This window comes from Phalacrocorax aristotelis, chromosome 23 (genome assembly GCF_949628215.1).
Source record: "Phalacrocorax aristotelis chromosome 23, bGulAri2.1, whole genome shotgun sequence".
Classification (NCBI taxonomy): Eukaryota; Metazoa; Chordata; class Aves; order Suliformes; family Phalacrocoracidae; genus Phalacrocorax; species Phalacrocorax aristotelis.
The window spans coordinates 3,679,846-3,750,196 of NC_134298.1; the positions used below are offsets into that span (position 1 = coordinate 3,679,846).

At 50.0% G+C, this 70,351-nt stretch overlaps 1 protein-coding gene across 1 annotated transcript; it reads left to right on the forward strand.

The window, feature by feature from the left end:
• The first annotated feature begins 2,485 nt into the window (after positions 1-2,485).
• On the forward strand, positions 2,486-32,034 carry MRC2 (mannose receptor C-type 2). Its single transcript, XM_075116566.1, has 30 exons — positions 2,486-2,672; positions 14,009-14,407; positions 14,677-14,850; positions 15,079-15,243; positions 15,396-15,509; positions 16,251-16,394; positions 16,955-17,143; positions 18,303-18,457; positions 18,710-18,817; positions 21,197-21,312; positions 21,432-21,580; positions 21,703-21,920; positions 22,165-22,307; positions 22,727-22,829; positions 22,943-23,081; positions 23,371-23,406; positions 23,743-23,903; positions 24,218-24,285; positions 24,520-24,620; positions 24,740-24,885; positions 25,235-25,349; positions 25,432-25,595; positions 25,812-25,920; positions 26,420-26,658; positions 26,741-26,909; positions 27,106-27,255; positions 27,538-27,657; positions 28,031-28,210; positions 28,626-28,652; positions 29,192-32,034. Exons 1-30 carry the CDS (start codon positions 2,576-2,578, stop codon positions 29,410-29,412), a joined length of 4,419 nt encoding a protein of 1,472 aa, XP_074972667.1. The 5' UTR covers positions 2,486-2,575; the 3' UTR covers positions 29,413-32,034.
• Positions 32,035-70,351: the final 38,317 nt, after the last annotated feature.

The following is a 70,351-nucleotide window of genomic DNA, read 5'->3' on the forward strand; positions in this document are numbered from 1 at the left end:
GAGCTCTCCCGAGACCGTGGCTGGCGGCGCAGCCGGCCGTCCCCTGCACGTGGCCGCATCCCCTTGTCTGGCAGCGACTCGCGAGGGCCAGAGAGGTCAGACAGCTTGGAAATGTCCCAGGGGAAGGGAAAAAAACGTATTTCCTCCCGATCCACTCCAACGAGTAGCAACTCAACTGGTACTAAACTGGATTAGGAGGACAGTAGGTGAGGAGCTGTTGGCCTGCGTTAGAGGAATTCATTATTAGGAAGTGCTAATTATCTTCTAGTCGCAGGCAGTGTAGGGGTCTCCGAGACATGGATGAACCAGCCCGGGAGGTGACAACGCTCCGTGGGATCCAAAGCCTTTCAGCTCTGCTGCGTCCCCTCCTGTGGATGGGAACCACCTCCTGGGAAAGGGACGTCAGGTTTGTCCGGGTTGGATGGAGGATCCCACTCATGGGACTTCAGGGCTCCATCATGTCCGGCCACTGGTGCCTCGGAGGGTAGCATCCCCCAGGAGTGCTCTCCAAGGTTTAGGGATGGGAGCGAGGATCTGGGCAATTCCCTCCTCTCCTCTGGGCTGTCGTGCTCGCTCCCCGTGGGCAGCCCCCGGCACGCGTCCAGCCACGGAGGGCAAGCGAGGCTGTTCTCCCAGCGCTGCCTCAATTAAAAAATAATCCCTGGCTTAAAAAAACCCAACAGCCCAGATGCTGATGTGCTTAATTGGGCTCCCCCCCCCGCCCCAGAGGGTTTGCATCCCCAAAGCCCGTCCTGGCACTGGTCTGCAGGTCCTTCCTGCCTTGCTGGGAAACAACGGATTCATTTATTTTCGCAAGAATGGCCAAACATGTGGCTGGCTTACACACGTGTCCCGCATCGTGCTGTCTTGGGGCCAGATCCTGCTCTCCACTCGAGGAGTGCTGCCATCGTTGTGGCCTGACTAAAAGCATCATCCTGCCTGAATTTCACATGGCAGGGGCCATGTGCCAAGGCCGGGCGTGCCTCCCCCTGCGCTGCCCAAACCCCTGGGGAGCTCGAGGAGGCTCCCATGTCCTTGGGGATGCGCCCACGGGATGGGCACTGCAGGCATCACGCTTTCCACACCGCTGCAACCAAATCTTTACACTGTGCCGTGAGTGTTCCCACCTCCCTGCTCAAAGCTTTCTTGATTGCTGCAGAAATGGAGGAGAACCGGCTCTCCAGCCATGCCCAGCTGCCTGATGGGGATACTTTTTTCCTCCCAGGTTTCAGGGATTTGGGGTTTTTATTTGGTTCAAGCAAATTGCGATGCTCAGTCCCCTTCAGGTGCCTCCTCTGACCCCGTTACCTCCAGCCAGGTCTCCTGGAGGGGGGTTTTAAGGTGTTTAGCATGCAATAACCCCCCTGGAGAAGGAATCCACGGTGCCCATAGCGGCTCCCGCGGCAGCAGGCCTCCTTGCACAGAAACACACAGCCCGACGGCCACACGAAGCTGGGAAAATGCTGATTTCCAGTGTTTTCTGTGTACGCTGCCTTCTCTGCATGGCTTTGGGGGGCTGGGCAGCCCTGCCTAGAGGGGAGGTGTAAAAAAAAAAAATTAAAAAAAAATGTTACAGTTTTTAAAAGTTTTTAAAAGCCCTTGGATCATGGGATATACGCGCATCGGATACTGTGATGCTCGTCACCCCGTGCTCCTCGGCAGAGTACCGGGGAGCCGGAGCGCTGCACCCCCGCCCCACGGCTGCGCCCTGGGCAGGGCGGGTGGAAGGTGCGATGAGCTGTGTCCGACCTCAGCGTCACCCGTCCACAGGTGGGACAGGAGCAGCTCTGCGCCGTGGGGGTGGGTGGAGGAGGTCTCAGCAATCCCGTACCTGGGATGCAATAACCCCTCCAAGCACCCAGAGCTGCAACCCAAGGTGCGCGGCGGCGGCTCGCAGCGGCCCTTGGCCCCCCTCGCCGGCGGCGGGGACCCCCACGCTGGGGTCCCGGGCAGGGGAAGGCGCTCACTCGTGGCACAGCGAGACCCCACGCGGGGCTGGCGGCACCGTGGGCACCTCCCGCGCACCCTCGGCCTCGCTCCGGGGACACGGGGGCCGCCTGGGGTGCAGGGGGGAGCAGCGTGGCCCCTGTGCGGGGGGACCCGGCCCTGCCGGGAGGGGTCACAGGGGCGCAGCGGGCTGTGCCCGGCTCCGGCCCCCCCCAAACCCCGCCGAACCCGGCGCTGCGCGGCAGGACGCGGAGCCCCCCCCGGCTCCGGCCGCCCCCCGGCGGAGCCCCCGGCCGCCCCCCGCCGCCCCTTGGGGCCGGGCCCACCGGGGAGGGCAGCGCGGCTCCGCTGACGCAGTGTCTGAGGCCGGCGCACACGCTTCGGGCTTGGGTTGTTTTTTTTTTAATTTATTTTTTTAAACTTTTTTTTTTCCTTCCCCCCTTCTCCCCTCCCTCCCTCCCTCCCTCCCTCCCTCTTTTCGGTGTCCCTCCTCCTCCTCCTCCTCCTCCTCCTCCTCCTCCTCCTCCTCCTCCTCCTCCCCCTCGCTGCCGCCCGCCCCTCCGCCGTCCCCCGGCCCCGGCGAGGCGCGGCGAGGCCCGGAGCGGAGCGGAGCGGGGCAGCGCCGGGCATGGGGCGCGGCTCGGCCGGGAAGGGACCGCGGCCCCTCCGCGCCCCCCTCTGCTGCCTCCTCGGCCTCCAGCTGGTGCTCGGCGCTGCGCACCCAGGTGGGACCGCGCCTCCTTCCTCCTGCCGGCCCCCCCCGACGCACCCCCCCTTTTTTGCGTTTATAATTATTATTGGGGGGGGGGGGAGTGAGGGATGAAACCAGCGCGGGGGGCGGTGGGGGGACACCCTCCCAGCCGGGCTTGGCCCCCCCCCCCCAGCCCGGCTCCGCGGGGCGCTGCCCGGGGAGGGGGGCGGTGGGACCCCGGCGGCGGGGAGGGCGGGCGAAGGGGGGGGCGCTTCGCTCCGGCGCGGTTCACATCGCTCCGGTTTATTTCCTCCCGGGATGTTTTATTTGTTTTTATCGCGGTTTGTTTTACTTCATCCTCCTTCGGTCGCGGTTCGTCCCGCCGCGTTTTGTTTTCTTCGGTTTCGCCGCGTCGTGTTTTCTCCCCGTTCCGCCGCGTTTTCGCTCGCTTTTATTGATTTTGGTTTAACTCCCCGCGCCGTGTGGCCACGCAGCGTCTGGCGAGGCCGGCGGAAACGCTTCCCCGGCCGCGGGGGGGGTTCGGGGCGGCTCCGGGGGGGCGGCGGGGGGCCGGGGGCGGCCGCCGGCCCGCAGCGCCCCGCAGCCCCGCTCCGGCCCTTTGTCTCCCCGGGGAGGGCAGTTGGCGGAGGGGGAGGTCGGGAAGAGGCCGAAGGGTTTTGTTGGAGGTTTCCTCCCTCTCCCATCCTGAACGCCCCCCGCCCGGCGTGTTAATCCTATAGAAAAGTGCCCCGCGGGATCGGGCCCGGGTGGCTATTTGCAGACTTCCTTTTTTTCTTTTTTTGTAACTTCTCACAATAAAGTCAACGGGTTGTATTTTTTTTTTTTTTAAACCTTCTGAAGACACCATGTGCCAGATGCCTGAGGCTCCTCGGGACGGCCCCTGGAATTGCCATTTGAGACACTTTTTACCCCAGGACAGTCTAGCACAGAAGCGAGGAGCTGCTTTTGTTGCTTCCTTGGATTAATCTGGCCCTATTGAGAAAACCTTAAAAAAAAAAAAAAAAAACAAAAAAAAAGAGCCAAATTGGCTACTTTTGCCTGAACAATAAAAACTGTAAACCCTTGGCCTATTTTATTAGAGTACGTTTAGCAAATCCAAAGCAGATTTGGGAACGGCAGCAGGGGAGGGCACTGTTCCCCTCCTCCCCCCTTGCCCCCCGCTTTCCCCTCTCCCCCCAGCCCAGCAGCCCCCCGGGGCTGAGCGCGAGGGGCAGACCCGGGCTTGCCGTCGCTTTGTGGCGCGACGCCGTTGGGAGACCGTCCCGTGCCCGGCGAGGGATCCAGCCCGGGAGCGGAGGCGCTCGGCCGGGAGCAACTGCTTGTCTGGGAGATGGAGGAAGGAGGAGGCGATGGGGAAGCAGACGCCGGTCCAGGAGAGCGGTGCCAGGGTTTGCTGCTGGTTGGAGGCATCTCAGCCGAACCTCCAACGTCCCGCAGCTGAATTCCCGTTAAACCTCCCTGTAATTTCCTTGAGGGCCATGAATTCCTCCTTTTGCGGGTTTTAAGGGGGTTACTTGGTTTCAGCAGGACTTAACTACCTGTAAGGACCGTTTCTGGCTGTTTCACCCTGAAAAATGTCGTTGGGATGCAGGTCTGGCGAGTCCCCCTTGCCCGCCCGAGGACAGAGGCATCTCTGTCCCAGCGGTTTGTGGCGGCGAGGCGGGAGCGCGGTGGCAGCCGACCCCGTGCCGGCGCAGGGCGAGGAACAAGGCGGCTTTGAGCCGCCTCTAGCCCACGGTGCTGTGCTGCTCCCGCTGAGCGTCCCTCCGGCGAGGCGGTGCAAACACCCGCAATTCTTCCCCCTCTCCCCATCCCCAATTTTCCGCTGCTCCAGCATCGCCCCCGGCGCAGACCTTGCGCGCAAAGGGAGCAGGGGATGGCACTGAGTGAGGTGCCACATCTGAGGTCCCCCGGTGCCAGGCTGGCTTTGCAGCTCGGAAAGGATCCTCGCCGGGATCTTTGGGTCGGGGTGGGTTAGTCCCAAGCGTCCCTTGAGCGAGTGCTCTTTGCAAGGACGCTCTCGCTGGGGGCCTCGAGGGCTGGCCCAGCAGACAGCATTGCTTCCCCTGGGGAGCTGACGCTTCCTCGAGGGGTTCATGCCAAATCCTCGCCTCCGGGACAGCCAGGAAGCTGGAGTGGGGCTTTTGCAGGAGATTTGTGGCTCCTGGGTGGGGTATCGCCGCTGGCCGCCCCATCTCTGCAGCGTCACTTGAGCACCCATGCGCCTGTCTTGGGGAAACTGAGGCAGCAGCTCCCGTCCTGCCATGGCTGCAGGCGGGGTGAGGTCCCCATGTCGGTGCGGGGATGCGGCCCTGCCGCTGCTTTGGATCAGCTTCTCCACCCGGCCGGTGGGACCAAGCGGAGCTGCTGTGTTGGCTTTGCAGCGAGGGAAGGGGGCGAAAGGGACCCAGGGAAGAATTTACAGCCTGTAAAACAAACAGAGCAGCCTTTGCATGAAGCTCCCTCCCCGTTTTCCTCTTTGCAATGGAAATAGCTCGTTGCATGGCAAACGCAGGTCCAAGAAATTATAACTCGATCTTCTTTGGATTATTTGGGAGGAGGAAAGGGGAACAGAAAGCACAGCGGCTCCGTGCCTGGCGGGGCGCAGGGGCAGCCGGGGACCTCGCTGTCCCGGCATGCTTGCAGCCTCAGCAGCCAGCCAGCCGGGCGGGACGAGGACGAGGCAGCGGGGAGAGGGATGGCTGCTTGCGCAAGAATGACAAGAATGAAAAGCAAGAGATTTAGCCTTCGGTGCAAAACTATCCCCTTCCCCCAAAGCCACCAGAGCAGTAGGGTGGCCCCAGGAGGTTTCCCATGTGAAGGTGCTGCCCCAGGACACCTTGCCCGCATACGAGAAGGCATTTTCAGGCGTGAGGTCCCGGTGATGGTTAAAGCCACGTTGCAGGCTTCTCCTTCAGCTCTATTTCTGGCTGGATTTTGCACCTTTCCCTGCAGGGCAGAGGCATGCTCCTGCCTTCCCTCTTCCTCAGATATTCTCCAGGGAAACGTTTTGCCCCGAAGTCAAAGCAAGTGGCTGCTGAGGGTGTAATTGCTCTCTGCTAATCATCTTTTCCGGCTGATAAATCTGTAGCGGGAGACTCTGGCTCCAGTACCTCGGCGGGTGCTCGGAGAAGGGCAGCAAAGGGCCGTTGCCTGCCTTGGCAGCTCTGCCGGAGGTCCCGGCGCTGCTCGCGGGTGCATCGCACCCTGCTCGGCTCCCTCGCGCGCGGCCGATTCTCAGGTGGGAGCGAGAGCGCGCGCGGCGGCCGCCCTCGCAGCCCATCCTGCCCCAGCGATTTCCGTGAAGTTGTTTTTTTCTAAACAATTAGTAAAATTTTGTTCTTCACGTGCAGCCGAGGAGCAGGATTTTAATTAATTTGAACTGTGCCGAGACCGCAGAGCATCGACATTTTTCTCATTCTTAAGATTGCTCGGAGCCCAAAAGAGACCCACACAGATGCTCTTTTTCTTAAAGGACCCATCTTTAATTAATTAAGGATTAGAAAATGATCAGTGGATTGACTTGCAAATTCTTGGGAGTATGCTTTAGCCCTGGAGTGAAGGTTTGGCTGTTTGCTGGGGGCACAGGGTGTTTTTCAAGCACGATGCTCCCTTCACGCCCATCCCTGTGAGAGCTCAGTCCTCCGCTGCCCTTCGCACTCTTGCAACAGGGATGTAAATGGGATTTTTGGTGTAAAACAGCACGTTTCCAGGATGGTGCTGAGACCAGGAATGGGGGGATCGAGCCCTTTCCTCCACCTGAATCCAGACACCGAGACTTTGGGCTCTGCAGAGAACAGCCACATTTTCCCCTTGGGTCTTGCCCTTGAGCGCTGGGCACAAGGCAAGCAAAGAGCACTGGTGAGAAATGCTTCGTGTTAAACATCATTTTAATTAAAAAAGAAAGCTGTGGGACACCAGGGGCCTGATCCTTGCTGTGCAGATGTGCTTGGTCTCGGTGAAAAAGGGGAATCCCTGGTCCTGAGCCGTGGATGGTGCCGCTTGGGGCGTTAATATCAGGAACGGTGCTGGAGAAACAAGGGAGGAAAAAATCTCTGGAGCTTTTTTTTTTTACTTCTTTATTTGAGGGAATTTCTTTAGTAGTGTTGAAAAATTTGGTAGTTTTCAGCCAACTCTGCTGGAACTGTGCCTCTGGGGACACGTGCTGGGGCTGTCCCACACGTCACATCACGCCCCTGGACGTGGCCAGGGGGGCCCACGGTGCTGGTGGGCGATGCTTTAGGGCGAGCAAATTGGGGGTGGTCAGACAAGCCGGGGCCAGAGGGGCCCCCCGGGACATGGCCGAGGCTGCCGCTGCCAGGATTTTGTGGCTGGGTGAGAAGACGTATGTGGGACAGGACGTTCACGGGGAGCCTGGCCATCATGTCCTGGGGGGATCGTCTGGCCAGCAGCAGCTGGGGACCCCTGCCCTTTGCCACTCCCTGCTGTCCTCTCAGTGGGTCCATCGCGCTCCTCCAGCCCCAGCTGGAGCCTGTTGGATGGATGGTGCTGCCTTCCATACCCTGCATTCCCAGGGAGTTGGCAAACGGGATTTCCACCTCTGGATGTGTGCGGCCGGTGCAGGCTGGAGCCTGGAGAGGGTCTGCGGGAAATTTGGGGAAAATTTACATCCTTCCACCCTTTGCTGGGCGGGTGCTGGGGCTCCTGGCTCCCTTGTCCCCTGCCATGGCTGTGGGTGAGTCACTTGAGCTGCCCACGGGCAAGCATCCGCTGTGGAATACATTTATTTCTCTGCATCCCAGGGCAGGGCATGGGGAGAATGGACTTTTTAATGTCTGCAGAGAGGCTGAAATGCAGCGTGTGGACCCCATCCAAAATCTTTGTGAGGCAGCAGAGAGCGAGCAGGGTGGCAGGTAGCCTTCGTGGTCGCGGCCAAGTAAGGAGCTCGTCTCATACAGCTCCCACCGTATAAACAGCAGCTTCTCTCTGTGCTGCTGGGCAAGCCAAGAGGAGTTTCTGGGCTCCAAGTGCAGGTCCTGGTGCTTCACACCCCCAACCAGGCTATCAGGAGCTTCGCTTTCTTCCCTGTAATAAGTCTGCTCCTTATTCCCTGAGGTTTATTTAAAAAAAAAACAAAACCAAACCAAAACAGCAACCACCTTCTTTTATTCTGGAGCTTGGCTTGGAGCACCCAGAGGCGCTTCTGGCTGAGTCTGGCCCCAACTGAGCCCCGGGGATGTGCCAGGACCAGACTGCGGGACGTTGGGCAGCGTTGCTGTTTCGGTGCAAAGCCCTAATTTAGGGTTGGTGTCTGCCACTCGAGCAGACGGGTGCGGTGCTGGTGCCCCCTTCTGAGCCAGAAGCTCACGGCGTGCCCTGAGGCTGCTGATGCTGTCTGCATTTCCTTCCCCCCCCCCCCCCCCTTTTTTTTGTTTTAAATCTGAGGTTCCTCTTTAAAGGGTTGCATAGAGTTTATCGATGCCCAGACGCAGCCTGGGGGCAAGGCAGAGCAGCAGTGCCCTCGCTGCGGGCTGCGGCTGCTCTCGTACCCTCTGGTCAATGGCACCTAGGATGCTCCAGCTCCGCTGTTGGGAGCTCCCGCGGGTACGGCTGCTGTTTTTCTTATCACTGCTTCCCTTTCCCAGGCCTCGGAGGGACACATGGGCCCCTTCCTCAGGCCAAAATTTGCTGTCCTTTATGGCAATGGCCATGCTTTTGCTCTTCTCCATGCCGAGACCTCGGGGATAACATCGGCTGTGCCCGGCCTCACTGCTGGAGGTGCGGATGCCAGCGGTGGTAACGTTGGGCTTTGCTGGGAACTTCTTTCCAGGAAGGGGGTTTTGCTCCAGAGGAATGTTTCATCCGATAATACGGAATTTGAGATGGAGCTGGGGGCTCTTCTGTGCCCCTGCAGCATCCGTCAGCGAAGCCAGCTGGGTGCAGTGCTGGGGTGCAGCCCTGGGGTCCTGCACTCCCAAATGTCACTGGAGGGAGAATTTTCGGGCTGGGTCTCTCCCCGTCCCAGCAGTTCCCTCCCCTCCCGCAGCGCTGTGCAAGCTGAGCCCAGCAGAGGCTCGCTCTGTCGGATGAAACCCTCCTGTGTTCGATGACACTTTCTGGTTCTTTTTCTGTCTTTTTTTGTTTTGTTTGGTTTTGTTTTTTTTATTATTATTTTTTATTCCAGACTGTTTTGCTTCTCTGTGCTGATCTTCCCCCCGAGCTTGGTGCATCCCCACCTTGCATATTGTGAATGAGCTGCTACTTCCCACAGCTTTCCTTCCATCAGTTCGGAGCTGCTGCTCGCCCTTGGGCAGCAATAATGGGCTGGAAAAATGGCAGTTTGGAGCAGGTGGCTTGGGACTGCTGTGCCCTGTTTCCCCGTGGGTGAGAGCGCATGGGGCCAGGCGGTTCAGGCTTGAAAGGAGGAGACTTCTTCATGCAGCATGCGAGTGAAGGGTGGGTTTCTTGCCACAGGCTGTTAGGGGAGCAGCACTGCCATGCTGGGGCCAGCATTCACGTTCAGCTGTGGTCGGATGAAGTTGCGGCCAGAGCCCTGGAGCTGCTCCAGCCCAGGATAACCAGGACTGGGGTCCAGCCCTAGCTTCAGTCCTCTCCTAAATTTGCTCCCTGCAGTTGTTGCTGGTGATGGGTGAGCGACAAATGCAATGGAGCAGGGGTGCTGTGGGTGTCCTGGTGCAGGTGGCCGGGCTGGGACGTGCTCAGGGACAGGGAGGTGCTGAGGATTCCCGTCCATGCCATGCCATAGTGCTTTCTGTGTCTGCTGGCACCAATGGCCACCTCTGTCCCCTGGAAGCTCCGTCGCCTCTCTCATCCAGTGCTGCCCACGTTCCCCAAAATTGTAGGTTGCGAAGCTTTCCTTATTTGCTGTGGGGTGGTAAAGCCATTGTGGGAAGGGTTGAGCTGAGTTCCCTTCAATTCAGACTTTCTGCTGGCTAAAAACTTGCTTTTTATAATAATAAAAAAAAAAAAGAATCTGGAGCCAGGGGTGGAGTGTAAAATTCCCTTGAGGACTGCCCCAAAGGGTCGCAGCTTCTCCATCTCTGCAGCGGTCAGCCGCTGGTACCAAGGCAGCTTTCTCCCAGTGTGCCGGAGTGTGAGCATCCCCATGTTTCCCACGTGGAAGAGGAGAGTGTTTCTGCGGGCAGAGCCAGGGTCTCACTCATGGCCCCCCGCTCCCTGCCGTCCCCACCATCGCGCTGCCTCGTAGCACCAGCTGGTTTCCACGCTCACACCAGTAAGCCAGAGGCAGCATCCAGGTGTCTGCATGGCTGGGACAAGACATCATCCCTGCTAAAAGCATGGGGTTATGCTTTGCGTTCACAGTTCCTCCATAGAGGAGGAGGAGCGGGACACGATGGAGCACAGCTGCTCTGAGCTGGCCCCACTTGAAGGATGTAGGATGCAGGAGGGAGAGGCATGGGGTGTGCAGGGTGCCTGCAAAGCACCCTGCCGCGGAGCTGGGGCAGCGTCTGGAGCACAAGTGTGCTGGGGGGCGGCTGAGGGGGCTGGCGGGGTTTAGCCTGGAGAAGAGGGGGCTGAGGGGAGCCCTTCTCGCTCTCTGCAGCTGCCTGAGAGGGGCTGGAGTGAGGGGGGTCGGTCTCTGCTCCCAAGTCACCAGGGACAGGACGAGAGACAATGGCCTCAGGCTGCGTCAGGGGAGGTTTAGGTTGGAGATGAGGGAAAATGCCTTCCCTGCCAGAGGGGTCAGGCCCTGGCACAGGCTGCCCAGAGAGGTGGTGGAGTCACCGTCTCTGGGGGGGGTCAGAAAAAGTGCAGACGTGGCCCTTGGGGACATGGTTTAGGAGGCCTGGGGGTGCTGGGTTGAAAGTTGGGCTTGGTGATCCAAGAGGTCTTTTCCAACCTTAATGATTCTATGATTCTACCCCAGCACTCATCAGATCCAGCCCTGGTTTAATTTGATGATTCCAGGCAGAGCATCCAGCAGTGCGTTTCCCGGTGCTCTTTGTCCCGTGCTGGTGGGCAGCTCCTCTTTGGGAAGGATCTGCTGGTGTTTGCCGTGGATGGGTTTCCATAGCCGGAGGGCAGCTGGGAAGCTCTGCCGGTGGGGTTCAGCTCTGCAGGTGGGTGCAGAAACCCAAGGAGCATCTCTGAAAGGAGTCACTCGTAGCTGTGCCATGGCTGTGGAGGGCAGTGCAGGAGTGGGAGCCCTGGAAGGAACGGGGACATTCCCAGTCCTGCGAGGATGCTCCTCTGGAGCTGCCTCCTGCGAGGGCTGGGTTTGCTCTGCAGGATACCAGGTTGGGAGGAGGGATTCGTTGATACAAACTCGCCCCATCCCGCTCACCGGCAGCTGGGTGGGAGCAGGGAGAGTTCACTCGGGCGCTTGGTTTTGGCACTGAGCGTCGTCGGTGGAGCTGGAGCCAGCCGCAGCCAGGCTGGTGCTCTCTGACATGGCCCCTGTGGCCACATTTCAGAGGCTTCTCCGCTAGCGGCGGCTGGGAGATGGTTGAGAAGAGCCCAGATTTGGCTGAAGCGAGTGGCACCATGCAAAAAAAGACTGGCTGTTCCCTGCAGAGCTGTTTCTTCCATAGGTGTCGAAGCTCATCGGGCTCGGCCGTGCTGGGGGGCTGGGGTCAGGGAGGCTGAAAGCTCCTTTCAGCACGACAGGGCCCAGTGCAAGCGCAGCTACCAGTGCCATGGACACCAAAGGGGGTCAAGTCAGCCCCAAATTCGCTATAAATAAATGAAAGAAAAGTATTTTGAGTGAAGCACAGTATGTGCCTTTGCTGACACGTGTTGAGCTCATTGCTGGTTGTCCCCCCCGGCTCCAGCCTCGCTGGGAATGGCTCCCCACCATCGGTGCACAGTGTTTTTTTGCCAGGGGAGAAGATGGAAGCGCTGGGGAGGTGTGAGGGCTGAGCTGGTGCTAAAGCTTTCCCATTCCTCCAGGATTCGGCAGGGATCGGGGCAGAGGGCACGTTTGGTGCCCTCTTCTGCCTGCTTGGAACAAAGATGCCTTGGGCTGAGCTGCCCAGGCGGGTGCGGGGGCAGCCCAAAACCCTTAGCCTATAATTTCCTACCTCCACCTCTTCTGTTTTTAGAGTAAAATGATATTTTGTGCTTTTCTGGCTCTGGGGCTGCCCCCTCCAGTCTGGATCTCCACGCACCGTGCAGCTGCGTGGCTACATCGAGCATTGCCCTTGTACGCTGCTGCACAGCCCTGATGTGATGCTGAGCACCCCGACACCGACACCTGGTGCTGGCTCCAGGACTTCTTCAACATGCTATTAATTCTTTTACAAAGCTGCGTTGGCAGATAAGCAGAGAAGGGTGTCCCGTTGCTGACCCCTGCTGCTAACAGCTGCGGCAGTGCTCGCAGTAGGATAGCTTTTTCTATTCCTAGTACTAAAATGCTGGTGTTTGGCTTTTTGTGGCACAGCCTGTGACCCAGGGAGGCCTCATCCTGCCTGAGGGCTGGTACTTGGGGCCAGTGGGTTGTAGCACTGATGCTGCATCACCCCAGAAGTGCTTAAAGACCCCATTCCCGGTGCTGGTGGTGGGCTGCACCACCCCTCGCTGCATGCGGGAAGGGGAGAGCGATGGGCTGGGAGATGCCGTGGATGATGCTGGTGTGGTGAGATGGGTGTTTGGGGGGGGGGGCAAGCTGGTCTCCTGATGCCCAGGTCAGGATCAAGCCAGCTCCAGCTGGGGCAACACCAGCACCAGTTTAAGGGGCCTGAGCTTCAGCCAGCCAAAATCGGCCCTAAGAAAATTTGCTTATTTTCTCACTTGCCATGATTTGAAAAAATATTTTTTAAGGGATTAAATGTTTCTTCTTCCAGTCATTGCCTGTTTCTGTTGCACATGCACAGAGTCTGCTCCCCGGAGATCGCCATGTGAACAGCTTCACTTTTGTTTAGTTGAGGTCATCACTGATGTCATCTCAGTTGAGGAGCGGGCCTTTCACATCATTTCTTTTCTGGAGCCGGGTCAATGCTGAAGCTCTGAAATGACATGGGATGTCTTTCTTCCTCCATTTCTTTTTTCCTTTCAGAGACAAGTCAGGAAAGTTCACGGAGCCAAAATGTTTGTTGCTTGAATGTGCCGGAGCCGCCTGTAACAACATAGCTGGGGCAGGGTGAGGTTGCAGGGGAATAGGAAATGAAAACCTTTTCAGCCCAAAAAATTCATATAATGGCAGAAAACCAAAGCAAACGAAACCTAAATATAGCGGGGCCTGTGAGTTCGTTTCGACTTCTGGTGAATACTTGTGGTGGAAAAAGAGAAAGGGTCACTTTTAAGACAGAAAAACCTGACAAAAGTCGTCTTGTTGATGTGCTGCTGGGGCGTTGGGGCAAGAAGCAGCTGCGCAGGGCCCGGAGGTGGCTTTTTAGCTTAGAAACATGCATTTGAAGAAATACAGTATCTTTTTAAAAAGACACGTCAACTCGAGCAACATGTCCCAGTGAAATGTCCCGGGTTTACTGGTTTATGTAGTTTTTGAGATGGATTCGCGTGTTGGGGTGGCCCTTGGTGATGCTGAGGGTCAGGGAATCGCCGTGGGGATGCAGGGTTGGGCTGTCGCAGCGGGCAGGACCGTGGGACGTGCATCGAGCCAGGGTTGAGATCAGCCTTTCTCCCCTCCACAGCTGCGCTAGCACTTTATCTGCTGGCAGCGATTCCCCTCGCTGTGCTCCCGCCTCCCTGCCTCTGGGCTGGGATTTTGGAGGGTCCCGATGTGACATTTCATATCTGCTGGGGCTGGGGCCGTGCCCGCAGGAGGCGCGGCTGCTTGCGGGCGCTTTCCATCACGCCCTGTTCATGTGATGGGAGACCTTCCCCCGAAGCTTTTGTTTGCTCGGCAGTTTTTTAGCAGGTCCCCAAGTACAAATGAAAATACCGGATGCGCTCTCTATTTCCCTGCTCTGTTTTTCTCCACCCGGAGCAGATGGCCGGTGCCGAAGTCATTGGCGTGGGCTCCTCCAGCACCGGTGCGGGGCTTGTTGCGGTGCCTCGGGATGCCGCGGCCAGTTGCTGCCGATGGAAATTCAATTTTAAATGGCTCTGATGATGCTGTTAGAGCAGGCGAGTTCTTCGCCCACTCTGATGCCCGAAAGCCACTTGCTGGTGCTTCGTGGGGATGCCACACTTGGTGCAAACACCCGTCCATGTCACCCTGCCCGGAGCTCATCACCCCGAGGACAGGCACTGGGGCAAACCCTGGGGTTATTTCGGCAGGGAAGCGGTGGTCCCCGGTGTGCCACGTGCTGTGCACAAGGATGCACCTCGAAAGATGCTGTGCGTGCAGAGGGAGCCAGGATGCTCTGGCAGGGCTGGGGGCGATGCGTGGCACAACACCTAATCCCCAGCAATGCTTTAACCTTTTCCCCCTGTTTTTCCCTCCAGACTCCAAAGTCTTCCTCGTCTACAACACGGGTGCGCAGGGCTGCCTGGAGACAAAGGACTCGCTGGTGAGGCTGGCCAAGGGCTGCAACGCCAGCGCTCCGGCCCAGCAGTGGAAATGGGTCTCACGAAATCGCCTCTTCAACGTGGGAGCCATGCAGTGCCTGGGGGTGTCGTGGCACGGGGCCAACGCCACGGCGGGGCTGCACCCCTTGGCCACCTACGAGTGCGACCGCGAGTCCATCAACATGCGCTGGAGCTGCCGTGGCCTCGGGGAGCAGCTCTCGCAGCATCTCGGCGCCCGCCCGGGCAATTCCTCCCTGGACAGGGGGGACCAGGCACGTGGCTCGCAGTGGAGGACGTACGGCACTGAGGAGGATCTGTGTTCCGTGCCATACTCGGGTAAAGCCTCGTTGGGCATTAGTTCTATCCCATAACCCAAACCAGCCTCGAAACGTGAGCTGAGGCTGCTGCGCTGCAACAGTCAGGTCCTGCCTGGGGAGCTCGGTCCCAGCTCACTGGGGCTGCAAAACCAGGCGGGACTGGGGTGATGGGGATCATCCCCAGGGAGCCAGCACCCCTGCACCAAGCCAACCCACACCCCTCATCCCAAACCTCCCTCCAGCCCCCTGTAGATACAGCCTCAAGCACGGGCTCTTCTTTACCCGCAGAGATTTACACCATCCAGGGCAACTCCCACGGGAAGCCATGCACCATCCCCTTCAAGTATGACAACCAGTGGTTTCACGAGTGCACCAGCACGGGGCGTGAGGACGGCCATCTCTGGTGTGCCACCACCCAGGATTACGGCAAGGATGAGCGGTGGGGCTTCTGCCCCATAAAGAGTAAGTGGGGAGGACGCATCCCACCGGGAAAAGCAGAAACCCTGTGTTCATCCCTGCGGGGGTCTTTCCTGCCTCTCCCCTTCCCTCCTGGCTCACCCCTCCTCGCACGAGCAGCTGCGGTGCCAGAGCAGCCCCACTGGCTTCTCATTATTTGGCTTTTGGGGGTTATTGGGGGTTTTGGAGCCGCGGGGGGGCTGCACTGAGTGCTCACTGTGCTCATCCCCTCAGGCAACGACTGCGAGACCTTCTGGGACAAGGACCACCTCACCAACAGCTGCTACCAGTTCAACTTCCAGTCGACGCTGTCGTGGCGGGAGGCCTGGAATAGCTGCGAGCAGCAAGGGGCCAACCTGCTTAGCATCACCGAGATCCACGAGCAGACCTATATCAACGGTGAGACAGCGGCAGCCTGGCTGTGCATCCACCCTCCTCACACGGGGCCGTCGCCGGTGCCTGGTTGCTCTGCCTGCCCCAGGTGGTTGGTGTGGGGGTTGAGCTGGGGCTGGGGGGAGCTCATCCTGCCCCTCTGGCTCCATCGGTCCTAGGGCTGCTGACAGGGTACAGCTCCACGCTCTGGATTGGGCTCAACGACCTGGACATCAACGGAGGCTGGCAGTGGTCGGACAACTCACCCCTCAAGTACCTCAACTGGGAGAGCGGTGAGCTGGGGGGTTACGGTGGTGATGGGGGGGCTGGGGAACAGTCTGTGACCCCTGGAGATGGCCCTATGGCAGGGGAGGTAGCCCAGGCTGCCGTGGGGTGTCCCCTCACTGCGTGGCAATCAAGAGCCCCGTGGGGCTGCGGAGCAGCCTGGGACATCCGTGGAGCTGGAGGGGGAATTGTCCCTCTGCGAAGCCTCAGCAGCCCTGTGGATAACCTGCTTTGAGCACCCTTGTTTGGAGGGTTGTTGCATCCCAGCTCGGTAGCGAAGGGCAGCTGAGGAGCAGTCCCCGACTGCAGACACCCATCTGTAACCCTGGGGTCCTCAGGGGGCAGAAGGATCTGTTGCGAGGGCTGCTCTGGTCGTGCCTGGTGCTGGTCCCCAGAGGCACTCATGGGGACAGTGATACCCCAGGAGGAGGTTTGGGGACAGGCAGGAGCAGTTCAGGTTAGGTACCGTGTCCCCCTCCAACTGTCATCCAATATTTGTAGGTAAAATAGTGATGCTCCAGGTCCTTGTGCATCGAGGGGCACAATAAATAATCCCGGGCACATGGGGCCATGTCTTCATCGTGCAAAATAACTGAATAAATAGGTCTTTACTGGTGTTGGAGCAGGGAGAGCTGCACCCTGCCGGCGCCGGCCTCCCGTGGTGCCCTGCCTGCGTGGGCAGCGTTGGCGGCTCTGCCCCAGCTCCGCCAGCTCCTCAGCAGCATGTCCCCCCTTGTTCCGCTTTCCAGACCAGCCCGACAACCCCAGCGAGGAGAACTGCGGGGTGATCCGCACTGAGTCGTTCGGAGGGTGGCAGAACCGTGACTGTGGCATCGCCCTCCCCTACGTCTGCAAGAAGAAGCCCAATGCCACCGCCGACCCCTTCCTGACGGGTGAGCAGGGGGATGAGTAGCACCGGCAATGGGTGGCCCCGTATCCCAGCCAGATGCGCTCCCATCCTGGCACGGGCAGGGGATGCTGTCCAAGTGCCAGAACAGCCTGTGGGGATGCCCACAGGCATCTTGCCCGTGCCCTGGATGCGCAGAGCAGTGGTTGAGCTCCCCAGGGTTGCCTAGATTTGGAAAAAGTCCTCCCCAAGGGGCATCCCCCGGGAAGTGCTCGGTGCAATTACAGGTTGGGTGGTAGGGGAGGAATGTAGAGCAGTGGGAGGTCCCCTGTGGTCCCCATGGGGTGGGATGCTCTCTGCTGTGCTCTGCCATCGCTCCTCTGCAAACAAAAGGGATTTTGTTTTGTCCCCAGAGCTCTAAAGCCACCGCTGCCTGCGCCTTGCCATTGCGTGTTACGTTTTGGCCCTAGCCTTCCCACTGTTGCTTTGGCTTAGCCTCCTGACCACCCCTGTGGGACCGTGGTCCCCTCCCCATGGTCCCCTTGCTGCCAAGGAGAGGGTTGGAGAGGAGGACAGGAGCCCTTAGGCTGCCTTGTGTCCTGCCAGACTCGTGGTCGGAGGTGAAGGTGGACTGTGAACCCAGCTGGCAGCCCTTCCAGTCCAACTGCTACCGGCTGGTGGGAGAGAAGAAGAGCTGGCAGGAGGCAAAGAAGACCTGCCTGCGGAGCGGGGGGGACCTGGTCAGCATCCACACCCTCTCCGAGCTGGAGTTTGTCACCAAGCAGATCAAGCAAGGTAAGGGAGAGCCCGCTGTGTCAGCAGCACCCTTCCCGTCCAGTTTTGGGGTCCACAGAAAGGTCACTTCTGTGTGATGGGGGCTGCAAAGTTGAATAATTTGTGGCTGTGAAGAGAGTGGAGACCCCAGGCTGGGAGGCCTTGGGCACAACCTCCATCCAGCAAATGGAAAAGCTGTTCCCACGAGCCTGCAGTGCCGAGGGAGAAAATACACAGCTGCAGCTGGGAATGGCACTGCTCCCAGCTGGTTAATGTAGAAAAAGGTGGGAGAAGAAGTCCTGCTGGGCTTGCTGGAGGAGGCTGTGCCACTTGCTGCTAAGTCTGCCCAGGACATGAGTGTCACTGCAGCAGGTCAGGCGAAGGCAGGATGCCTTTGGCATCCCAGGTTTCTCTTTCCAGTTCTGGTTTCATCCAGGTGTAATTGGGTTGAAGTTTCCCGTGTCGGGATGTGTCGGAGCTGAGATGGTACTTGGGAAGTTTCAGCCGAAGCCGTGATGCAGTGGTACAGGGAAGCACCCATGCCACTGTCCTCCGGTCCCTGCTTGTGCCACCCCCCATTAGGGTCACCCTGGGCTTGGGTTTTGCTGTTTCCATATGAGTGCAGCCCCTCCGGCCAAAGTATGCACTGCTGTGAGCCCACAGCCCAACCCTGCTCCGCAGAGGGAGGGCCTGGCAGTGACACCCACCACGGGGACATCGGGGGACCCACACGCCAGCAGGGACTGGGGAGGGGCTGGGAGCTGAAGGGAGATAATGGTGAGGGAGGCAGGAGCCATAGGAGGGTGGAGGAAGGAGGGGGACATGCTGGTGCCCCCAGGCTGGTACCAGACTGGAATGGAATGGGAGGGAATGGTTGAAAACCATTAGCTCACTGGACACTGGACCATTCTGCTGCTGCCAGCACCCCTCTGCAAACTGCTGGCAAATGTCCCTGTGTTTCCCCCTCTGAGGGTCCATCCTTGCGGGCAGGAGCTGCCCTGCCCTGCCCTCTCCTGCTTGCTGGCACCGCTGAGGTTAGAGGCTGAGCCCTGAGAAGGGTTTTGCCAGGTGTTTTGCAGAGACATGGTCCCATCCCGGGGGCTCGTGTCATGGGGGAAGTTTCTGCAAGGTTTCAGCCAGGCAGAGGGAATGTCATCCCCTGACCCTCCTGTCTCGGCAGACGTGGAGGAGCTCTGGATTGGCCTGAATGACCTCAAGCTGCAAATGAACTTTGAGTGGTCAGATGGGACACCTGTGAGATTCACCTACTGGCACCCCTTCGAGCCTAACAACTTCCGCGACAGCCTGGAAGATTGCGTGACCATCTGGGGACCGGTGAGAGCCCAGGGCAGGGCGCGCTGCAGCATCCTCATGCCCAGGGAAGGAAGGGATACCTCAAGGAGCATCTCCGGCTGGGGTTGAAGGTGTCTCATCCTGGCTGTTGGGATAGGGGGGGATCCAGCACAGCATCCTTGATGATTTGATGTAGGGAAGGAAAGTCTGTGGACCCAGCATGGGGGTGGATGGGCTGGGAAATTCCCCAGGCTGTCGGCTGGGCTCAGTCCTGCTCTTCTCCATCCTGTGCAGGAAGGGAGGTGGAACGACAGCCCGTGCAACCAGACCCTGCCATCCATCTGCAAAAAGCCCGGTCGGGTGAGCCAGGAGAAGGAGGAGGATGACCACGGGTGCCGAAAGGTGAGGGGGACCTGGGGCGGGTGAGGTGGCTCTGGCTGCTCCATGGCTCTGCCTGATCCTCGAGGGTTTGGTGTCACAGGGGACCTCTCCCCAAAACCATTTCAGGGAGCCCCGATGAGCAGCACCCAGAGCTGCAGGTCTGTGCCTGGGGGCTGCCGGTGCAGCAGAGCATCCCGGTGCTGCTGAGCCCCTCGCTTCTGTGGTTGCATGAGTCTGCGGGAAGAAATTGGGACAAAACACATGTCTCCATTGTCCAAGATCCTCCCCCTTGGGCTGGCTTAGTTGCCAGCACGGACATTCATTTTTTTTTATCCCCTTGCCTCTTTCTGTGCCAAAACCCGGCAGCGAAGCTGCTCCATGCAGGAGCCCCGCAGGACAGGGGCAGCTGCCGGCTCTGTGGTGGCAGGGCTGCATTCTTTGGGCAGGATACAGACATTTTGGGGATATAGCCACTAAACCAGTGGGTTCTCCCCCGGACTCTGCTGTGCCTCAGTTTCCCCGCAGGGTTGAGGCTGCCCTGTTCCCACGCTTGCTGGGAAGGTGCTTTTGTGCCTCTTTGCAAAGCCTTCGAGCGGCGAGCCTGGCATCGCCGCCGCTCTTGAACGTCTCCCAGCATTTCAGCGCAAGCCAGCGCGTGCTCGCGCTCGGACTAGCAAGCAGCCCCTCCGGGCCGGCTCCCAGAGGTGCTGCCGGGCTGCGCAGAGACGAACCCCAGCAGCCGCTTGGCTCTGCACGAGCTCGGGGGGAGCACGGCAGCCAGGCGGGCTGGCACACCAGGCCAGAGTTGGGGGGCTGCCAGCCGGAGCCGGAGGAGGGCCGGTGTTGGCGGGTGCTGGGGACGAGGCGCTCGGTGGCAATGTGCCACTGCTACCCGTCTGCTTGTCCCCACAGCAGTCCTGAGGACTAACAGAATGTCCCCATGCAGATTTAACTCCCTCCTGCCTCTCCAGCCAGTCTTACCCTGGCCCTGGGTGCCCAGCAGAGAGATGCACCTGCTGGGAAACAAACTGGGAGTGATGAATGAACTGAGGAAAGACCTTTTCCCATCCTTCCTCCTCATCCTCAGCGAGGCCATTTTCCACCCAGATGCAGAGGCTGATGGAGAGGAGATAGCATCTTGCTCGGAGGATTGGCCCCAGTCCTCTCCAGCCACTATGCTGGTTTTTCTTGGTGCCTTCACTGCTTTGCCTCCCCTTTTCCAAACCCCCTTTATGTTTAGAACAGCCTTAAAGGAAGCGATGGGAGATGGAGGTTTGGGCAATGGGGAAAGCAGAGCCGGAGAGGGATGCGGGGGCATGCTGGGGTCAGGAGCTGGAGGCAGCAGCTGGGGTTGACGGTCCCATCCCGGCCCCTTTTTGGATTACAGAGGCTTGCTGTGGTGTTTGGTGTGTGGGAGAGTACCTGTGTGGTTTTAGTGATGCTGAGGCCCAGGGCTGGTTGGGGACCTCTCTGGGACCATCTGGACCCCTCTGGGGACATCGGGGACCTGCACTGTCCCATGCCGGGGCCCCTTGCCTGGCTGCTCAGGGGCATCCATGCTGTTCCCAGCTGACCCAGCCGGTGGGTCTGTACCTGGGTTTGCTAACTTTGGGGAAAGGCTGCAGGAGCAGGAGCTTGGGAAAAAAATGGGATTGGGGGTCATTTTCCTCTTGATCTCCCAAAGCTGCACTCCTGCTTCCCTCCCCACCATACTGACGATCCTGCAGATGGCACATGTCCCCCACTGTCCTTCCAATGCCTGGGAACGCAGGGGTAAAATCCCAGTGATGCTTCCTGCTGTGCCAGGAAGGGTCCCTGAGCCTGAGGCCACTTACCTCCCTGGCTGAGGACCTTTACCCTTCCCACCCCAGCTTGCTGTTCCATCACATATGTGTGTCCCCTCGCATATGAGCCCCCATGTCCCTCCCCGTGCTGCCGCTGGCAGCCCCAGGGCTGCCCCACTCCCTGCTCTGGCAGAAAACAGGCGCTATTGTGTCTCCAGCCCCAGAGAGGCTCCAACATCAACAAGACGGGGGATTAAAGCAGGCTGCGGTGGGACTCACTCTGGATTCAGCCCCGCGGCGTATAGAGGAGGATTGTGTTCCCCTCCCCGCGCCCCGGCCGGGGCTGGACGTTGGCAGGGAGAGCCATTTCCCTGGCTTTGAAGCTGCCTGGGTGTTTGTTTTCCTTGCAGCCATGTCCTCTGGGGCTGGGGGCTTGTTAGAGCTCAAAGCTGAGCAGGGTCAAGCCGGGGAGGCCAGGGGCAGAAGACCTCCCAGGAGAAGGCGGAGGTGGTGGCAGGGAACGTGGGAAGTTGCTCTCGCCCCCTGGGTTTGCTCCCGTCCTTCTGGGGAGGGCTGGGGCGAGCGGTGGCGGACGTCCGGTGTCACCCATCCCCAGGGCTGGAAGTGGCACAGCCCCTCCTGCTTCTGGCTGGGCGAGGACCGTGTCACCTACAGCGATGCCCGCAAGATGTGCTCCGACTACGGCTCCACGCTGGTCACCATCACCAACAGGTCAGTGCCGCGCCGCTGGTGGGGGGTTTGCCCAAAACGAACCCCCCCAAGGAGGGGTGTGACCCGACAGCTGGGCTTTGCAAGGGCTGGAGCATCGCCCGCTCTCGCTGCCCCTCCAGGTTTGAGCAGGCCTACGTCAGCAGCCTCATCTATGGCTGGGAGGGGGAGTATTTCTGGACAGCACTGCAGGACATCAACGAGACGGGTGCTTTCCGCTGGCTGAGCGGTGACGAGGTCATGTACACCCACTGGAACCGTGACCAGCCCGGTAAGGGGGCGGCCGTGGGAGGGATGGGGATGTCCCCTCCATGCAGGGTGGGTGCTGGCTCTGCCACCTGGCATGGTCTGACCCTAAGGCCGGCATCCTCCCTGCTCCCGTGAGCGCTCCAGGTTACAACAAGGGCGGCTGCGTGGCCCTGGCCACCGGCAGCTCCATGGGGCTGTGGGAGGTGAAGAACTGCAGCACCTTCAAGGCCAAGTACATCTGCCGGCAGAACCTGGGCACACCGGTCAACCCTGAGCTTCCCAGTCCCTACCCCACGCCCAGCCTCACCGCTACCTGCCCCCCGGGATGGAGCTCTGACTCCAAGCTGCGTCACTGCTACAAGGTAAGGGGTACTGGGGTAGCTTGGCCTGGCCATTGTGGGGGTGCACGTGCCTCCCCACTGGTCGGGGGTGGGGAGTGAAGGAGCATGTTTTGGTGCTTCCAAAGGGCAGCCCAGACCCCACGAGCCTGGTTCGGGCTGGGTGGTGGCAGCATGCCCTAGGATGCTGCTGCCTGCGGGGTGGGGATGATGCTCTGCTCCTCTCCCGGTGCTGAGCCCCCTTCGCTGCCGGATCCTCCCTCCCCAGGTGTTTAACTTCGAGAAATTGCAAGAGAAGAAGACGTGGATCGCGGCTCAGGAGTTTTGCCGGGAGCTGGGAGCCCAGCTGCTCAGCCTGGGCAGCTACGAGGAGGAGCACTTTGTCGCCAACACCCTCAACAAGATTTTTGGGTGAGAGGCTGGCTGCGCCAGTGCATGTCCCACTGCCCGAGCGTGCTTGGCACGAGCCCGCACCCCTCCCCGTGCTCTGGCACACGTGGATGGGTGGACGGGGCACGGACGGGGCTCTCTGGGCATGAACTTGTGTGCAGAAGGTGCATCGGTTGGTGTGGCTACACCGAAAAGGGGATGTGGGAGGAGTGCAGGAAATTCAGTGTAATTTGGGGATGGAGCTGGGGTTTAAAACTCCTTCAGCCCTGAGCCAGCACGCCTGTTATCCGTGCTCCTGCCTTTGGGTGTTGTGGGGACAGCGAGCTTCGAAAACAAGCGAAAAAAGGCCACATTATAAATATATATGTGTATACAAATACAAAAACCTCTGGTTTGGAGGAGGGTTGTGTTCTCACCCTTCCCCCTGGCTCACCCCGCAGGGAGTCGGAGCCGGAGATCCACGAGCAGCACTGGTTCTGGATCGGCCTGAATCGGCGGGACCCGGCGGGGGACAGGAGCTGGAGGTGGAGCGATGGGCTGGGGGTGAGTCTGGGGGGGGTTTCGGAAAGATGACTCCGGTTTGCATTTGGGGTGCAGGGGGGCAAATCCGGCGCTGGTGGAAATGCCCAACACCACCCATCTCTCTCGACCCCCAGTTTTTCTACCGCAACTTTGACCGCAGTAACTACGATGACGATGACATCCGGACCTGCGCGGTGCTGGACCTGGCCTCCCTGCAGTGGATGCCGATGCAGTGCGAAGCCCAGCTGGACTGGATCTGCAAACTGCCCAAAGGTACCCGGCAAAGGGGTCCCCAAACCCTTCAGCTTCCAACAACCCGGCAGAGGATGGGCTGCAGGATGGTGGAGCGGGTGCATGGGGATCCTCTGTCACCTCCCTTCCAAAGGTTGCACTTCTGTGGGAGGATGAGTCCTAATCAGGGGCTGGGAGAGGTGCTGTACATCCTGGGGGAATTCGGGAGGGCATCTTGCCCTTGGAGCCCGTGGCCAGTTTGCAGGCAAGCTTCAGTGGGAGCATCCCAGCCCTGCATCCCGCTGACAGCCTCTCCTTGCCCTTTCGCCAGGTGCCGACGTGAAGGAGCCGGAGATCACGACTCAAGGTGCGTTGGCTCGCATGTTCTCCCCGGGTGTCTGCCACCCTGTCACGTGTGCGAGGCACAGTCCCTGCGGGGCATCCCTGCGGCGTTACCCGGAGGACGGATCCTGTGTAGGGTCGTAGGAGGGAGGGAAGCCCAGGCATCCTGCTGCCCCTGGCTGCACAACATGGCTGCAGGGACTGCCTGCAGGGACTGGGTAGGATCAGGCCCCTCAGCTGCAGGAGAGGGGCAAAAGCAAAGCAGCCCAACCCGTGGGGGACCGAGGGACAGGGGGGCGGGTGCTGGTGGCTGCAGCAGGGGGTGGCACAGCCACGGCGTGACACCAGTCCCTGCCTGCAGGCAGCAAAGAGTGGGTGAAGTACCAGGAGGCCGAGTACAAGTTCTTCGAGCACCACTCGACATGGGTGCAGGCACAGCGCATCTGCAGCTGGTTCCAGGCAGAGCTGGCGTCGGTGCACAGCGAGGCTGAGCTGCGTTTCCTGGGCCAGAACCTGAAGAAGGTAGGAGGGGGACAGGGACCTCCCTGGGGGCCGATGGGCTCGGCTGCCTGCCCGGGCTGCTCCCTCCCTGGCTTCTTTCATCCTTTGCTGGAAGGACATTGTCTGGGGACAGCTGGGCTGTGCTGGGGTCACGATGGGTCTTGTGCGGTGGTGGCAGGTCCCGGTGCCTGTGTGCGGGTTTGGGGCTCAGCAAGGTGATGCTTTTTGCCGTGGTGCAAGCTGCAGAGGGGCTGCCCTTACCCGGGGTTGTCACAGTTGTCCCCAAGGACACCCGGTCCCTGCAGGGCACTGACGTGTCCTCTCCGGGCGTGCAGTTCTCCAGGGGCCAGGAGCAGCACTGGTGGATCGGGCTGCACACCTACGAGAACGATGGGAGGTTCAAGTAAGTTGGAGACCGAGCCATTGCGTCCGTGCATGTCCCCGTGCCACCATCCCCAGCTCTCAGAGCGCTGTGGCTCAGCGCCGGCTTTTCAGGGGTCTCATCCTGGGGTGCTGGGATGGAGGTTCCTCACCCAGGAGAGGGCAGTGGTGGGGCATGCTCCCAGTTAGTGCATGCAGCTGGTCCCGTTCCCCAAGTCACCGCTCAGCCTCATGCTCCCACCGGTGCCTTTCCCAGGTGGTCCGACGGGTCCCTCCTCAACTTCGTCTCCTGGGCGCCGGGCAAGCCCCGGCCCATCAACAAGGACAAGAAGTGCGTCTACATGACAGCGAGCAGAGGTGAGGGGCCAGATCCAGCCACGCTGGGGCTCTGGAGGGACTGAGGGCCACAGGCTGAGCAGAAACACCCCTACCCCAGTGCTGTGTGGGGGTCATGCCGGGCCTGTCGCTCCCTGCAGAGGACTGGGGGGACCAGAAGTGCCTGACAGCGCTGCCCTACATCTGCAAGCGGAGCAACGGGACGGCCACGAAGCCTTCCCTCCCACCGCTGCCTGCTCCCACGAGCGGGGGCTGTCCCCGTGGCTGGTTTCCCTTCCTCAGCAAGGTAGGGATGGGGTGGAGAGGGGGTAGAGAGGGGATGGCCGCCTCCTGGCCCCGCCACCAGCGCGGCCAAGGCAGAGGTGGGGGTGGTGCTGAGAAACAGTGCGGTAGGGCATGCACATGCTTTGGGGGAACTACTGGGGGCTGCATGCACTGGGATGTGGGAGAGGTGTAGCATGGGTGTGGGAGCAAGAGGGTGGGGGGCTGATGGGGTCAAGGTTGCAAAAGGGAGAAGGAGCGTTGGGGCAGAATGGGGCTGCAGAGGGTGGGTGAGTGGGGAGGGTGCAGGGTTCGGGGCGGGGGGGTCAGTGCAGCTGCACCCCCTGGACTCTCCCGCGTCCGGGCTCGTGCAGTGTTTCAGCTTCAATGGCCGTGACAAAGCTGAGATAGTGAAGTGGCCAGAGGCGAAGCAGGCGTGTGAGAGCCAGGGCGCCGTCCTGGCCACCATCGCCAGCCCCCTGGAGCAGGGTAGGTCCCCCCAGCCCCCACTGCCCCTGCTGGCTTGGGACCTGCCAGGGGTGGTCCTCAGCGCCTCGCCCGTCGCTTGCAGCTTTCATCACGTCCATGCTGCCCAACATCTCCTTCGACCTCTGGATCGGCCTCCACGACGCCCAGAGGGAGTTCCAGTGGGTGGAGGGTGAGCCGCTGCGGCACGCGAGCTGGGCGCCCGGCGAGCCCTCGGGCTGCAGCGCCTCCAGCCCCCGCGACAAGCCGGTGAGCGAGACCCTCCCCGTAGCATCCCCCATCCCCTGGGAAGCTCTCAGCCCCATGTCCCACCATGAGGATGGAAGGTTTTAGCATGCCGGGGTGACTCTCTGAAGGCAGAGCAGGATCTGGCCCTGTAGGGTGGGTGTCCCTGGGGTGGAGGTGTCCGTGGGAGTGGGATGGTGATGCTAAAGGCAGTGCTGACCTTGCGGCTTGGCTGTGCAGACCAACTGCGTGGTGGTGTGGCACGGCTTGCCCCCGCACTTCACGGGGCGCTGGGACGACCGGAGCTGCCTGGAGGAGAAGCACGGCTACATCTGCCAGCAGAGCATAGGTAGTGGGGGGACGGGGGGGTGGGGAGGCAGCCCCAGCCTCTGCTTGGTGGGGTCCTCCCACCACTGCCCTGGTGCCCCGTGCTGTGGTGGGGCTATGGCCAGGGAGCCTGGGGTGATGGGCTCGGCTCGCGGGGAGCTCAGGGTGCTGGTGCAGCTTGGGGACATGGGCTAGACTCGGCAGGGGTGGGGAGTCCCTGGTCGCAGCAGTCTGTGGGGCACCCCGGAACCTGTGCACATTAGCCTGGCTCTGCAAGTCCCATAGGGACGTGCATCGATGGGCAGCCCCAAGGTGGGGATGGCACTGGGGTGTCACTGCTCGTCACCCCTGGGCATGTGGCTTCTCTGCCCTCCCCAATTGCACCGGGATGTCCCCCAGATGCCCTGTGCACAGCGCTGCCAGGGACACCCCAGCCTGGGGGAGTGATGGACAAGGGGGTGACCCCCTGGGATGTGAGAGTGTCCTCCGTACCCTCTGACCGTGTCTCTTTGCTCCCCCAGACCCGTCCCTGAGCCCCGCGCGGACGCCGTACCCCCCCTCGCCCACCGGCACCCTCTTTTACCACAACAGCACTTACCGCATCCTGCAGAAACCCCTCAGGTGGCATGAGGCGCTGCTGCTCTGCGAGACCCTCAACGCCACCCTGGTCACCATCCCCGACCCCTACAGCCAGGCGTTCCTCACCCAGGCCGTCAGCAGCCTGCGGGCTCCGCTCTGGATCGGGTTGGCCAACAACGAGGTGAGGGAAGGGGGCAGGCGCCTGGGGTGGGGGTCCCCAGGGGGTTGTGGAAGCCCCCCAGCTTCTCTCCTCGGTTCTCCAGGGAGGCCGGAGCTACTCATGGCTGACAGAGGAGAACCTCTTCTACACCAACTGGCAGGACGGGGAGCCCCAGCAAGTTGCCGGCTGCTCCTACATGGATGTGGACGGGAGCTGGCGCACGGCCGGCTGCGACACCAAGCTGCAGGGGGGCATCTGCCAGCTCCGAGCAGGTGCTGGCCAGGGCGGGCGCGGGGCTCAGCGGGAGGCGGACTGGGGGGGCAGCACCAAAGGGGTGGAGGTGGCATCCCACTGGGGACTTTCCGGAGCTCTGTGTGCGTCACTGCGGGCCTGGGTGCCCCAGCCTGCTACGGGACTGTGACGCACTGTGCCCCCACACCCACCCCCAATGCACCGTGTGGTCCCCAGGTGCCCCCCGCACACACAAGTGGAGCTACAGCGGCAGCTGCCCCAAGTCGCTGGAGGACTCGTCCTGGATCCCCTTCCGGGACCACTGCTACACCTTCCACATGGAGATCACCCTGGGGCAGAAGGATGCCATGAGGAGGTGCCAGAAAGGTACGGGGGGGGCTGTGGTGGCCGGAGCAGGGTGACGCACCCCTGGAAATGGAAGAGGATGGGTTCCCCAGAATGCCTGTGAGTGCATGAATGGGACCCCTGTCCCTGCGCCCATGTCCAGCCTCGGTCAGTCATTGCCTTCTCCTTGTTGTTATGTGTTGGTGTTCCCCAATTCCCACGTGGTTTGTGCGTGGTTCCCCAGCTTTGTCCTCTCGGGCACTGCTGCTTCCAAGCTCCATCCTTCGAGCTCTGGTATCTTCCCTGACACTCCTTCTTCTGCAGTCGGTGGTACGGTGTTGTCCATCCAGGATGAGATGGAAAATGTCTTCGTGTGGGAGCACCTCCAGGAGTACGAGGGCCCGTCCAAGGGTGCCTGGCTGGGCATGACCTTCAACCCGAAAGGTACAAGGGAAGAAACAAGGTTTTATCCCCCTTAGGCAACACCATGAAGTCCCATCAGGTCTGCAGCGAGCAGAGGAAGCTCTTGGTGGTGGCAGCAGTGTGGGCGAGTTGCGCTCCTGGTCACACCGTGGCATCATTGCCTCAGGCCATGCTGGACATGCCATGTGTGTCCTCCACTGGCTTGGTGGGATGGGAGCAGTGGCATTCAAGCCCAGAGTCTCCTCCAAGGTGCTGGAGCCTGCAGGTTCAGGAAGGTGCCCTGCAGCCCCTGGTCCTCCCTGTCACACCTCTCATCACTCCATCACACCTCCCTGTGCTTGTTGAACTGGGGCAAAGATGGGGCTTCTCCAGACCTAATCCTTCCATTTCCCAGGTGGCACCTTGGTTTGGCATGACAACACCGTCGTGAACTACTCCAACTGGGGCCAGCACGACACGGGGCCCAGCATGCTCAGCCAGAACAGCTGCTACTGGATCCAGAGCAGCAACGGCGTGTGGCGCCTGGGCTCCTGCACCAACGTCACCATGGGGGTCATCTGCAAGATCCCCCGAGGTAGGGGCCCCTCTGCTCCCCGAGGTGCCTGGGCTGATGTGGGGTCAGCTGGGGGTCCAGGCAGGGAGCTGCAGAGCAGAGCTGTGTCCCGCTGGCAGCACCAGCCCCGTGTGATGGGTAGTTCCAGTGCAGGGAGATAGTAGGGGCCGGTGCTGGGGTCTGCAGGCCCCCACTGGGCTCAGTGGAGTTTGGGTGGGCTGTGCACGTCTCGGTGGCTGAGTCAGCACCTCGGGGCAGGATGAGGCTGGTGGGGTGGTGGTGGAGCAGAACCAGAGGTCCCTGCAGCTGTGCATCACCCAGCATCTGCATGGGGTGGTGCTGGGAGGAGCGGAGGACGCGGGACCGGTGGTGCTGGTGCTGGGCAGAGGGGAGGGTGCCGTGGCTGTGCACTCATCTGTCTGTGTTGCCATTGCAGTGGAGGAGAGCAGCTTTTCCAGGGCAGGTGAGTGGCACCGCTGGCCTGGGCACAGCACCAGGACCAGGAACTGGAACTTGGGGGCTGTGCTGCAGCCTGGGTTGTATTAATAAACCAGATAAATGGTGTTTGTGGGTCAGAAAACCCATTTCCAGGTGGCTTTGGCCCTGGGTTAGGAATCCCCAGCAGCAGGAGCCATTCCTCCATGGAGGAGTGTGTCTGGCCAGCCCCTTGCTGAGCTCTCCTGCCCTTGCCCACACTGCCTGGCCAGGCTGGGAGATGGACACCATCTTTGCTGGTGGAATCCCAAAGGTCCATCCCAGGCAGCTGCCAGATGTTCACGCACATCAGGAGCATCCCAGAGAGGCTGCCCAGCCCTGGGAGCTCTGCCATGGGGAGGATGTCCCCAAAACACCAAAGCAGACTCCAGTCCTGTGCTGCTCTGACCCATCCTCCCCAAGAGCCCCTGTCTGGCTGGAAGAACCCACCAGCCAAAGCCCCTCTTGCGGGACGGGACAGTGGGAGGTGGCAGGCTGTGCTTCACCGGCCTTTTCCCCTCCCTGCAGCTCTGCCGGAGAACACGACGGCCATCACGGTGGTGGTTCTGTCAACGCTGGCGCTGTGCGCCATGCTGGGTGTCGCCGTCTACCTGTACAAGCGCCGGCGGAGTGCGGAGCGGGGCGCTTTCGAGAGTGCCCGCTACAGCCGCACCACCTCCAACCCCAGCGAATCCGCCGAGAAGAACATCCTGGTGTCGGACATGGAGATGAATGAGCAGCAAGACTAACGGCAGGGGGGATGCTGGGGACGGGGACCTGGGGTGGGGGGGAGGACGGAGAGCATCACACACGCTATCCCCACGGCACACGGGGCAGGGGCGGCAGCGGGACCGTTGCAGCAGGGCAGAGAGAGGAGCTGGGGTCAGGATTGGGGTCCCTCTGGCTTCACAGGTCGCTGCCGCCACCTCCGGGCTTGTCCCCGGCTGCCAGGAATTTGCCTGCAGCGGCCACGGAGGCAGTTTCAGGGCTAAAAAGTTTCAAGGAAAGTTGTCCCCCACCTCCAGTTCAAGAGCTTTCTGGTGGCATGAACAGGCTCCGAGACACCTTCCCCTTGGGAAAAGTCAAGTGTGGGCATTCAAGGCCCTGCGACGGGCTCATTCCCCCCAGGAACTGAGCTGCTGTCCGAGAAGACATCCTCCTGGGCAAGAGGTCTCTAAAGCCAATCTACCTCCCCTCCGCACGCAGTGGCGAGAGCCCTGCCGCCCCCCCATCCCCACCATCGTGCCGCTCTTCCCCTCCTCGGCCTCGTCCCCCACCTCTGGCAGAAAGCAGTGGAGACGCCGTTGCAGCGATCCGAACGTGGACCCCCTCAGCATCAGTGATGGGACCCCCCTCTCCTCCCTGGCACATCCCTAGGGCTGCATCCAGCCCTGGTGAGGCTGCAGCTGCTCCCCCAGGCTGGCAGCCAGAGCCTGCCCCACTTTCTGTTACTTTGGTGCGTGTGTCCCCCAAATAACTGCATGTGATAGCACCGTAGCAAAGCACTGGCCAGGCTCCCCGGCAGGAGCATCCTCGGCACCCCAGGCTCCGCCGGAGGAGCTGGGTGGCACGGCACAAAGCGCTGCCAGAGAGCCGGGGCCACCGTCCGTCCCTTGCCGGGCGGGGACGGCGCGGGGCTGGGGGTCGCTTGCCGCTGGTTGCCTTGTTTGGGCCGGAAGGATGTCAGGGCTGTAGGGTGGGGAGCGATTTGGAAGCTTTGGTGGTTATTTTGAAAGTTTGGTGGTGGTTGGTTTGGTTTTTTTTAAGGAAATGATAGCTTTTTTTGCTATACTGTATTGAGTGCGTGCTGAATATATACGTTCTTTCACACAGCTGGCTGGGGTGTTTGTGGTTGCCTGTTTTACGTGTAGGGTGTAGCAGAGGAGGAGGAAGGCGGTGCGGGGCTAAGCCCCTGCCTGGATTTAGAGCTGTGCAGGAAGGAGCGGGGGTGCCCAGGACTGAGCCATCATCCTCCATCAGCTGTCTGCAGCAGCATCCCCGTGCCAGGGTCAGGACGAGGATGCCTGGAGACAGCAAGAGACATTCAGGCCCCGAGGGGGGTTCCCTGCTGGGAATGGGACCCAAAGAGCCCCTTAGACCTCTGAAGTGGGGCAGCACAGCCCCTACAAGAGATGTTGCATTTAGCCCTCTGCCTCCGAGGCTCGAGTTGGGTTTTTTTTGTTGTGATGACAACGGGAACTAGCTAATTTTTGTTACTCTCCTTTTTGACACCTGTGTGGATTTTAAAATCTGTTGATTTCACTTAAGCTGGACATTAAGTGTTTAAGAAACTGTTGGGGGGGTGGGATGGGGAAACGGGATCATTGGGGTTTTGTTTACTTTTTGGCAATGTCCAAAAGCTGCCACAACGTTTCAGGGCAAGCGAGAATCTGGAGCGCACAGAGCTGCCCCGGCTCCGTTTCTCTCTCTTGGCTTTCTTTGCATTTATCTTCTGAGGTCCTTTCTGGTTTGGAGCTGTTGATTTTGTCCATGGGCCCATGGCTTCCCAGTGTGGGTGCCGGATCCTGAAAAGCTTGAGCGTGAATTCCTCCTCCTCCCCAGCGGGCGTTGATGCACCAAGCAGGAAGCTTGGAGTGCGCTGGCATCCCTGCTGCGGGGATGGTTGGAGTAGCAGGAGGGATGCTGAGCTGGAAGCTGTGCTGGTGGTGGGGATGGAGGTCCTGCATTAGCTCCTCCTGGATGAGCAGAGCTGTTAGGAAGTCCTAAAAAATAAAGGTTGAGGTTAGGATTTGTGGGAAGGTGTGGGCGAAGGGCGGTGCTGAGGTTGAGGAGCGCAGCCGGGCGGGGTTGGGGCTCATTTGGAGAAGCGCATGAGCGCCCGGGCCAGGTGGGCGCAGGGAAGCACGGGGGTACAGCTGGGACGGTGAGCGGTGGCGAGTGGCGCCGGAGGAAGGCCCGTACCGCAGAGAGGCGTGGGGTGCGGGGGGTTAGGAAGGAGGTCGTAGCCGTGCAGGAGGGATCGTGCCCGGCTTTCGCACAGCCCTGCTGGGAACACCTTGTCTGAGAGTTTCTTTTTTTTCTCTCTCTTGATTAATTTGTTCTCTTTTATTTTTCTTCTTTGCTTTCAAGAAAAGAAATCTGTACAGTCTAGGGGAAATTTTGTATGACAAGAGTTTTGTCAGCTGTCGGCAGTGATCAGGATTATGGGGAAAAACGCATATATGGTTAAGTGGCATCTCCTATCACCATTAGAATAATGTGAAGAATTGCTTACAAGGACCCTGTCAATTATATATATATATATATATATATATATATAAAATATATATATATAGTTTTGCATTTTTTTACTCTCTGTGGTTTGTAAGATCCTTTTAGAAGCTTGGAAATAAAATTTCCTTCCCCACCTATTTTCTTCTTTTTTTTTTTTTCTTCCTTTTATTTGGGAAACACAAAACTTGTCTTTCCCTGTGTCCCTAACAAGTAGCAAACATACAGCTGAAATGGCACCTACCTGTCTCTAGCAGGGGAGGCTCAAAGACTGCCCAGGTGAGGGCGGGGGGTGTTGTATTAATTCCTGGCTGTGCTTGGTTGTGTGTCCCGCGGGTAAGGTGGCTCTCCTCTGCTGGTGGTTCAGAAGAGTCGGCTGGAGGGAGGCGGCGAAGGAGAATGGGCAACGCTTGCTTGCGGATGACTCCTGAGTTCGGGGAAGGTGCCGGATTGAGCAGGGTCCTTGGAGAAGCACTGAGACTTCTGTTTCTCACCGGGGCTGGGAGGTGGGGCGGTAATCCAGCTGGAGCTGCTCCGTCCCCTGGCCGGCTGCAGCGGTCCTAGGCGCTGCTGGTGGAGGAGGGCTGCGGGGGCGAGCTGCACCGAAGCCCTTGCACCAGAGCACTTCTCCAGCAGCGAGGTGGGCAGCGTCCTGCTGGCACGGAGCAGGGGCATCGCGGCGGGGGCAGCCGCCGGCAGCGCTGCCGCACACGAGGCTTCCCCCTGCTCGCACCGCACTCCCACAGGGTGGTATTTTCTCGCCTCCCTCTGCTTCAGGGCTTCCCCCCATCCCTTCAGTAGCCTGGGGATGCGCGCACCCACTGCCCCCTTCCCTGGGGGACGGACCCAGCGCCCTCCCCGCTCCGCCACCATGCTGACGTGGTTGGGAGAGGTGAGTGCTCAGCAAGGTCTCCCTCGGGTTTGCCGGAGCCATTTGGTTTTGCCTTTCATTTGGTGATTAGAGCAGAAGCTCTCAGGATGCCTTTGAAGGAACAGGTGATCCTTCTCTTCTGTTTTTCACCTGAGAGGTGAGAGGAGCCGGGGGGGGCAGCGAGGGCTGCTCCGTTTAATTGCAAACAGCAGTGGAAATAATGCTGAGCGACGTGGCGCTGCAGCGGGGAAGGGGCACTCGAGTCGGCCTGGTTCTGGAGCTTAAACGCTCTCGGGGTGACCCGACCTGAATTCAGGTATGCGGTTTCTCTTCAAAGGAAGCCCCGTGAAACTTGCACTGCGGATGTTAAACAGTGAAGTGCAGGATGCACTTTCTTTTTTTTTTACTTTAAAATAAATGCAGCCTTTAGAGAAAATAGTAATTTGTAGTAACCAAAGGCCCTTTCCCATGCAGATGAGGAGTCTCTGCCTTTTATCTGCTCTTCCAAACTAGTTGAGCACATCCGTTTTGAGGGAGTCATTAGAAAATTCCATGAGGTCTGGTTCAGGCTGGATTCATCTGGAGAAGGATATGAAATAGGCTCATTATTTTAATCACCTTTAATTTCCCTACTGACTACTTAGGTATCAGGCGGAGGGAACACCTCCAAGGCTGGCAACTAGGACACTCCAAAATTAGCCATTGGCAGGTGTGCTTCTTGCCAGCCCCTGGACTGTGGACTAGTGGCAAGGGTTTTGAAGAGGAATGTTGGTTTTATTTTCAGGAGGAATTTATAGTGTACCCAAGGAATACAGCACACCTCACCTAGACTCCAAGGTGGGCTTCCTCTAATAGATCCGAATCACCCTGGGCTGCAGGCATGGCCTTAGGCTCCCGTTGTAGTCAGCTCTGATGCGCTGGCCAGGCACTAGTAGGTCTGAACTGGGGCAGATGAACGGTGACCTAAAATGCCCTTTTCTCTTGAATAAAAAAAAGCAGCCCGGGGCAGCTAGCTGAGCTGCAGTGTCTACATCACACCTGATGTTAGGTGAGCAGAATACTGCCCTAAGAGGCTAAGTCCTTCCATTTTGCCTGCACTGATAGGTAAAGGCAGACCTAAGCTGCTTAGGACTTGCTCATCATCTGCGTTGGATACTTTTAGCTCTGCACCGAGATGGTCCCAGTATTCAGAGTGCGTGGGAAGTGCTCAAATATATTTGGGAGCCTTACAGAGAAGCAGTTATGCCACGCTTGGCTCTTTTAGAGACACGCTGGCTGTTTTGACTATAAGCTATAGCAAGCAGCATGCACAGAAAGGGTGAGGAGTGGGCTGGGCTGAGCTGCCCTTTACCACTCGGATCCGACACAGCAGTGTTTGTGGAGGTGAGAATTCAGTGGTAAATGTTCAGGAAAAGGAAAGCGCTCAGTGGCTGTAGCATAGCAAGTATCAGGGCTCCTCAGAGCCGCTGAATGCACTCAGCATGTATGGACTGAGACCGGTGGACACTGGCTTTTTGAAGCAAATTGCAGTTGGCAGCTGTTTTCATTTCACCCCATAGTAAAAACCGCTACGCTGAAAAGAACCAGTTTGTGCAAAACGAGCAACCACAAGATCTTTGTTTCCTCATTCCCGGAATCTAGGAGTAAGTCTGACTCAGAAGTTATTCATCTTTGCTGGATGCAAATGTTGGAATGCAATGGTCTGTGAATACAGTGTCTGCTTAGTAAGTAATTTTGTTCAGGAATAATCGCAGATATGCTAGGTACCCTTCACGTGGGGTGGTTATCAGTCATACGATCATGTATAGCTCATGTTTAATAATTACCTCCCAATCCACGCAGCATAGTTTGTAAGGACCAACTTGGAGACTGGCGGGCAGAGCCACGCACGCGGCTCAGGTTTCCAGTGCCAGACGATAACCAGCACAGTGTTAGCAAGCAGCACAGGGGATATTAAGTGCCTTAAAACTTGCAAATTATACCCTCTCATCACACACACTAAAAGGAATTATAATTTATTAAGTAATATGTTTCAAGTTGATGTGGAATTGAGAAGTTAGGAAATGTGTTAATCGGACAAGAATTCAGAAGGTTCATGTACAACTCTAGCATAGCTTATAAGAATTTATGCAGCAAATTTGTACCAATCAGTCCAATTTTTTGCAATTATACAAATACCCCAGGCTTCTTGCCGTACAGAACAGTGAAGCCTTCAGGCTCCTTCCTACCTTTGCTTCCAAACAGGAGCAGTATTTTCTAGTTGCTTTACATGGACTCAACTCAAGCGTCTTTGTGTGTCAACATTCAAGATCTGAGTAACTGGTTTTCTTCTGCCTTCATTTTCCCCTCTAAAAAAAAGGGAAAAACCCCCTTTGTTGAGGCCACGCTAGCTGTTAAAGAAAGAGGACATTAAATACAAGGAGTTTACCAAAAGTTCATCCCACTCAAGCTGAAGGCGATGCACTCCATGGTTTGTTGTCATGTGCATTCAATCAATGGCTGTAAAAGTGTGCGTCGGCCCTTTTGGCTGTAAGCTGTGCACAGGATCACGTCACTCTGCAAGCTCAAGCTCTAATCAGAAGAAACCTCAGAAGCAAAGAATGTCAGCGTTATATGTGACTCGAGACACACAGTAAAGGAACCACAGGCATCTCCGTAGCTTGTGATTTTAAAGGTTAAAGGAGGTCGGTTAAACCCCCAACTTACTAGGCAACTGTTTCCAATTAGGTGAGGCAGTTTTAGGGCATAATCAATAGAAATGCCATGTTGACTTCACTACTAGTTACCTTAACCTATGGTCTTTTTAAGTAATTAGCAGTCAGTGTTTGGACTTTTAAAGACATGAGTAGGACTACAAAAAGGATTGCATGACACAAACACACTTGTTTTGGCTTTAATTAAAGTAGGGAAAAAAGTAGGGGTATAAAAAAAAAAAGCAATGAAAAGGGTACTCAATATAAAGGCCTCTTGGTGGAACTCCAACGTCATGAGAGTTTTAGCTGTTTTTCTCAGAGTCAGGAGCCATAAATGAAGAAGGGTGTTTTAGAGTACCTTTTGTCATCAGCAAGAAAAATACTAACTGCACTTAAAAAGATGAGGTGCCACTGCTCGCTTTCTCTTACGCTTGGAAGGAGAGACCAATTCCTGACCACTTGTTTTGCTTGCCAGTTATCTGCCCTGCCAGCGGGCTGCTCTGCTCTCAGAGGCCCCTCTGCAACCCCTTCTGGACCCAGTTTTGCTGCCCATCCGCGGATTCTACAGCTTCCCCAACATTTGAAAGATATTTATGAGTTGCCATAGCCATCAGATTTGTACAGTTTGAATTATTGTGGGGAAAGTACGGTAAGGTAGAAAGTATGGTCCCCTCATTGGACAAAAACATCTTCTAAATGCTGTGGAAATCACTCGAGTGCCCAGTGCCTTGGCATCTTTTTTTTCTAAAATGGACATTTTGTAATTCTTAGGGTACTGTTGTTAAGTTTTGATATGTGGAAAACCTTTTCAAATCGCTGGTTGGAAATCATGCAGCGTCCTGCTGTCTTATGTTACCTTGGGTATTAATTACAGTACAGCTGAAAGTGCAGTTTTCTTTTTGATTGGTTTGTCAAATCTGTAGTGTTTGATTTGTTAACTCTTAAATACCATATAAGAAGTAGATTTGGTCTGTTCAATAAGATAACTAGCAGATGTATTTCTTCTGGGGACTGTGCTGGCACAGTGGCCACGTGGGGGTAATGCAAAACAGAAAGCATGCAGGAAGGTCTCTTTAGAAGTGACACGATCACTAATTAATTAAAATGTCTGCTTCAAAGCATGAGTTTATATTCCAAGGAGTGTGTCAGCATAAGCAAGTAAATTGCTGTTTCTCAGCGCGCGACACTATTCCGCTCTGGGCCAGCTCGATTGCGGCTGCCCTCGCGAATCCTGCTGGGGCGAGGAATTGCTCGGTGCTGGAACTAAGCAGCCAGACAGAGCCTGGGAAACCCTCGGCTGTAACTAGCCAAGCAGTTACTAGGTGTCACTGTAGCCCCAGCTGACAGAACTGAACGAGCCCTCTTTGGCAAAAACCCATGGAAGTGGAAGCAAGTCCAACAAAGGAACAAAACTCACTCCGGCTGAACGAGGTTCGCCATGAGAATATTAGCTGTGTTATAAACGTAAGGTCTGAAGCCTTCCTCTAGAATGAAATAAGTCATTTAGCAGCGCTCCCAGGCATTGCAGGTCTTTTACATCCTGTTTATATGTGGTATTTTTCCTGTAACTGGCATGCTGGAAATCAGAGAAGCCTTTCTTTAGCAGCAGCAGCACGATTTTGTAGCTCATCGTCAGCTCCCCGGTAAACGGATCTGCAAGACAACAAACACCTGCCATTCACTGGTAAAATGTCTGTTTAAAATATGCATTCTCATATGGTCACTAATCTTGGCCAATGAAATGTAATAGGAGCTAGGAGGTGAAGGAAAAGTATCTGACTTGGCCGAAGGAAGAAATTTCACATCTCTGGAGAATATTAACACGCTAAGGTTAATAAATGATTTACCAGACAAAGTTTCCTTAGCCTTTTATTTCCATTTTATTTCTACCTTTGAGAGAAATACAAGTCCCTCCTATTGGCTGAGGGACCAGAGTCCCTGTTCCGTAATGCAATTCAGCAAGCATTTACATCAGAAATGGGGAGTTAATCTCTTCTTAGCCAATAATCGTTGTCTACACAACTTATCTAAATGTGAGGTTTACTTTTTTTAAATACCCATTACAAAATCAGAGTTGAGACAAAGAAAAATATCTTTGTAATGGAAAAATGGATAAAATATCTCGGTAATGGATAGTTTAACTTTGAGGTCAAAGTCAAGGTTGTGGCTGGAAATTTTGGAGGCGGTAGTTTTACAATTACAAGGCAAAGAACAAATGTAAACTGAGTTACTCTGCGATATGGGCATTGAATGATCCCTGACTTACCAGGCGATAGCAAGTAAGTGTCAATAAGCAAATAAGTTCAAATAAGTATCTTAACTACCTTTTAAAGTTGTGGGGTTTTTTTTCTTCTTATAAATTCATTTTAAAACCCCATCGTTCACAGAAGACACCCCAGTGTAGATATTGCTATGAACTTAAAAGTACTGTAGGATTGAAGAAGACTTTATTTATCATGACTAATGGCCATGTTTAGGAAGAAGCTGCAAGGCGATACGGGGTTTGAAAGGGTGGGAAAGGGGGCACAGACTGAAACTTCTTGTTGAAGAACAAAGACTGTTTCAGGCTGCTGAAGACATATTTTTTTAATCAGTAGTACTAGCACCTCTTTAAAATTCCTGACTGGAATGTTTCACTAAGGTAAGAAAAATTAAAATTGGGGAATTTTTTTTCCCCCAGCAGGTTAGTAGGAGTCCCAACTTCCCTCTGATATCCTTCTGAGCTCAGCAGGGGTGGCCACCTAAAAATCCGATGGCTTAATATGGTTCTAGATCTTGAACGCTGAAAGAGCAGAAACAAATGTAGGAACTTTTCTCAGAGGACGAGGCTTCACTTGCTGTTTGTTCAGACACTGAACCTGGTGTGGAAAACAGCTCCGGGCTCCTCCTCGATATTTGATGTAGACATGCTCTTTGACATCATAGGGACAAGCTGCGTGAGTAAGCGCTCAGTTTTCTAACCCACAGAATGCAAGATTATTTTGCAAGTAAAAGCAAAGCATTTTCTTCCAGTTTGCGATTACATCTTAAAAAACAATCCAGTTCATTGCCCTTTTTTACATACGTCAATGCCTTGCTGTTAGCGTTTCTCTCTTAAAACTGGATGGGTATGTAGAATTTCCTGATCAGCTCGAAGGAAAGAAAACACAGTGACTTTGTTAAAACAAAACTAGATGAAAACAAAAACCTTATTAAATGAATAAAGTCTTTAACGAGATGCCAGCTTTCTTTTCAGCTGTTCCAGAAAAACCTAATAAATGCTAGTAAAGGCACTTTAACATCTTATTGAATCAAATAATCAGGGGGAGTGCTAGCACACCAAATGCGTAACAAATCAAGTTTTACTGCAACAGACTTTTAAAGAATTAAAGGACTAAAGCCCAACAGCTAGAACTTGTACACTGTGGGGGTTTTCTTTTTTCTTTCCATTGCTCATTATTTTTGCGGGGAACTTCAATTAAATATCTTTACTGTACACTTGATATCCTGTAAATTTTCCTAATTTCTGAAACTTGCATTTCTTGAATTTTTTCCTCCCGCTTTTTGATGTTTAATGTGTCTCTTTTATATCCAAGTCCCTCTTGCCTATTCATGAGATCTTGCATATTTAATGAGAACAATTAAACAAGAGTTTTGTAAAAGTGAGTTTTAAGCTCCAAAGCTTACTTTCATTTTCCTCTGCTTTAGGCTGTCTTGAACACTAGGAGAAAGGCAACCAAGATTAATAAACCTTTCCCATTTTAACACTGATTAGACATACATTTTAATACAGCTGCAAAAAGCAAAGAGAATGCTTTTTAAAAAAAGGAAAGCATGGAAATGTTTAAGAACAGGACAAGTGAGGAAATTAATACTTAAGACACAGTAAAGCTTTAGATTACTCTCAATATCAAAATTACTTGTAAACAGACATGACTGTTTGGTTTGCCATTAAATTTTACTCAATTCATGTCTATTTTACAGTATTTTCTAAACAACTTTTTTCATTTAAGTAGCTAGTCCTAAGAAAATCTAAGGCTGTAGCTTAGTTTTTATGATTTCTGATCTTTTTTAAAATTGTTGGCTCCTAAAGTAAAATTTATACCTGGGGAAAAACTACCAGACTCGGAGATTTATATGGATTTAATCATGATTTTGTACTAATAACAAACTTTCAGAAGTAGGACTGAACCCAAACCTAGGAGTAGTGCGTTCTTCTGACATACATGTGGGAGAGGGTTCGGCATCTGGACTTGGTATTTTTCATTTCCAAGTCCAATGCGAAGCGAGACTTTGAAAGAGGAGAGATGCAACAACATGGCCTGTTGCTGATGCAACTTGTGTGGTCGCTTCAGCGAAAGGTCTTTTGCCTCTCCAGCGCAGGATGGCACCTGGAGTACGGGAAAGCCTCTGTTGTCCCTTTGAACTTAACAGTGACACTGCAGGGGCGGGCGGGATTTTTCTTCTCAAAGCCCAAAGGTCTCGTATAGCCAGAGGCTCCAGCATTTCACTTGCTGTCCCCGTCCAAACCATGTTAACGCGGACCTGCGTGGGAGGGAAGGTTGAACGTGTGGGAGGGAAGGTTGAACAATGCAAGCAGCCCGACAGCAGAAGGGCACTGATGGTAAACGTTTGAAAAAATCGGATCAAACACTCATTAATTGTCCATCAGTGACGCAGCATGTTCTACCTCTGTGCCACCTTTGGGGGACTGCTCATTTATTTCTCCTGCTACGAGCTATGTACATCGAGTGGGCTGACTCAGCTATCAAAACGCACACATACTTCAGAAATGAATGTACATGATTCTGCATCAAAATATTTAAATGACTGACTAATGAATGATTGTGAAAAGCTTCACTGAACTACTCCTGTGGGTCTCTGGTTTAATTCAGTATTCTCTCTGAAGTGTTCGTTTGAAAGTAGTTTCTCTTTCATGTTTTCCTGTTGCTGATAGACTTCTTTATGAGAGTTTTTAACAAGGCCATCTGTAACCTCTGACTGCTGCAGCATTGTATCATTTGACACTAAAGCTGCCACTTCAGTTCCTGAAGGTTTTAGGAAAATGATGGCAAATAAAATTTTTTAGCATTTTGTATTATTTATCCTGCTTGCAGTAAATGTCCCGCATCAGATGAGCTCGCCTTATATTACAGGATAGGGAGTTAAACTAATTTAGAGCACATTTGACCATGTAAGGCTGGGCCATTAACAGATAATTGAGGTTGCTCAGAAACCAGACTCATTCTAGCTGTAATTCTGTCCCGCTGCTGTGCCATGCCAGAGACCTACCCACAAGAGCAGATTCTGTACCTAATTCTCTCACTTGTTATGTGATTTGGTATCTCGCACCTGAACTCAAAGTTTCAGAAGTCGAAAATTTTGCCTATGGGTTTGCCAGTGATTTTAGGTGACTCTGATTCACTTCGACAGTGACCAGGATGAACGACTGTGACTGTGAGCTGTCTGCTCCATTTCACGTCTGCAGCGTGGGCATTTATATGTAACCTAGTCATGCCTTTAGAAAGACGAGGGTCTTGGCAACGCGGCTCGTGTGACCAGTTTAAGTCATCTTTCCCAAGGTAAGACGAACCATATCTAGAATAGAATATTTCTTGCCTTTTCTCTACGCACATTATAACAAAACTGCGGCCAACTGCTCTCGCCTCTGTACTGGGGATGTCTAAAACGAGCAGAGACTAATCCCCCTTCTTTTGCCCGATTTTGGGAAGCGCCAAATTCTTTGCTGACTTCAGCTGGCACTGTGGCTGTGTTCAGCTTTCTGAACGGCAAATGGAAAGCTTTTAAAAGTATTTATTATAATAGAGAGTCAAAATGAGAGGTAGCTTGTGGAAATGCCCGGTCCTGATGCTCCACAGACAGGTGGTGTACGTGTCACATCCAAAAGTATTATTTTACTCTCTGTTTTCTCATCTGGACTGATGATTTGTCAGGAGAAAACTGTTGTTTAGTTCTTTGCTTTGGTTTTTTGTGAATTGTTTTGTGTTGTCTTGTTTTTAATCATGTTCAGCCATAACTAAGCCAGAAATACCCACTAACTGTAATGGTAAACATCATAACAACAACAGTAGAAGAAAAAGTATTATTCTTATCGCTATGTCAGTATTATTTTAGACTAGACGTTTCAGAACGGCAAGACTAGAAAGGAATCACAAGAATCCAGCATCTCAAAGCCTGGGTTCTAATTAAAATCCCTCACAACCTCCAGACAGTCCTGCAGTTTCAAGACAACTGATGAAAGACTTCAGACAAGCCACAAGCAGCCACTGGATCAGTTGATGTGACCTTTTTTTAGATCAGCCCAACTACAATCATAACGCTCCAGTGAAAAGAAGTTCTATGAATTTTAAAACATCAAAAATGTCACTCCAGAGAGCTTTGCAAGGTACAGAACACAGTCCCGGTTTCATGTAGAGTTTGCCTGACAATTAACTGGAAAGTTTCATCTGCAGCATTGCAATTCATAACAAGCTAAGACAAGGGATATATGTTTTAATTTGACATGTCCATAGTGCTGACCCACTGACTCGGTCACAAACGACAGCACCGCAAATATATTCTAACTCTTCCTGTCTGCACGCCTGAAGTGAGTGGAATAACGAAGTACTTCTCAAGATGATGGAAATCGTATTTACCTACAGCCAAGACAGCCTTTCACATGGGTTGAGACGCTTACTGTAAGGAGTGCTGGCAAAAGAGGACTCATCAAAACCCTCATTTTCACCCTCAGTTTAATTAAGATTCCCTAACGCGTTGCTGCCAAAACCATTGGAAGGAGTTGGTGACTAGTCCGCATCAACCAGAGAAGTTGGTGGGGATACAGCTGTGCTCATTTAAATTAGCACTTTCAAAAGTCATTAGCATTCTCATTCCTCCGTCATTCCAGGTGCCTTTTCCAGACATACAGTACTATAAAATCCCCAAAGTTACTCAGGATCTCTTCTGAAAACAATTTTAAGGCTATGACTGGTGAGCAGGGTGAGCACAGGTGACTTTTGTCAAGCTGCCAAAGCTGCTGTGAGGATCATTTAAATAATTGGAAGGCAACAAGGAAATCAATTACCTTGCATTAGGGTGTCGAGAAGGGGTTAAGGATCAGGTGTGGTTACAGTCTACACCTGTAAGGAAGCTGCCAGTAAGTTTACTGGCTGGTGTTTGAAAAGGAAGGTCTGCTTGGGAATACTTTGCCGGTTCTGTGCGGGTTGAGAGCTTGACAGCAAAAGAGGAATGGTAAATTGTGGTAAGCCTCGGAAGAAAGGAGTGAGGAGGCGTCATAACTACAAGATACCTGTAAGCACTATTATTTTCACTACTTTTCTTATTCTTTTTCTGGTGACCAGGATGTAGTTTCATGGGTTCTGCAAATCTCTGTTTGTAAAGGTGATGCAGTTCGAGATAGAGACCTGAACCTGTGAGTTCACGCTGTGCCTGTATGTCAAAAATAGGTCTGTCTTTTCACTCTTGGTGACTACCTTGTGTTAAACTACACAGAGATGCTAGAACTGACTCTGGTCTTAGATGCTATTGTAGTAGTGATAACTACTAGTTAGTGGCTGGGATAGGCTGTATAGTCATCTATTCCTGTGTTTAACTGATCTTTCCTAGATAACATGCCTAAAAAGCAGGTGCCCCGTGGTTACACACTAAGCGTGTGAGGGAGGGGAGTGCAGTGCAGTGCAGCCTGGCTGGCCGGAGCGGCAGCTGCCGTGCTCCAGCCCGCGGCTGGAAAGGCATGACCAAAACGAAGGCACCGCTGCCGTGAGGAGTAGGGCTGACAGTTAGTTACGGGTGCATATGTATGTTCCTGTCACAACTCAGCATGTAGCACATGATTTTGCATTTTATTTCTAGCATTGTAATGGGACTGGAGCCTCAAGAAAGAGGCTAAGATGGAGGGGGGTGACCAGAGCAATTTACTTAACATGCTGCTGTTCCTGTCCACATTTGAGAGGCCGTCAGAAAGAAGGGAGCTGCATATGAGCCATATTCAGCTAAAAAGGCTGTGGGTTGAGTATCTCTGATTTACTGAACACAAGTCACTTATTAACTCTGGATTGTTTCACAATTAGTGTTGAATGTGATAATCTTTCTTACTAGTAATGCTCACAGCTGTTGGCTGATTGTGAGGATCCAGCATCCTCGCAAGGGAGGGAGGATGCTGAGGGAGTTCTCTTAGATTTTTTGAGTCCTGGCCTGCGAAAATGCACGGTTGCCAGTTTTACTGAGAAAATATCCTGTTAAAAAGGAAAGAATGAAGGTTTTGAACGTAAGTAACTAAAAGGTCAACGTTTAGTCTGGCCATGGGTATAAAATGGAGCACAGGGTGTAACACTGCATGAGTACACTACCTGTCCAGAATGGAACTTGGCAAGAGAAATGGGTCTATACTAGTGAATATTAGTAAAGACTGGTGTAGCTCAGCAGGAAAAAAACAAATGTGAAGTACCGATGTGACACGAGCCATGGCAAATACCAAGCAGCAACTAAAAGGAAAAAAGATGGTGCAGTTAAAACCACAGCGGTACTATGCAGAACTGTGGTGTGCGTGTGGTTTTGGGGAGGAAGCGGCTGCTTCGTTGTTTAATCTAAATCAACTACGATGTAGTTAATAATCACTGATATGAAAAACAAGGAGTGAATTTTCTGCATTCCTAGACGGAATGTCTCTAAGGAAAATCCTGGCACTGCGGGGAACCAGGTGCAGAACTAGACAGCGTTACACTTTCCTAAAATGGGTCATGAAACAGGGGTGAACTGCTTCGAAAAGTGTCAAATCTCCGTGAGATACAGCAAGAGATCTTGACCACCTGTAGGTACTGCAGCCTTCGTGGCGCTTGTAACTGTCATAAAACAAAATGCAGCGTCCTGGCTGCATTCCACTGCGGGTAACGGATTTTTACCTCCCCAAATTTCCCCTCTATGGTTCTAACTGAATACTTTTTTTTTTTTAAATAGTGAATCTAATCAGTCCTCAGGACAAAACACTTATTTTGTCTCGCACTTGACAAACAAGTGTTTTGTTTGCATTTTGCCTCTGTAATTAAAGTGCCAGCTGCCAACAATGAAACGAACTGTAGAAATTAATAATTATTTCCCCTGTAAATACACTGTACAATATTGCTGGCGGGGAATAGTAGCCCTCATTCCAAGTCGGGGATGGCTGTGTTCCACTGATCAGAGACAAAAAATGGTGTGTGTATGTAAGTGCATCTGCATGGGGGCGAGAGGGAGGATGGCTGGAGAGGAGGGGAGGGGATTTTTGCATGTGTGCGCTTCCAGAAAGCACATGCTGGATGTAAATCCAAGCCCGCTAGAAGCTACCTTGAGGCTGCTAATAGTGTTCCTAAGAAGTGCCGTCATATTTTTAAAAACCGTAGGTAGGAAGAAGCAGGACAAGCCAGCGTGTGAATGGAAGCTGCATCGCCCTCAAACCTCAATTCTTCCTCATCCTCAGGACTTTGATCAAAACACCTTTTTGTTTGTTTGTCTGGTGGGGTTTGGGGGTGGTGTGTCTCTCTCGTGGGTTAGGTATTCTGGTACGCCTGGGAAATCTGCAACGGGCGGCATCTTCTTTGTCCCATGGTATTCTATGCTCTAGCACGTTTATAAATTCTCCCCAAACTGTTGCATCTTTCTCCACCCTTTCCCCCTAAATTTCTGTATTCCTTTCAGATATCTCAAGCCATGACATTCTCCTTTAGGCTTTCAATGAGTGTCTGCTAATCTCAGCCTAAGTAAAAGGCGCTTTGTTCATATGTATTTTACAGCATAGCAGCAAATCAAACATCTAGACAGTAGTTTGCTGGTGAATGCTTCTGTCAAAGCATTCTGGGAAATAATTTGCTTTTTTTATGAGTAAGTAAGGCCTGAAGGCATGCAGATGGGGAAATATACACTGTTTACTGCAAATAATTTGAGAAAGACACTTCTACCAGATTGTGCATCTTTTCCTAGTTGATAGGAAAGACTCTGGCATATTGAATTATTTATTTAGATGAGTAGAAATGCTGAAAAGGGCACCTAACCATATGTTTTAGAAGCTTCTGGCATCCCTAGGAATGCATCGCAAATAATACCATAAAAGTACAGCAGTATAACATGATATAAACCACCTCAAGAAAGCAACACAACCTATAATCTTAATTACTCTAAATACTCTAGCAATTACTCACCCTTGCAATTCATCCCATTTTTTAAATGCCTGGGGGGGGCGGGGAAATGAGCCTTGCAGTTTCCCCTTGTGTGGAATACGTAAGCACAGTGAGCTGAATTATCAAACTAGGATCCAATACAGGCATCGGTTCAAACTCTGTGAAGGACTTAAAAGCTTCAGAAGTGAACTGTGTGCACGTGGGTCACGTGCAACCCTTGTTACTTGACTGCTAATATTAGAAAGGCTGTGTAGAAGTGGGGACTGAAACTGCTGCCAGGCACCCTGAGGAAAGCCAAGACATTTGCAAGACTTCTGGAAAAGACAGCTTCTATTGCAATTTGCTAAAGGGCCATGTTGTAATATCTTATTTACTTACAGCTCGCATAGTGGGGTCCTGTCCATGACTTGAACTCCCTAGGGTCATGGAAACTTATCAGTAACAGAGAAGTAATAGAATTTGTGCATTAAAATTCAATAACAGTGTGTTGAAATCTCACCAAGAAGGTTTTCTTCAGTTGCTGGGCATGTTGATCTCTTTCCTCAAAAATAGCATCACCTTCTAATGAAATCAATACATCTGGCTTTGGTAAGATTAATCTCTCAGAAAACAGGGTATTCTTGGCTATCACTAAAAAAGGAGGGCCTTAGTTTCAATACTTCTGTCCCTCATTCCTGTATTTCTGTAAAATTCCTTGTTCATTTAAAAAAAAAAAAAAACCCTGACGGGAAGGTGTTCGATTCTTCTGTTGCTTAGTTTGCTAAATTCCACATCTTGCGTAACGTTGTGAAGGACAAAGAATGAAATCCTTCGATGCTTTCCCTTAATCTGCTTCTCTCCTGCAACATTGTATCTACGTAACAAACATGATTTTTTTCCATTGTCACAGTTAATTACAGGTTTTCTCTATGCAAAGCCTCCAGATATTGGGCAGTTCTGTGAAATGCTCTAGGATTATACAATCTGAGCCTAAGATGAATGAAGTCTCTTTACATTTATTGAAATCTGCATAAGTAAGCATATCTCTTTCTCACAGTTTAGCAGGTTTCAGCTGATGTTGCCATTTCACTACGCACTGAAATATTGCAAGGCAGCAATATCAAAATGGGATTATGGACTCTTATCTGAAGAGAGGCAGTTTGTTACCCGTGACTGTTGGGGATTTCTGTAATATGCATTCACCTTAAAATTGTCCACATCAGTTATCAGGTTCTGCTTGCGCAGCTCACAGGCCTTCACAGCCTCCAGATCAGCCCCTGTAATAAGGCAAGAAATTAAGTCTTTAACCTTAAATTGCATCATGCCTGTTATAAAATCGGAATGAAGCCATTTTTTATTTTAAAGCTGTGTTCTACAGATCGTTATCTTTTTATTGGAGTCTCCTGAATCACTTGAAACCATGGCTTTTTTTTATATTAAACATGTGTAACAATAGGGATAATTGGAATAGTCTTCTGTTAAGTTGTGCGTGGCATGTGACTGCACTGGATTTATTAGTTGCTTTTGAATGACAAAATCTATAGTCTTTGTGGAATAAAAATGCAGGGATCATGAGCCACACCGATGTAAAATGCAATAATGGACTCCACATATAAACCTCTGTCTAAGGCCTGGTTAGTACCAACAAAGGCAAGGAATTGCCTGGAACTGTTTACTTGCATCTTCCCCTCGCTATTTTTAAGACAAAATAAATGGATACGCCTCCACCCTATAAACAGATTCTCTTTTCCCCTTTTCTTCTAGAGGAAGATCTGGAACAAAAACTTCTAAAGAAGAAAAAGCCCTGCTTTCCATGTGCACAGATGGGCTGCTTAAAACCAGAAACAAACAAACAAAACCCAACCCAAACCGAAAACCACCAAAGAAACCCTCCCCACACACTTCACCAACCAGAAGCAAAACTTCTGCTTAAGACTGAGATATCAAATGTGCTTCTTGGGACACGGTTCCACTTAGTGCTTTCATTGCTTAACGTACCACCACCTCTGTTCTGGCACCCAAACTACCCAGCTCCTCTCTCTGACCAGGATCGGGTCCCTGTACGCCATCGGCTAGTGCTGAGGGGAAACTTAAATCATCCTGCGAGAACAGGATTTGGGGAAGGTTTGGGAAATGTGACTCACTTCCCTAAGCTGGGGGCAAGCCAGGAATTTAAATGAACAAGGCCTGGCAGGGAACCAAGTACACAGGATTTCACTGATATCTCATCTGCCTTTTAAGACTGAAGAAACAAAGCTGGCACAAGCTATTATCTTCCCGCCTACAGGGCTGGCTTTTTACACAATCTGTGCTAGGTTAGGGTGTGTGTATATATCATATACCTACTTGTACCCTTTCTGGAGGTTAGTTCTCTAGTTATTATCTGATGGTGGCTTTTAAAATTTGCATTTGCTTGCTTAAAGTAGTAAGTTGAAAATTATACAACTCAGGAACATCAGAAGCCGTAGTGTACCTAAGTGCTTAACAAAAACTGTAGAATGCATGTTTAAAAAAAATGAAAAACCCAAACCAACTTGCGGAGTAATTACCTTCAAGCTCTCGGTAAGGATAGGGTCCGTATTGTGAAAATGCAGCTTAATCTAAACTTACAGTGATACAGCATCGCTGATAATCTTCATTCATGGAACGGGAAATGGTGCAGCAAGAATAGTGCTTAGGGAAAAAAGAAAAAAAAAAAAAGCACCCTGACATAAGTGAGGGTGAAATCAAAGAATAATCAACAGGCCTGTTCTCTAGCTGGGATTCACCTTCCTGAGTGCTAAAATTCATCCTGCTCGTATTCCTTCTCCCCTCCCCATCTGAATTCTTCCAACACTTCACACATTTCATCTCATTTTATGGTTTTTGTCACTCAAATATTTCTTTTACCTATTAGTCCTACATGTGCAATTCATGACCCCTGCAAAATTTGATGTTCGCCTGGTGCTACTAATCGCTGTGGACTGGCTCATTAAATCTTTCAGCACTTAATATGAAGATCTTGTTTTAATCTCAACCAAGCACTAGAAAACTATGGTTTTGGTGATCTGCTCACTATGTACCAGCAGCCTCATCAAAGTCATTAATATCTCCTGCTATTTCACTGAGAATGCTTGTGCCACAGACAAACACTACCATGGTGATCAAGCTATGAGTTAAATGTGTCCTCTGAGTAAATGTAAAGGCTTGGTCTTGTTCAACGCTGTTAGTACAGTGGAATTAGCTGAGAGGTAAATCCAGCAGAACCATCTCAACGGAACGTTTTATACCTTGGGCCTCTCTCTCTCACCTGACTTTATTTTAGCTTTGAACCATTTTTTCAGCCGTTCCTGATGAACAAACTGCAGGCTTCCCACACAGCCACATGGCTCCAGCAGTGGATTTGTAGGAGAACCTCCAGTAATCTGACAGATATGACACTGATCTCCTTCCTCTTCTTCGGCTTCTGCCAGGAGACTATTAAGACATAACAGAAGAAATCAAACGCTGCTCTTGGCAAAGTCCACAGCTGAATAATGGACGGTATCTTTGCACTAAGGTTCTAGGATTCGGAGAGATTTTACTAAGGACCTTTATCACGTGATGGTGACCTGAAAGTATAATATCCCACAGTTTAGACTTAATATGTACCTTAAAGCTGATAAATGTTCAAAAGAAAAACGTTACAGTCTCTAAATTCCCTTCACGCTTTTGTGTGATCCAAACCTGATGACATGTTGCTGAGAATTACACAGCCGCTGCTCGCTGAGAAGAGTGAGGGTGTGTGAATACCGCCTGCCACGCACAAGGGGAGGTACCTGCGGATCACCCTCCCCTCTCAGCTGTGTTGACATTGCGTGAGTCCCTGAGTGGCTTCCTTTCTAGAAACCTTTCCAGATTTGTGGTGACGCAGGCCAAGCTCATTTCTTGGTGAAGAGTAATATTTTAACTGAACGGAGGGGCTGGGGGGGGAAGTTTATGTTACATTATATTTTAGTGGCTTTGTATTTATGACTGACGGATGAAAACATGCAAAGTATGTACAGATTACGGTGTAGTGCTTTTTGCATGAAACCTGATGAGCTGATTTGGTTCCTGTTTGATAAACAGAACACTGAACAACAAAATTGTTGAGCCTTGGATTGGACTGTAGGTTAACTAATACTGTAAAAGTAAAAATATGAAAATTAAAAAGCAATTTGTGACCACATGTAACCACATGGAGTTACATCTCCATCCTTATCTTTGCCTACGAATACCCCTAGGCGCTACATACATAACAACTCAGAAAACCAGAATCCTCACCTTAATGTCACCAGCAGAATGTTGTTTGGGGTTTTTTTCCCTTTCCTTTTTCCATGCCCTTCTAGCCATGGTTTGGTTTGACTAAATAAATGGGATTTTTGTTCAGAAAGAAGGAAAAGGCTTTTGTCTGAAAGCTGGAATAGCAGGACACCTATTTACTGGTAGAGCTTTCTTGTTTCTTTCTAGGCTGCCCTTTGGTTATTTTTTCTCCCATTTTCTGGCACGTCTCCCCCTAAATTTCCTGGACAGAACAGGTACCATTACGAACTCCAACTAATGTCACCAAGAGACTGAGGAAACTCAAGAGAAGGGAGGCTTCCTGTTGGCATAGCAGGAAAGACTAATACTCACAACCTTTCAGTGCACAACAGGAAAAACCTCTAGATGTTTCTGCCATCTAAATTGTTACCTCTGCACAGTGAGGCACCCCTAGTCCTGAATTTCCTTAACTTTTAAGAGAAAAGTTTCATTCCGAAACTTCAGTCTAGCTGTCTGTGCTGTCCCCTGGGATAGCCGACAAACTTTGAAATACAGACAGTTGGTTTATTTGCAGCGAAGCTGGGAACAGAAGCGTTTTTCCTGATAGCATCTCCGAATCTAATTGCTTAAGTAGTTTCTTGAGACAGAGCGAGCAGCTTGTTGATTACAAGGAGCAGCAGGGAAACCTATTGCTCCTTCATTCTGCCTTTATTTGAAAGCCTCTGCAGTCAAAGAAATTACTGTATTTAGACCACAGATAGAAAATAGGACAAGCAAACAATTAAAAATAACTTTGACGAACAAAGCTGTGTCTCTCAACTTGAACTTCTGATTATGGCTGGAATACATAATAGAAGCTGAGCATAAAGGACTTGGTGCTGGTTAAATGGGACCTATCCCAAAGGGAAGCCTTATAAAGGAATGAAAGGGCAAGTTCTCTGACTATGCTATTAGCCATGCATACCAGTGCCCAAAGAGCACTCTTGTGGGTTGTGGTGGACTCTGTCACACTGAGGAATCTATTTTTTGCCTCCAGCTCTATGACAATAAAACCCACAAATCTCCCTCATGTCTCTGCCCAAGAAAGCTTGGTTACTGCTTCAGTGGTGTTTATTGATGTTCAGGAATAAAGCAAATGAGTGTGTGACTTGTAGAAGAAGTATCACGGTGCAAACACCATCTCCTCACTGAGTGGTTTTCAGTGTCTAGTAGAAACATCTGAGAATCACAGCTGCCGTGAGTTATGAGGATGGAGACACAGATGGAAGAGCTATGAACTTATTTTTGTGTTTCTAACTGTATGGAAAACTTGAAAGAAGTAAATGTAACCCTTTCTTTATAAAATAAGTCAAGTATCGAAACAATACAATAAAAATAGAACCTTGAAATCTACAGCTTGTCACTTAGCTATGGCACAGTTTCTTGCAATTCGTGATCTAGCTACCGAGTGTTTATGTATAATTCTAGAGTTTGCACATATATTAAATAAACTCCTCTCCTTTTATGTTGCTTAAGTTACCACTGGGAGATTAGATGTTCCAACTGTCACTGGTGCTATCTATCCTCCAGTAAGGTGCTGCCTTCAGGTGTTTGGTGAAGAACCAAAACTTTCTGAAGTATTAGAGTCCCTGTAGCGAATAAAGGACAAGGGTGTAGGCGTCCTGAGTGTTGAACTATCATCCAAATCCAGTGTTTGTGGAAAATATGTCGCTGAGCTCCAGTTTGCTGAGGACTTGGGTCCACGTGGAGGCTGAGCTGAGGGTCCTGGCTGTTAGGTGCCGAGCGTAGCAGTGGTCTGGGGACAGCTGGCAGAACTGACGTAACAAAGCTACCACGACACCTGTGATGGCTTTCAGAGAATGCCCCTCTCTGCAGTAAGCACAGGCTCTAGTCCAATCTCTGTAATTATTATTAAGCATCTTTCAAATAGGTGAATTACTTGGCTTATCTTCACATTCATAATGATCTGCATCTTCTAGACAATTCCCTTCTGGATGGAATAACTTGTTGCTGTCCTTAGATTCTCTCTGCTGTAGTTCTACAGAGGTGACCATCACTGTGTGCTCTCTTAAAGGCCAATGGGAAAATTCACCCCTCTTGATTATGCATTTTCATCATTTCCACCTTCTTCCAAGCTACGTCGCTCACCTGGTGCTAAATACATTTCGCTAAATTTGTCCGTGTCCCAGAATACTAGGAAACTGGCTAATGCTCAGGGAGGCTTTTCTTTAACTGATTGGTGTCTTCAGCATCTTCCATTTCTTTAGAAGAATCTTCCATGGTTAAATACTGAATAGGACAAAATCTTTCCCTCTGGAACTGAAAGGCTTTAGGCTAAAAGAATAAAATTTATTTGCCATGGAGGAACTGACAGTTCCCTGGGAGGTCAGTGTGGATGACTGAGTTAAAGGTGACTGAGCTTGTGCCTGTGCTGGAATGGTTCCTGTTTTGGTTTTTGTCTCAAGGCCTCCGCAGTCTAGGCCGAGGTTAGAGGACAAGGGTATACTCCTCCTCCTTTGAGATGATCTCCTGTTCTCAAATGCACTTTCACTTGATTTTCTTGCACACTCTTGTTGAACTGCCAAGATCTGCATTCAAAATTAAAAAACAACAAACCAAAACAAACCCCACCGTCAAAATACCGCTTTATTTTTGTATTGAGTGTTTAGCACACATTTGGAGTGGCTTAAGAATATTATCCTAGTATTGATGTTAGAGCACAGTCCGTTATTGGTAATTCTAATTCTAGTACAATTCTTGTTAACAATATGAATTTATTCATCAGCTTCTCTTGAACGCAGACAGAAAAACAATACAGCTTGTCTGGTAGGACGTGTGTAGGAACGCGTGAAGACGACCAACAGATACTATTAAATGATGCAGTGGCAGCTAGAAGGCCAATGAATATTTATCTCCTCCCTGGAATGCGTTCTGACCCACCTAGTCCTTGCTTTGTTGAATACGTAGTTTCAGAAGAAACCACCTCTGTGTAAGCGACAGGAATTGCGTTGCCAACTTGTCTGATGGGGTTTTAATATGTAATGTAGGAGATGGGAATTTCAATTTTAAGAATTTTATCTCACTTGCTTATTACACAGTCACGTAAACTTTCAGTGAGCACTTCGACCTGCCCCAGTTTGATTGTGAAGCTCAGCTGATTTTTTTTTTTTAATATTTACTCTGGGGGAGGTCTGCTGCTTGTTCTAATCCTCAAGGGCACCCTGCAGCAGAACTCGCTGTATTTTAACATGTATACACAACCCCATATGTTATGGTAACAACAAAAAAAAAAGTTTTAGAGATTCTTATTATTATCTTACAAAAAATGTCACATAAAATCTTAGGAAATGTGGTAAGTCTCATGAGATGACTGCAAGTCCTGTCGTCTCATTTAGAGCAAAAGTATAACTTGGCTGGGTGAAAGCAGTCTGCTTGCGCTTCATGACAGATCACTGACTTCTCAGCAAGTGAGAGGCAGCCAACCTTCTTGCGTCTTCTTGTGGAATTGCCTCGTGCAGTACGATCTTAAGGAAAGAATATAATTTACAAGGAGAGAAAATAATCTCTCTGACAGACTGATTTAGTTGTGGGTTAGATCACTCGGATCAAACCCACAGTACTACCCTGGTAGACAACACAACTGTACATGCTAGTGTGGAATTACAGCCTCTGGGATTCTCCCAGCCGTGCTTTATCCCTTGGCCGTTAAGTGTGTGTTTGCCTTTTATTCCAAGGAGATATTTGGACTACTGTTCTGCTTGGGCTATCTGCTCATTCATACGGTGTATTTTTAAATTGCTTGGGGCTGTGTTACCATGTTTCTTCTTGCTACATGGGTGCACTTGAATGTATTTATTTCCAATTATAATGCAGTTTAAAAAACCCGTGTGCTCTATCTGCGATTGCCGTCCCATATTTTACTGAGGCTATGTCCTTCTCTCTGCTGTGTCAAGTAAACGCCTTTTACTGTGAGAAACCATGCAGAAACTTAGGAGCAACTTAAGAATTCACTAAGATGTGGTGCAGAAGGCAACATTTCCAGTTATATTTAGTTTTTCTTGTACTTCTCTTGGTCTACTATACATTAAAATATGGTCTAGATGACATATATTTGACCTCTAACTCCAGGGCATCATTAAAAAAAAAAGTAAGAGTAAACTGGGGCCCTGGCGATCTCCTGGGTCTGGAGAAGTTTGACTATTTCTTTCTCCTCTTCAGAAACTGATGTTTACTCTCTAGATAGCAATTTGAGAGTTCCTGAAGTAGATTAAAGGGCAATGCCAAGGTGGTGACATCAAAGACTGAAAAGTGGCGGTGTTATTTCTCATGGCTGGCTCATTGCCCATGGCCCCAGCAGAAGCAGAGCTCTCCTAGCCTCAAACAAGTTTTGAATAGAAAATACAGAAAATATAACTGGTACTTTGTACCCTCATATGGAAGATAAGATGGCTGGATTCAGTTTTGTGCTCTGCTAAAACCTACCCTATATAAATCACTTACTATGCCTTAGCTTATCACTCAGATGTAAATAAACAAACCCCACGGGTGCTCTAAAGATAAAGTCATTGAAATGGTGGAGCGTAGTCAGAAGCAAATTGTGAGGGACTGATAAGTATGTAAAATAATCAGGCAAGCATGCTTGCATGCGTGTTAAGGATGTCACAGAGAAATAAAAGATGAAGATAAAACATATTAGGAATGTGATGGGCAAGTAGGAGAATATATCCTCAGTCTAATGCTGCATGAGACGAACAGACAGGAAGGCCACAGGGACAGGCCTTTAAGATAAACTTTCCTTTGAACTACTTGTTGCTGATAAATTAAAGGAACGTTTGAGTTTTTTCCCTACAAAAGACCAGCAAGTTAGATGCATTTTACTTTATTTCTCTGCTGCTGTTTATTAATTTATTTTTCCCTGGCTGGAAGGACAGGGAAAGACAACTGGTCCTACTCTGCAGATGACCATCTGACTAAGTAAAGGCAGCCTTTTACTCGGGAGACTCCATGTTGATGTAAGCGAAGCTTTGAATGGAAATAAGATTTTGTCCTTACACGGTTACAAGATCAGGGCACTACTTAATTTTGACTATACTTTTTCCCCAAATACCTGAGGCCTATTTTCTGTTCTAAATTAAGCCAAAGTCATGAAATAACGCTGATGTAAGTGGGATTACTTCAGACCTACATGAATGCACACTTAAATGGGTTTAACCTCAATTTTGAAATACTTATTTTTGCTGAATGGTGTTGGTTTTCAGTTAGTGGAATGCAAATATGGAGTAAATCAGAATTAGGAAAGGACCTATTCCATTTCCTCTCTAAAACTTAAACCCCCCTCAACACCCGAGTCTTGAATATTCAATGGCACTCTTGACTGTGTAGAGAGCCCCAGTTTAATTATACATGTCAAGAACAACATCAAGATGGTTTTGTTTATGCAAGCTATTTCTACAGTGATATAAACCTGTGAAGACAGTCATTCCTGCAAAGCTGTCTGTATGGGCCTGGTTTTTGTCTCCAGAGATATAGCTGTGTTCCCACAGTCTCCCTCAAGGAGAGAGAAACCATCCATCTGCTATGATATTTAGTGAATATTCTTTGTTCTATAAATATTTGAAGCTTTGCACTGAAAAATGGAATATCCCTTTAAAAAGCCACTTGCTGGCACACATGCTGACTGACTTCACCGAAACAATAAACTGATTAGCTAATCTTGGCAAACTTCATAGTTTTCTGAGAATTTACTCAAACACATTGTTAGACTGGAACTTGTTTAATGGCTGCTATATAAATTATGGAGGATTTATTTGTTGCTTTGATAAAATTAACTATGATAACTAACTTTCCTTTTCATTTGAAACACAAATAATTCATTTTAAATTACCCTTCTTATCTCAACCAACTGCAAAGTTGCAGGAAATACGGACTTGGTCCTGTTCTCATTAAAAGCCTAGTGAACATGACAGCAAAACTTTTCCTGTACCCTGCAGGAACAGGGTGATCGGAGATGTGCATTTTCTCCGGCCTTTGATCCCATGTTTCACAATTAACTGAAAGGCAAGACTGTGTATTCTCTGATTCCTTATTCCAAAAGGAATTTGGGGTGTCCTGAATAATACCACTAAGCCATTTCACTTAATTCACTAAGATGAAGTTTACAGTTACAAGTGTAATTTTCCATTGTGTGGCAGTTTAAAAATTAACTACAATGCAAGTGTGAACTCTGTTTTGAAACTTTTTTGTTATTAAACTAATTTGTTGATATGAAGACAATAAAGCAGACTAATATAAGGATGATTAAATGACAAAGCATCCATCCAGTTTCCTATTTCTAATAATGGGACAAATGACTCAATTTCATCTACCCAGTACTCATCTGAGGTGACTTTATTTGGGTCAAGTATAGTTTTCTTGAATTTTTTTTTAAGCTTATGTTGTGTTTCAACTTCTGCTCGACTGATATATTGTCTACAATAGGAAATTTAGGGCCTGGTCTGTTCCCAGATTTGATGACAGATCCACGATCACTTCCAGAACTCTCATTTGTGAAGGTCTAGAAAAGAAAAAGAGGTGACTGAACATCACCGACTCTGAGGAAAAATATTTGCAATACAAAAAAAGCAGTGTAAGAACAAATTTTCTAAATAGCAGGAAGAAAACACATGCACCATCCATAAATAGAAAACCCTTTCTCCTCCTCTCCTCTCTTCTCTGATCATTCCCCCAAGTTGTTTAACATGTACTGAAATCAGATTTTTCCATATAATGTACTATGTTCGACAGTTTTTTGTTTGCATTTTATTCAGATTCTTTTTTGGAGTATGGGACTCCTCACCATACAAATCAAGGCCTTCCGCTAAAAATCTTTATTTTGCAGATGGCTTGCCAGAGTGATAGCACTATTACAGGAATAAAACTGAATCTGTCATTCTGTAATGTAGGAAAGTACCGACATGACATAAACAGATATACAAGTGAATGTTTCCAGTTAAGTTTATTAGATCTGTTAACTTGCAAGTCTAATTTGGACTTGTGACCTTTTGCATGTTAATATCATCAGGGGAATTACAATGTGAGCCATTGAAACCAGGTCATGGTGGCTCAATTATGAAACGCTTCATATGTTCCTGTTCCACAAAACAATTCTGTCTTCTGTATTCTAGAGGACAGGCATGACCTTTGTCATTATGATGTTAGCATTTTTCATTTAGATGTATCTGTTTGTCAATAACAGTCAGAATTTAATTCTGGTCTTTAAAAACGCCTTGTGAAGAGATAAAACAGTAACTTTTTATGTTACTGGATGGTCAAATAGGAATACAAATATTAAGTACTGAAGACTGAAAATAATTTTCAAATTAACACATCTCAACAATGATTACACAGTTTAGGGTAAGAATATAACAAGCTCTTGGAGATAATACAGCTTCATTCTTGGAGTAGCTAGGCTTGAAGCATTAAGTCTAGACTAATGTGCAAAGAAAAGCAGAACTGCTAATGGACCAGACTTTCAACTTTTGAATTGAAAAAGCTATGTTAATCCAAAGTGGAAAAAAAAATGGAAAGTAATGTAACAAACATTCATGCACATCCAACTTTTTATACCAGTCACAGACAAACATGTTTACATAATTTGGCTTAATATCTTTGGATACACAGAAAAAGCTGAAAGAAGAGGCATGTCACATGTTGAGGAAAGGGCTTATTGGTGGAGTCGTGTAAATACTTACCAGATTATGCCTGATTACATTTATCTATCTGCTTCATGAGAATATCACTTATTTGGGTTGTTCTAAAAAGCAGTAATTGAAAGTAAAATCCTTTCTTCAGAAGCTTGTATAAGGGTAGTAATCTAACAATATAAGCACATTAATCTTGCTTATATTAATCAAATGCTACAGGGAACTCCTAAAGACCACTTTCTCTTGCAGAGTCAGAAAGTCCATGTATGGCACTGGTGAAAGTTTGGATCTACATTCGTTCCCTGAAAGATCATGGGTTTTAAAACAAATAAATTTCCTACTACATATATCTCTGTAGGGGGATTGGAACATAAAAATTATTCAAATACAGAGACTATGCTGATAGTCTAATTTTATATGGCAGTACAGGGTTCCTTTCCCATCTTCTGTCAGAGCTCTTTAGTCCAGTGAGTTGGAATAGAATGTGCAAGAGGCGGGTTCGGGTTTTGTTTATACATACGCAGAAAAATCAAGCCAAAGAGCTGCAGCGTGTACCAGCATATACAGAATGGGCCAGATTGTGAGTAATGGATAAACGTGATCTTCCTTTCACATGGTATAAAGAAAAGGTTGCTGGACTTCCTTTAGAAAGAAGGAAGGAAAATGTCCGTGGAAGAGGATAAATGCCTAGCTGTCTAGCTAAAAGGCTAGTGTGTTAGCTGAATTAATAACTAGAGAGAAACATCTTCCTGTTGGGCCACAGTCAAAATGGTGATAAATATGAAAGCATCTCAGAATGATAATCAATATTATTGTTAATTCTTCCTGAAGTACCATCTCCTAAGATCTCTCTGACCTGATTCTGCCAAGTACTTTCCTGATTATAATTGTTTTCTGTAGTAACTTGCATATATTAATGAAGATTATTTCATTAGGCTGTATCACAATTGTACATCCAACATGTTGCGTTATTTGTTAGGAGTACAGCAACATTCCAGTCAGAAGTAGAAAATATTTTGTCATCCAGATAAGTGAACTGTTCCTTGTCTGTTTTTAAAAAAATATTGATATGACACATCTTGCAAACCTCATGTTAGAAGCTTAAAGTAAAAAATATTGCAGTGAAAAGGATTAGCACGCCATTATTTTTACAAAATTAGAACCTAGGAGATAAATTTTATATGCTTTTTCAATTTCACAGAACTTCCATCTTACCTTATCATTGACAGTTGGTAGATAATGCCAGTTTTCTTAAAAAATATCCAGATAAATTTCTATTTTTCACTTGATTCTTGGAATATTTCTTTTTTTTTCTCTAAGAAGGAAAGAATATTTTATTCAACAGTCACTATTTGCGGGCTGGTAGCAGAGCAGTGGAGGAGATAGCTGTCTAGTCTTGTATCCTACAGATCACCTACAGAGCTCAAAGCACTGAGGCAGAAAGTGGAAGGGACTTGTTGAAAGAAAAAGCTCTGCAGCAGCAGCAGAGCCTAAATACAAAATAGCCTTTTGAAGGAAATGGCATTTCTGTCCTTGAGCTCACAAAGTCATTGCTTTCTAACTTTGTATTTTGATTATCTGTGCTGCATGGTGTTGGTTTGGTTGGAGAGCATTTTATTTGGTTTTATGTGCAGTTTCTGTGGTCTAAATATTATAATTTAGAAAGACAGTCACATCTTATTTAAATATTCCGAAGGATGGAGTGTTTACCACAACGTTAACAACTTGTTCAATGATTAACTGCCTATCATAAAAACTTTGCACATTTTCTTCACATTTTATTTTTGTAACTTAAGCTTTCAACCACAGATCTTGCTCTCTGGCAGATAAAATAGCTAAGAACAGATAGCTTCTCTTTATGTAGGTTCTCCACACACTGGAATGCTAACCATACAATTAAGTCTGGTTTTAAACGTGTTGGTACCAAAGTAGGTCTTTAGTACACCCTACCATGGCTTCACTCTTCTATTTGAACGTCTCAGAAAAGTCTAGATGTTCACTGTTGGTCACTACTGCGGGGCTAGAGGTCTCCTTCCAAGTGTTTGATGCTGTGTCAAAGCTTTGGACAACACAGCTGTAAGTTTGAACGGTCAGTGAAGTGCAGTGAAATTTATTGTAGCATCTGGTTCAAATGAGGAGCAGAGTAAGGATGAAAAATTCCTGAAAGCTACATGTGCTCAGTTGCTAGCTTGGGGTATAAGCTTTAGCCAACAAAGACAGACAATTATGTTCTGTATCCTCAGATTAGAAAATAAGAACCACATTATTCAGCTTTAAAATTATTTTGATTCTCTTCTCAGGGGCATTGTAATTTCCTTTCTTTTTACCCAGATATTTTTAATGTTTGTTTAAGATGAGACCATAAAGTGTGCATAATCTTCTAATTCACAGTCCATTTTAACATACTTAGTTCCACTGTTTTAATTCCATTTGGCTTTCAATTTGGGATAAAAATTATAAACACTGTCTTTCAGAATATAGAAGAAAGACACCAAGATCAATCTTTGTGTTAGGGGGAGATTTATTTTAGTTTCAATTCTCTGTTGGCGACAACTAGAGCAGAACAAAAACTAGAGGGAGCTGTTGTTCACAAATAATCTCCATTATCGTTTATTCTGAACTAGGCTAGAAAACCCTTTAGACAGGAGAGAAAAAAAAGGTACCATCCAAAATATGTAGCGATAGCATGGAGGGAAGGATAGATAATTAAGGCAGAAATATGGACTACCTGGTCTAATGGAAGCACATATATGACCTAATCAGGGAGAACGCGAGGGAAGCAGAAGTGAAGAAAAGGGAAAGACTGAATTTATCTGTCCTGTGGTTTAAAGGTATAAACAGATACATTTTTGTTCAGGTAGCAATGCACAAAACATTCTCATTTCACTTTTGAAACAGCAGAACAAATGCCTAGACAAATACTGTACATTGGAAATCAAAAATACTGAAGCTTTGTTTGATAAAGGACTGATAATCAGATCATTGATCTGGATGAGGGGATGAGTGCACCCTCAGTCAGTTTGCAGGTGACACCAAGTTGGGCAGGAGTGTCGATCTGGTCGAGGGCAGGAAGGCTCTGCAGAGGGATCTGGACAGGGTGGATCCATGGGCTGAGGCCAATTCTATGAGGTTTAACAAGGTGAGTGTCAGGTGTCAGGTCCTGCAATACAGTCACACCAACCCCAGGCAACGCCCCAGGCCCGGGGCAGAGGGGCTGGGAAGTGCCCGGCAGAGAAGGCCCTGGGGGTGCTGGCTGACAGCCGGCTGGGCATGAGCCAGCAGTGCCCAGGTGGCCAAGGAGGCCACCAGCCCCCGGGCTTGTGTCAGCCCTGGTGTGGCCAGCAGGGGCCGGGCAGGGATGGGGCCCCTGTGCTCGGCCCTGGGGAGGCCCCACCTCGAATGCTGGGCTCAGGTTTGGGCCCCTCGGGACAAGAAGGCCCTGGAGGGGCTGGAGCGTGTCCAGAGAAGGGCAGCGGGGCTGGGGCAGGGTCTGGAGCACAAGTGTGCTGGGGGGCGGCTGAGGGGGCTGGGGGGGTTTAGCCTGGAGAAGAGGGGGCTGAGGGGAGCCCTTCTCGCTCTCTGCAGCTGCCTGAGAGGGGCTGGAGTGAGGGGGGTTGGTCTCTGCTCCCAAGTTATTAGTGACAGGATGAGAGGAAATAGCCCCAGGTTGCGCCAGGGGAGGTTTAGATTGGAGATTAGGAAAAAATTCCTTACTGAAAGAATGGTCAGGCATTGGCACAGGCTGCCCAGAGAGATGGGGGAGTCACCAGCCCTGGAGGTGTTCAAAAAATGTGTAGACGTGGCACTTGGGGCCATGGGGTGTTGGGTTAATGGTTGGACTTGATGATCTTGGACGTCTCTTTCAACCTTGATAATTCTATCATTCTATAAACTAGTAGGTAGCTCCACTCATTGTGAGGCTGCCGAATTAGCTCAGTAACTAGAAAAAATTTTATTTAATAAACAGAAATATTTCTTCTGGAAATAAGGTTTAAACAACCTGAATCCTCACCAAATAGTTTCAAAGTCAGATAAATAGAAATATCTGGAGGGTAAACTTTGTTTCATAAAGAGCTGCATGATGTGAAAGAATTATCATGTAGTATAACACATGAAATATGTACAAGCCAAATATATTTGTTGGCACAGAAGTCCTCTGGCATATTGAAGTAAAACATCCACATATTTTAGGGTTATCTGGTAAGACTCTTGTGAAACTCACCAGCCATCAGATCACTCTGGACACTGTCTGTCATTCTGTTCTAATCATAAAACAACCGCGATTTGCTCAGTTCACCACCCTTTCCTGTGAAGTACTGAGCAAACATAATGTTGTATGTTGATATAGCCTTTCAGGAAACTAAAAAGGCTTGAACTAGCAGATACTCCACCGAGGGGAGTTGCTTCCTTGTTTCTCTAGAACCAAGTTCAGTTACACTATAATGCTTCCTCAGAGATCTTACTCCATGGAACTCCACCAAAAAGAGCATATGCAAATATTTCTTTAGTTTTCATTTGAGAATCTATCTTAATGAATGCAAAATAGGCTTCATAGAGAATAGTGGTCTCATTATGGATTTTATGTTTTATTAAAAATTGTAAAATTATAATCTTTGAATATTCATGCATTAAATATCAAGAATCTGTTGGGTTTCCGCATGTACATGCAACAACAAAATTGCTATGTATCCCTTCCTTGTCTGCAGTGTGCACAGGGATGAAAAAATATTTCCGGTCAAGCTATTTGAATAGATGGTTGGTATTTAACAATGAATTTGCATTGTGAATGAAGTTTTCCCTAATGTGCTATCCTGTGCTAGACAGATGGCCTTAGTCTGTCCTGCCCCTGAATGAATACCAGTAACACTACTTTACCTGGGAACCACCCAAATGAATTTAAACATAACTAAGGGACTGACCAGCGGCAAGAAAAATCTTCTAGTAAATAATTGTCTGAGGTTCACTTTTGTAATTGATTGTCACCCAAAGACAAAAAAAAAAACCCCAAACCACCCTAAAAAACCCAAGCCTATTCAAGTGCAACTTACAGGAGTGATTCAGAGGACAGAGGGTGCATGTGCAGTAGCATTTTGTTCAGATTTGGTTCTTTTACTTTTGAAACAACTCTATAGTTTCGACTTACTGTGTAGCAGTCTGGGAGAGCACATAATAAAATTCCTTTCAGATGAAACTTAACTAGAAGACAGGCTCCAGCTGCTTGTTAGCATTCACTCACATGGTCAGCTGAGCAATAAGCAGCAGTAAAACCTCTTAAAATGCATATAATATGGACGTCATATCCTTGATTCCGACTCTTACTCTGTAACTCTACCTCTACCAGGCTGCATTACTGCCTGGTGAAGCTGTAATCCAGAGTTACACGGAGACCAGACTGAGAGGGTGCAATGAACTTTCAGGAGAGTAGGGCCAGTCATGAACCCTTTTCTAACCTCCTTACCAACACTTGGATGCTCATTTTTGACTTGGTCTTCTCTACTATGAATCCATGTCACTATAGGTTTTGGGCAGGGGGAAAAAAAAGGGGGAAAAATCAAAACACTGTTGGATGTAATTCTGTCACTGGAAATATAATGGAAAAAACCCCATGAGTCAGAAGTCATAATTGTGTATTATTTTGTTCACCTAATACACTGATGATGGCAGTATAACAACCAAAATAGAAGTGAGGTTGGTAATTGAGCAGTACGTTCAAATTACTATCGGAAATATGCATCAAAACCTGAATACAACTATTACAAAAACAATGTCACTTAAAAGAGAAAGTGTATGGGAGAGGCGTGTACACCCAGCCAAAACATTCACCCATCGCACGTTTTAATGTTTGCCAAGTTCAAGTAAGATCGCTTTGCTTCATAGAGTAGGAAAGCCTGAATCCAGCCAAGTCAAAGTAATATCATCTGCATTTGCCAATAGCATGCACATTAGGGAATGACTCTGACCTAAATGTAATGACCTGATTTGAGAACAGACTCAACCACACGAGAGTGTTTATAGACTTAATTTCACATTGTAGAAGACGCATTTTTTTCCACTTCTGAAACACTCCGACTCACACTCTTTAGCCCTCTCTGGGAACTATGTCCACATGCCCTCCTACAACACTGGAAAGCATGGAAGCAACATCCCAATCCCATCTTTTTAATAAATAGTACGTAGACTGCTTAGGATGCAGGAGAACTGGGTTTGCTTCCCCTTCATATGAATGCTCTGGCCACTAAGCTGTCGTCTCTAGAGGGGGGGTTCTTGAGTTCCTACCTATGGTGTTCACTTTGTGTGGAGTATAAACAAATACTGGTAAGGAGGAAGCTAATACAGTTGTAATCTGGCTGTTGGGGACTGGCAAAGCAGTGCAGGGATCTAAGTTTCAGCAGACTGGAACGAAGGTTTCCTCCCCCTTTTTCTGCCTCAGTGAAATTTCCTCCCTGAAACTCCATTACCCAGACATGTAGGCTAGAGGAATAGGTAATGTTTGTAGCTCTTGAGAGGGTTAAGACACAAGTGAGAAATCTAACTGTCCTGAACGCTCAGGATACAGCTGGGCATGGTCAGTGTTGTTTAGCTCTCCCGGGAACTTTACTGGAAGATGTAGCATTTCTTGGCTTTTATTCTCTGGATTGCTAGCTGGTAAATCAATAAATAAAACAGTGGTTTCCCAAAAAACTCCTTGTGTTAATATAATTTGACTGTTTTTCTAATGTCTAAAGTCTATCACACAACTTTCAAGGGTACTTTGGATTAAGACAAGAGTTCATGGAACTAACAAATAATGTTTTGGAAAACAGATTAACCTTTGCTATGAGCCATGTCTGTTTTGAGAAATATCATACTCTGATGAGAGATGCAGCACTAAGCTTTCATGTTTAATGCATTTTAACTCTGAGAATCTCCTTATGGTGATGACAGCAAATGGAAGACAGACTATGAACAGCAATAAGCACGGATATCCTGATCTCAGCAGATTAAAAGATATTTGAGAAACAGCATGATGATCGCAGCAGCAGACTGTGCTCTTACCGTGTTCTTAGGGAAGTAGGTATCTGGTGAGATACAGCGATCAGACATGGGGTACTGTAGCTGATCATCCTACAGGTGGGTGAAACAAGTGGAAGTTCTGGCTGAAGGGGAAGCAATTTACTCTGCAACTAATCCTGCTTACAGCCCTCTGACTTCGAGAAGGGGTTAACTTCTACTCTTTGGGCTCATACCTGTAAGTTCTAGCACTGATAGAAGATTTCCCTAGATTCTTCTATAAAAGAAGACCAGAGGATTTCCCCAGCTTGTTTTGAATCTCTAAGAAATCTGTTTTTTTCTGTAATTTCTAGCCTGCAAAATATGGTAAACTGCTGGCGGAGAAGGCTTGCACAAAACCTGTATCAAGAAAAAACTTATGAGTTGTGGTAGCCCCCTCCGTCCTGACTTGTTTTCAGCAAAACTCAAGACCAAACAAAAAGTTTGCTTCTCTCTTGAAGAAAGGCAAGTATTACCAGAGCTCAATATCCTATAATCACTTTGCCACTGTAGAACTCAAGAAAAGTTTCTGGTGTGCACTGTTATGTGAAAAAAACTTTGGGAATGTAATTTTGTGATCTAGTTTTATAAAGGAACCAATTATTATGTGGTCATAGCGGGTGCTTTTCATGTCAATTCACCCTTGTCCCAGCTTTTGTATTATGGGTGAACAACTTTATAGGATAGAACACTCATAATAATTGTTTCTGTTAGTGATGTGACAGCTGGTGGCTCTTGATGGCTGAAACTTTATTAGTACCTCAAAAAGAGTAGAATATTTGAGTTATCAATGTCTTACACTAAGAACAAGTTCGAGCAAAACCATAACCAAGCTTCTTTTGATGACCAGTGAGACCTCATCCTATAGTGCCGATATCGTGAACTGCAGTCCTGGTCCACCAGACGGTGAACAAACATCGAGTGGATAACAGGAAGACAGTATGGGCAGCTCTGCATCACTGTTGCGTTATTGTGATCCCTTGGACTGACTGATGCTAACCCAGCCATTACGTAAGTACTTTTCTAACACGTAAAATACGCTGGCTTCTTGCCTTATTCAGCAATAAGGGGCTTAGGTCAGCTTTATATTTTTCTCATTCTGCTGTGGAAGCACAGTATAGCTTTGTCATGAACACAGATCTGACCCGTGCTTGAGAAACTGAAAGATGCAGTGGGTGCAGCCACAGTCAAAGAATATATTTATTACCTGAGTTAATTTTCCTCAGATTAGTTTTCACAGCTTTTTTATTGGTTTTCTTTTTGATTTTTAAGGTAGGTGCTCTAAAATAAAATCTTTTGCGTTGGCAGTTCTGTATGACCACAATTTCGTTACCTCTCTGATGACTGGTATGCTTGATGGCCACAGTGCCTGTAGCAAAGATCGAACTTCCAGATTCCCCAGTCTGGTTTTTCTTTGTGTGGTATTTTTGTTTCTTTTTAGCCCATTCTCTGTTCTGCTTCTGTTGTCTCAGACATGCCTAAGGAACAAAACACATTATTTGGCTGGAATAAGAGAAATTCTTCTGTGTTGTGCACCTGGGTGATATGTGTCTGAGTGTTCATAATCCATATTTTTAATGAGGTACATCAAGTGATAGAAAAGTTAATCCACTGAATGACTAAGCTCACCACTGATGAGAATAATTATCTGACCTGGTAATGCAATAATCTTGGTAAATATAAAGAACAAATACTGCAATGGTTTATTGGAGCTTAGTATTTTATTTAAAGATACCCGCTGCTAAACCCCAGAGATAAAAATCTATAAAATGAAGGAGCTGACGCTTTCCATCGAGTTTTCTGTTCTTGCCTTACTTGTGAGGAAAACTCATCCTGGGCAATAAAATTTGCTTTTATTTGTTTTCCGATTATTCTTGTGCCAAAACACTGCAGAAATGCTGCCATCAATGCAATTGGTCTTGCTGTGCAACTGCACAGTGGTCTTGATAAGTCTGCACAGCTATTTGGTGTTTGTTTTTCCTACTTTAATGCTGTCTTTATTAGTTTGATCAAGCAGAATGACCAGAGCCATTAGATTCACCTGCTTCACTGTTCACCCAGGAAAAAAGGAATCTCTGGCTAATAGCAATGTCACACAGCAGTCTCTATCCTCCACAAACACTTGGCATAGCGGAATAAAGAGAAAAAAGGGAGCAGTGGCAGAGTGTGTACTAGCAAGGCATGAAGCGTGCTGTCAGCGTGGCCTACAAAGCTGAAGTATGTGTCCGAATCAGAAGCACTGTCCTGTAAACTGTAATAGGTGTAAAGACACCTTGTGCTTCTGGCCTGTTAAAGTTCCTCCAGAAGCTACCTGACCAGCCCAGATCACACGTGACTGGAAATTTAGCACCAGACAAAATCACTGTTTGAGCATACCGAGAATTTATTACACAAGTATGCAAACATATACTTTCTGTATTACTGTCGCTCTGAAACCAGAGTTAAGCTGTAGTGTGCAATTACTAGAAAAACTATTGTAGAAGTTAAACCCCACTGTTTCCACTAAAAATCAGGATGCTAAAATAACTGCTCAACTTAAAAAGCAAGCAGATTCTCATAGTTTGGGTCTGATGGACATATATTTGTATGATGTATATTTTGTCTAGCCTTTGGGTCTTGGCTGGGACTCATAGCGCTACCCCCAAAAGAAGTGAATAAAAGAATCCCAGAATCCCAGAATGCCGGGTTGGAAGGGACCTCAGGGATCATCTAGTCCAACCTTTCTAGGAAGAGCCCAGTCTAGACAAGATGGCCCAGCACCCTGTCCAGCTGAGTCTTAAAGGTGTCCAACGTGGCCGAGTCAACCCCTTCCCTGGGGAGATTATTCCAGTGGTGACTGTCCTCACTGTGAAAAATTTCCCTCTCGTGTCCAGTCGGAATCTCCCCAAGAGCAGCTTGTGTCTATCGCCCCTTGTCCTCTCCATGGGACTCCTTGTAAAAAGGGAGTCTCCATCTTCTTTGTAGCTGCCCCTTAAGTACTGGTACATGGTGATGAGATCCCCTCTAAGCCTCCTTCTCTCAAGGCTGAACAAACCCAGCTCTCCCAGCTTATCCTCGTATGGCAGCTTCCCAGTCCTCTGATCATCTTGGTGGCCCTTCTCTGGACCCCTTCCAGCCTGGCCACATCCTTTTTGTATAGCGGGGACCAGAACTGCACACAGTGCTCCAGGTGTGGCCTGACAAGCGCTGAGTAGAGCGGGATAATGACTTCTTTCTCCCTGCTGGCGATGCCCTTTTTGATGCAACCCAGCATCCCATTGGCCTTCTTGGCCGCAGCAGCCACTGTTCACTCACGTTGAGCTTTCTGTCCACCAGAACCCCCAGGTCCCTTCCCACAGAGCTGCTCTCCAGCCAGGTGGATCCCAGTCTGTGCTGCACTCCCAGATTATGTTTTCCCAGGTGCAGGACCTTACACTTGTCCTTGTTGAGCTTCATAAGGTTCTTGCTGGCCCACTCCTCCAGCCTATCCAGATCTCCCTGCAGAGCAGCTCTCCCTTCTGGAGTGTCTGCTTCCCCGCTCAACTTGGTGTCATCTGCAATCTTCATCAGGCTACACCTGATGCCGTTATCCAGATGGGTCTTTATTTCAATGCATGCTACAAAGTGTGCCCTTATAGCATTTAGTTAGTAGTCTAGCTTGGTCAGAACGAAGTTTTTTTCTGAAGTTAATGTAAACACTTAAATTCGATCCAAAGTCTTCAAAAAATGCTAATTCCTGCAACCTTTAGTCACCTACAGAACTCCTTCTGCCAGAAACTGGGCTGTCAGACCCGGGTTGCAAGTCCCTTACAGATCAGCAGGTGTTAACAGAGAGTGAACAACTAGAATTAAATTGGTGGTAATAGTCTGTACGCCTTCTCAAAAATATACGGAATAGATTCACAGCCTTGCCCATAAATATTATAGCATGCACCTGCTTGAGTAAGTAGACTTGCCTGCCAAAGAAACTATCTTAATTTATGTACTGGAGACAGACTGTATAGTGTGCTGTTCCTAACAAAAGCCCGAACGCTGCTCAATTTTCCCTCCTCCCCCTTAGGCTTTTAAATTATTGACAATGAGACAGCAGCTGCAGACAGACACACTTACTTCAGTATAGCAATATCATATTCTAGCGTTCTTTCTGGATGTTTCCTTTACTGCTTTAGCTCTCCCAGTTTAGCTAGTTTAAAAATCTATTAAAATGTAACAAGTCAATGGAGGGACTGTATAAATGGCTCTGCAGAATTCTAAATTTACTTCCAGTGACTCCGTATCAGACTGGCCCAATCTGCAAATCAACAGATGATTTAACTGTCATCTTTTCAAATTTCATCTTGGCTCTAAAATTCATAATGTGATCTCTCTGCCTCTTACATAATTACCAGTAATAAAGACGAGCATTCAGAATTTAGCTGAGAATTATTTTGATGATGCATGAAGCAGAAGAGGCTCCAGATGCTCTCTTGAATAGCTATCGCTGCTTAGTAAGCAATTAGGAGTAGTCACAGTCTTTTACTGTATTTAAACAGCAAGCAGGCTACTGGGGCCTGATCCTTATAAAGGGTTGTAAGTATTACTGAATTGTAAATACTATTTTAAGGCTAGGAGCAGGAATTCTACTTGTGATGGAGCAGTAAGCAGATATCACTTTAAGGACCCATTTGAAATACTTACATTCAAGTATTGAAATATTATTAATCCCTGCATAAAATAAATGCAGTTCTGTACAGAACAAAGATGCTGGTGGAAAGGTCACTGCGTGACTTTCTGTTGTTTTTTACATAAGATAATGAAATAAAAGTTACATAACTTAGAAATAGCCATCTTAAAAGACCTACTCGCAGACTTGATATAACCAAGTGAAAATAACTCTTAACATATGCTGCAGTGGTTTTCTCTATTGCTTTCTGGCCTACCTGAGACTCTGAATCCATCTTGTATGGCATTTCCCTTGCATATTGAGCATCGCTGATGAAGTTCTGTCTTTCCTGTGCTTTATATCTCACACCAGTTGATCAACGCCTGTACAAAAAGCAAGTGTGTATGTTTTCTTGGAATTGATTCTATTCAAAGGGAAGCCTGTCTCGCCATTGGTGGCAAATTAAAGCTTTGTCTTACCAGTTCTAACCCTTGTAGTTGCAAAATTGCCTGCTACCTTCAATAAGCTTGGTCTATTCATTAGCAGGAGATTAGTGGCATCAAGGTCTAACAGAGTATTAGCTTCATAGGCAGGAGGCTAGGAATCTGATCACAGGAAACTTCAGTAATGTAAGATATGGTCAGAATCCAAAGTATACTATGGACAGAATTAGTGTTCTTTTCTGAGCAATATCTAGACCCTGATGAATTATCAAGCCATTACTAGGATTAGTATGCTAGCAGATGTCCTCAGCCTCACCGCAATAACACAGGGAGCAAGCTAGGAGCAGAGGGCCATAAAGACCACTTGAGGAGGCACTGAGATTCCTTTTGGTAAGCTTGCTTAGACTATGGTGTCACAGCTTTATGGGACCATCCCCTTTTTAATCTTTACTCATTTTCACTCTGTTTCTCCTTAGAACAGTAAACACGTCCTGGTACTCGTCATTCCAGACTGGATATAAAGATTGTTTTAACAAAATACATTGTTATGCCGACAAAATTATTTCTGTAGTTTGGTGTAATTCTAATCATAAAAGGAATATGTGTTCTGTGCCAACTACTCTTGAAGGCTAAATTTTGCCTTAACATGTCTGAGAATGACATTACAAGGTAAGTACAACAACGGTGTTCCTGCCTATAGGGAAGGGTGTGGAAGAGCAGAGAGA

Coding starts and splice junctions, on each gene's coding strand:
- MRC2 (XM_075116566.1), top strand. CDS start 2,576: ATGGGGCGCGGCTCGGCCGGGAAGGGACCGCGGCCCCTCCGCGCCCCC. Junction 22,308..22,726: donor ACCCTCAACAAGATTTTTGG/GTGAGAGGCTGG, acceptor CTCACCCCGCAG/GGAGTCGGAGCCGGAGATCC. Junction 26,659..26,740: donor TCGGGTTGGCCAACAACGAG/GTGAGGGAAGGG, acceptor TCGGTTCTCCAG/GGAGGCCGGAGCTACTCATG.